The 72,089-nt window shown below is 38.2% G+C and overlaps 1 protein-coding gene across 3 annotated transcripts; it reads right to left on the bottom strand.

Moving 5' to 3' along the window:
- Nucleotides 1-39,187: 39,187 nt before the first annotated feature.
- LOC115524054 lies at nt 39,188-66,588 on the bottom strand. 3 transcript variants are annotated; one of them, XM_032594702.1, is made up of 8 exons: nt 66,439-66,588; nt 58,270-58,411; nt 53,992-54,085; nt 48,256-48,374; nt 45,865-46,007; nt 42,438-42,635; nt 40,566-40,627; nt 39,347-39,425 (listed from the first exon to the last, which is right to left on the bottom strand). In XM_032594702.1, exons 1-7 carry the CDS (start codon nt 66,462-66,464, stop codon nt 40,579-40,581), a joined length of 771 nt encoding a protein of 256 aa, XP_032450593.1. In that variant the 5' UTR covers nt 66,465-66,588; the 3' UTR covers nt 39,347-39,425; nt 40,566-40,578. The 3 variants fall into 3 exon arrangements, with proteins under 3 accessions (XP_032450590.1, XP_032450592.1, XP_032450593.1); XM_032594699.1 differs by lacking the exon at nt 40,566-40,627 and having other exon boundaries at nt 39,188-39,425; XM_032594701.1 differs by lacking the exon at nt 40,566-40,627 and having other exon boundaries at nt 39,188-39,425; nt 45,865-45,986.
- Nucleotides 66,589-72,089: the final 5,501 nt, after the last annotated feature.

The raw sequence follows: 72,089 nt of genomic DNA, 5'->3' as shown, positions 1-72,089 counted from the left end.
TACCCTCACTTCCTGTTCCACATAAAGTTTTGTACAGCACTTGCTTTTTATCAGAGCAACTACAGGAAACACAGCTTCTAAAAGATATGATGTCATTCAAAGGAGTGTTATCCTGTAATGCAGTCTGAAAATTAACTCAGACTTGTAATTCACGAGCCACCTGATAGACACAATCAATGTGTTTCCCTTAAAAAATAGAAAATATCCACAGCTCCCCTATGAATGTTCTGCCTTACCTTGAGGTGACCTGACACAAAGTTGGGGACTTGCAGCTCTGGGGAATTTGGAGGTAATCAGAAATGAAAATGGGATCAGAGAACAGAACATTTAAGGAGATCATCTCTTTGGATGACCAAGTGGTTTCTTCACTGTGCAAAACTAAGATTCATCGAGTTGATAAGAGGCCTCATAATTTGTTCCTTGTTACACATCAACATGAGTTTGCCTAACTCTCTTTCTAAAGAATATAATGAGTTTTCAAGATCAAGCAATAATGTCTTATCTTGAGATCCTATCAGAATTCTTGAGTAAAAAAAGGTCAAACTGTGTTACTACTTTGGTTGGCAGAATCCAGAAACCATGTGGGTCTGACAAGGTGTGATTTGTTCTCCTCGTGGAGTAGACTAAGCTGTTACTCCGGCACTTTGTTAAAGGACAGTGTCAGAGCTATTATCTATTAGAGGGGCCAGGAAATGACTCTGCATCTAATCATTACCAAGCCTGGAGATATTTTTTTAGATGAATGAAATATTAGTCTCCTACATCACCTTAATTGTGTTCCAAATTGGATCCCAAAATTAAATGCTTATTTCCTGTCTCATATTGCTTAACTTGCTTTTTTTTTAATTTAATTTTTTTTTACCGCTATGACAACATATTCATTTTGTGTTATAATTTATCAACTGTCTAATGTAATCATTAGGCAGAACAAGATTATCTCTAGCTCCTAGGACAATTATGAAGAACAATCATTTCCCTTCCCCCATTTTCCTCAGAATTAACGTGATTCTAGAATGCGTCATCTGTGAAAGGAGGAAGAAAAGGAAACGATTACTTATTATTTCTTTTTAGTGCCGATTTTGTCCTATGCACTTTAGATACCTTAGTGAATGTAGAACTCCTAAAAACTCTTGAAGTATGTGGAACAATCTCTTTTTTACTGGTGAGGAAAATCCTCCTCAGAATTAGTAAGTGCTAGAACCCACTCTAGCAAGAAAGGTAAGAAAAAACTGATACCCAACTTTGAAGGCAGTTGGGAGGAATTCTGTCTAATTCAGGGGCAGGACAGCCTGTCTGTTCTATTCAGGGCTTCCACTGATTGGATGAGCACCGGCCTCTCACCCCCCATCCCCCCACCCCCATTAGAAATAGCAATCTGCTTTACTCAGTCTATCAATTTTTTTTAATGTTTATTTATTTTTGAGACAGAGAGAGACAGAGCATCAATGGGGGAGGGGCAGAGAGAGAGGGAGACACAGAATCGGAAGCAGGCTCTAGGCTCTGAGCCATCAGCCCAGAGCCTGACGCGGGGCTCGAACTCACGAGCCGTGAGATCGTGACCTGAGCTGAAGTCAGACGCTCAACCGACTGAGCCACCCAGGCGCCCCAGTCTATCAACTTAAATAGTAATCTCATCCAAAACCACCTTCATAGACAAATCCAGAATGTCTGACTAAATATTGGATACCCTGTGGCCTACTTAGGTTGACACATGAAATTAATCATCACGTGAACAATTTTAAATTTTCGATTCATATTTCTGAGTTGGCCTCTGGAGACTCTGTCCTAATTCAGAAGGCACATGTCCCTGTCCTCCATCCTTGGCACACTAGTCTTGTCATTCTTTTGAAATCTTTGTCAATATACTATTAGTCCTTATTATTCAGGAACTCCGAATTTGCAAATTTGGTTACTTGTTAAACTTTATTTGTAAACCCAAAGTCAAACAGCACTTTCCTGGCCGTTTGTGGACATGTGCAGAGTAGTGAAAAACTATTTCCAGTTGAGGTCAAACAATGCAATCCTCAGCATTCTTGTTTCAACTCTCAAGCCTCTTTTTCCTGTTCACTTTAGTCCTACAATTTTTATGTTTTGGGGCTTGTCTTGGTGATTTTTTTATTCAAAATGCCTCCTCCCCAAGCATTGTGCTCAAGTACTGTCTACTTTTTTGTTTTTGTTTTTGTTTTTTTGTGTGTGGAAGGAAACTGTGATGTGCCTCCTGGAGAAAATACCTCTGTTAGATTAATTTCATTCAAGCATAGTTATAGTGCTACTAGCTGTGATTTCCATGTTAATGAAACAATATGGTCTATCCAGAAAAAAGGAAGAGGAAATTCACTGATCTGTACATGAGGCTACTCTGGAAAGTGCTAAAGCAACATCTGTAGCTTATGATAAAGTTATGGAATGGATGGAAAGTGGATTCATGAGATGATGGCTGATTAAAAAAAAAAGCATGGTTGATAGCATTGTTGCAAGGCTGAAAGCCAAAGAAATTTATGTTCATGTTACCCAGGGTGAGGATCACAGTAAACCCTTCTCAAGTAGTGTTTTATTATACAGAAATGCTGCATATAATTAAACAAAGTTATAAATTTGTCAGTTGAAGAAAATGTTGTGACCAAATGCTTTCAGGAATCTATTCTTACATTTCCCCTTGGAGCAATGGCTCAGTATTCACTAATTCAGTGTTCACAGCTAATTTATAGAACGTAACTACTGCAAATAACAAGAATCATCTGAGACCCGTGATTTCCTCTTATTTATTTATTCATTTTTTAAAATTTTTTATTTATTTAAGACAGAGAGAGACAGAGAATGAGTGGGGATGGGGCAGAGAGAGAGGAAGACACAGAATCTGAAGCAGGTTCCAGGCTCTGAGCTGTCAGCACAGAGCCCGACGCAGAACTCGAAGTCACATACTGTGAGATCATGACCCGAGCCGAAGTCAGACACTTAAGCAACTGAGCCACCCAGGCGTCCCTTTTTGATTTCCTCTTATTTTAATTTACATATCTTTTATTGTAATTGAAAGTGGTCTTTTGATATTTAATAACCATATATATTTCTCCTTTGTCAAAGGCAAGATAGTGTAGTAGTCGCGAATGTGTATACTGTCTGGAATAATATTCTGGCTCAACACTTGATACAAAAAAATCTGTGTTCTAAAATGTTTTCTTCCATTCATATGTAAATTTATTCATATTGCTTTTACTTTCTGTGCTTTTCTTTTCATTTATAAAATGAGGGCATACATTTTCCAATTCTAAGATTTTTGGTTTTATAATCTGTAAAATGAGGATGTTATATCCTACCTCAACTCTGAATTTATTACCATAATGTACATTTTAGGAATCAATGCCTATTGTAATCTGCGTCCTCACTGGAGGCAGAGTATAACTGATGACAAGGTATTCTTAGACGTCTGCATTCTGTGATTCTGTCTTGAAGGGCTAAGGTGTCTGAAGAATTTTAAAGTGATAATATTCTTGGGAGTTGTCATATATGTGTAATTTTGGATTGCTGGGCTAGTATAATTTCCTAGCATTATGTTGACTCAGATTAGTAAATAAAATCTGGACTTTTATTTCGTCAAATAACAATTTCAATTCTCATTCTGTAATATTATAACATTATTATCTATGGCATTCTTTATGTCTTCTTCTGTCTCCAGTTATTCATAGATTGCCCTGGAGACAAATCAACATGTTTACTTCTTAACATACTTGTACTTGACTATCACATAATTGCTGCTAATTAGTGAAGAAATTTACGATAATTTTAGCTAAAGAAAAATACAGTCACCAAAATGTCTACTTAAGATGCTCAAATTCCAACTAAAGTGAAAATAATTTTCATTGCATACTACGTAGAAGAGGTAAAGTTAACAGTAGAAAGAACTGGGATAGAATTGGTAACTTTTCTCCAAGACACTGAGTTTTTCACCCAGTCTTACGTACCTTTCCATATAGCCAAATGTTTCCCAGCTGTTTGTGCACACTTGCTTTCTCATAATCAGGCCTAGAATATATACTCATATCCTCTGTGTAAACTGTGCACAGCTATATCTAGCTCACTATCGTCTCTCATGACGTAATAAATTCCCAGAGGTTGCCAATCTAGAGTTATAACATCTTAGCATTTTTAAAAAATTACCAATGATGCTTGCATTTAAGTGGTTAAATATTTAATTACGGAAAGCATACATTCTAGGAAAGGAATTGATTTATCTATATGTAGCAAACATTTGCCATTTTTAGCTACCTGGTATCTTTTGCATAACTTCTCTATGTATTGATAATTTCCCACACTTTGAAGTTTGCCTCTTTAAAGGAGAATCCAGAAAACTCACTTTTCTAGACCCCTTTGCCTGTAGGCTGAAAGCATGAAGTCTAGATTCTGTCATTCACACTCTGTAAAACTGATCCAAAAGCAAGCAACCTGAATAGCATCCATTCTTCTAGAATGCAACGTAGCTGGGATATGCAGCTTTGGCCTTAGGAATGACTCGATTGAGTGAAATCTCTGTGCGTTGCTGGGTACACAGCCTCTACCCTGTTTCACTAACCCATCTAATGACTATGAGTTCTCTAGTATCCTTTAACAAATTCTTTCTCCGCTTAGATTAGGCAGAATGTTTTTGTTATTTGCAAATTTAAGATATTCAAATATAATTTAAAATATGCAAAGATTTTTGTCAAAACACGATACACAGAGGTTTTCAAAGTAAAAAGGTTATAATAAACATCAGATACCTCTCTCCATCTTTCTTCCTTTCTAGTCCCATTACCCAGACACATTCACTTTTAACAACTTTAGTTCATTTATCTGGTATTTCTCCCTCCTCCATTTACAAATTATATGTGTATATAACTTTTTCTTTAGCACATGTAGATATTACCTATTGGCTACACATTTTTATTTTTTTTAAGTTCATTTATTTATTTTGAGAGAGAGAGTATGTAGGAGGGGCAGAGAGAGAGAGAGAGAATGAGAGCATCCCAAGCAGGCTCTGCATCATCAGAGCAGAGCCTGATGCGGGACTTGAACTCATGAACTGTGAGATTATGACCTGAGCAGAAACCAAGAGTCAGATGCTTAACAGACTGAGCCACTTAAGTGCCCCTAAATATATATATTTACATTCACCTCTCTTCCTTTCCTTTATCGTCCCAATATCTTTGTAAAACATTTGCTTCAATCATTGGTCAGTGTTTACCGTGAAGTTATCGCTTACTAAACCAAGTAGTATGTTATTATTATATTTTACCTTTTTTCAGCCTTTCGCTTACCTAGAGTTAATTGCTTTGCTCCCCCCTTGTCTTGTTTGATTTTCAATATACCCTTTCAAATTCTCTGTCAGATCACTAAAATACTCATTACTACTATCTTTTCAAATGTTCCAATAAATCTGATCATTTGTAGATTTTTTCCCCTCTGCCTATTTCAGTCTATTCTGCATGCTTTCTAGCCTAAGGCATGGCTGTCTTGCTGTGTCTCCACTTTTTGACTTTCTTGTTCTGGATCCCCTATTTTAGGCACCAGTCTCCCTCCACCACATTTCACTGAGCACATCGTATCGTAGCTTCCTGAAAATGGACACATAGGATTCAGAATCCTGGCGCTTTTGCACATTCTCCATTTGCTCCTCACACATCGACATTTGGGTATGATATTGAATATTTTTCTACAAGCAGCATTTCTCTTTTTAATATGAAATAATCAATTTTCTCTTGTGTTTTATTTCATCTGATGCAAATTAATTAACTCACAACCATCAGGAAAGTGAATATAGCTGGCATGTGCGTTTTTAGGTGGGCATTTTCATATCGGAATGTATTTTGCCACCGCTAAAAGAAAATAAATATGCTGCAGTATGAAATTTGTGAAGTATCTTATATATCATCAAAATAATGTGACCGATGTTTATTTACAGCTCTTGGGTTATATTCTTCAAGACCCATGAATATTTAGTGAACTATAAAGAATAATTGGACTCATGACTTGATACCTATTGCCAGTTGAAAGAATTAAAACTCTGCTTTGCATATTATCATTTCTAACACAATCTACCAGATAATTGCTGAGATTCACAGGTGTATGACAACTTTTTTGTGCTACCATTTACTGCCAGAAAGCCTGGATTCTCACATTAATACAAGAACCTTTTGAAACGGAAGTCCCAAAACATGAACTTCAAGATTTTAAGACTAAAAATGATGCAAAAATTGTTAAGTAAAATATAACAAGTAGTTTTTATGAAAGTAAGCTTAGATCCCCTAGACAATTCTGGGCCAAGCTATAAAAGCATCTGTATGAAAAACAGCAATTCTGAGTTCTCTAACGTTTTGTTTTTAGACAATACATCACTTCCGTATTCTGCCATGTCCTTATGCAGTTACGTATACACAGGAGGCACTCAATAGATAATAGTATGTTGGAATAAATGGATGAGAGATATAGTAAGTGTTTAGGAAAGTTCAGAATGTTTTTCAGAGGAACGCATGAAATTATGTAAATTATGCACTAATGCTAAATTAGGAAGTTTCGATATCTAAAAATTTCACCTTCTCCTCCTCCGTTTCCTTCTCAACATTTTACTCAGACACAGAACTAGATGTCTTGACACCATCTCTGCCACTTGGTTGTGAACTTCAGGGGAATTGAGTCTGTGATTAATTTACCTTTGTCTTTACCTCAGCAGCTACTGTTTTACTTTATACACAGGTGTTCAATCAATATCTGTAGAGTTAACTTATTATTGAGTCTTTGCTTGGCTATCTGCCAGGTTCGGCAAGATGATAGTACCTTTCCAATAAAGGAATGAGACATGCAAGCTGCATGGAAAAACCTATTACAGTAAACAATGGGACATGATATACAGACAGCCGGGATAAATAGGAGGACACATCTTTCAAGAAATTCATCTAAAAATTTCCCCAAAATGTAGTGTCTTTGAGATTGCTGGCAGATACTTTTAAATAATACTTGGAGAATATTGACTTTAACCAAAAAGGGGCTTGGCTGGCACCCTGCTCTTGTTAGGATTAAAAGAATACTTTGACAGTAGCCATTCAAAGAATTTTATTTCACAGAAGGCTTTTTAAAGAAACAGATAGGCCTTTTGAAACTCATCCATGCAAATACTTGAAGTTAAGAAGCATTAGAAAGTTGGAGAGATGAATTTTTCTTCATGACTAGAGAAAAGATGAAAAGATGAACAAAGGAATCTTAGTAAATACAAATATGTTAGTTTGAGAGAAAAGTTAAAAACCAGAGTGCTGAAGGATGACTTAGGTCTTGGATCCCTATGTCAGGAAATTCATTGGGAAACCCACTTGAGATTTCCCAGTTCTTTCATGATCTCATTGTATTCACTCATCTTATGAGTAGTATGTTTATAATTTCTTAGAGTGACAATGAAAGGAAGCATCATAAAGTTCACCTCTAGATATAATGTCTACTCAACTCGCTGCATTTTCTTGCTTACCTCTCTCTCTAAATCTCCTTGGCTGCAAGGTGAAATGTAGAGTACTTGAGGCGAGGGCTTGCTTACTTTGCATTAGTCTAAAATTACGCCTTTGCACACCTGGCATTTAGCAGTGTTCTTTAATATTGATTAAAGTGGGACTTTTTTCTATTCATTATAGGTTTTCTATTTGATTATTTACAAGTTGCTATTATATAAATGAGAAGTTCAGTCGTTATGAAATTTCATGAGCTTCTGAAATATTTAGGAGACAATGAATGTTGTCCCTGGATCAGTTAGTCAGAAGACAGAGGCAATGATGGAGGGTCCAGTCCCATTAGTTACTGGTTTGTTTTCCCTTCAAAGAGGGAATCTATGTACCCTGACAGAAATTTCTCCCTATTTCTGTTTCTATTTAGCTGAGACACAAATATACCTGAATGGTTTAGTGCAATTTGTCAGCAGGTCTGAATAAGCAGGTCTGGTGTCATGACTCCGGGTTAATCATTTTTTGTAGAAGGACAACACTTTACCAAAGCTGTCGTCACACTTATTGAGCAAGAAGGTCAAGTTTAAAGCTGAATAAAAACAAAAAACAAAACTACCAACTCTGTTGTTAGTCTGCTGGCTGCTTAGAAACATTCCAGATCTGAAAACTAATATATATTTCGTGTACCCTGAAAATTTTAATATGTTTCTTTTCTCCCTGGACTTTTACTAAAAGGACTAACTCAGAGGCTAGTAGGTTTATTTATTAATAACTTATCATTAATCGAAAATAATTTATTATTAAAAGTATTTCTCTTCATGCTGCTCTGTGCAAATTATAAGGCAACACCAACTTTGGAAAATTAGTTCAGTCTTTCTTTCTAATTTCTCTGCTCCAGCAAGCATGCTATAAGTCTCTCATTTGGTAGTAAATTGTTGATAGACATTAAAATAACAATTTTTTAAAAATTAAGTACTGGAATAGTTTAAATGAGTGAAAAAGAGTACTGTAGTTCAAATGATATCTGTTATGTTCAAGTTTTAGACAGTTAAATTATGTTTCTAGGACAATCAAGAAAATAAAAACTAATTTTCTTTTCAATCATGGTTTCTTGTGATTAAGATAATTAATGTTGATTATAGGAAATTGGAAAAGTAGAAAGTTATAAACAGAATAAAACAAAATGACCTACTCATATCTTGTATTGAGAATTTAATTTCAGGGGTGCCTGGGTGGCTCAGTTGGTTGAGCGTTCGACTTTGGCTCAGGTCATGATCTCATGGTTCTGGGTTCAAGACCCACATCTGGCTCTGTGCACACAGCTCAGAGCCTGGAGCCTGCTTTGGATTCTGTCTCTCTCTTTCTCTGCCCTCCCTTGCTTGTCCTCTGTCTGTCTCTCAAAAATAAATAAACATTAAAAAATTAAAAAAAAAAAAAAAGAATTTGGTCTGGTAGAACATTTTTGGAGAACAATTTGGCAATACTATTTTTAAAAGCATATAATCTAAAAACTAGCAATTACCTTCCAGGAATTTAAGAAATAACTGCCTCAGCAAGGGAAGATATATCTGTAGAGACACCCTTGAACTATTTCTCTTATTAGCAAAGAACACAATCAAAATAAGGTCATTAATGAGAATATAGCAAAACTAGTTATGGGTTTACATTATTAAATAATTTTTTTTTACATTTATTTATTTTTGAGAGAGACAGAATGCAAGTGGGAGAGGGGCAGAGAGAGGAGACACAGAATCAGAAACAGGCTCCAGGCTCTGAGCTGTCAGCACAGAGCCGGATGTGGGCCTGGAATCCACAAATCGTGAGATCATCATTTGAGCCAAAGTCAACTGTTTAACCAACTGAGCCACTCAGGCGCCCCTGGGTTTACATTATTTAAAACTTGATTCATTCAACAAATATTTATTGGGAGTCTACTGTATAATAGGACTAATCTAAGCACTTGGATATGGCAATAAATAAAGAACTCTTTATCCAATGAGGCTTATCTATGGAAGGAAATATATAATAAACATAGCAAATTAGTAAGTTATGTAGCATGTTGGGAGGTGAACAGTGTTATACAACTCATAAAAAGAGTGATGTAGATATTGTACAGTCTGAAAATATGTCCACAGTGTATTTGTAATTAGAAAATAAAAATAAGTTTTGCACATATATACTAGGACAGCTTTTTATAAAAAAATAAATATGTACGTGAATGTATGTGTAAATATTCATAAATATGTCTGCATAAATTTAGGAAAACATCTACAAAGACATGTTTTACGTTGTTAATATAACAACTCCGGTGTGAGACATTGGAGCAGAGAGTAAATATGATGCGTATACACATTGTGGTAGATTTATAGGTGATTTTGTTTTTCTTTTTTTTTTTAATGTTTTTTTTTAACATTTATTTATTTTTGAGACAGAGAGAGAGCATGAACAGGGGAGGGTCAGAGAAAGAGGGAGACACAGAATCTGAAACAGGCTCCAGGCTCTGAGCCATCAGCCCAGAGCCTGACGCGGGGCTCGAACCCACGGACTGCGAGATCATGACCTGACCTGAGCCAAAGTCAGACGCTTAACTGACTAAGCCACCCAGGCGCCCCTTGTTTGTCTTTTTATATATATTTTTTAGTATTTTTCAAATTAAATAAAAATAATACAATTATTTTATCACTACTCAGATAAAATAATTTTAACCCTTTGATGGGCTTCTTTCCCATATTTATGTAAACATTAAAAAATTTTTTTCATGTTTATTTTTGAGAGAGAGAGCACAAAGAGAAGAGTGCAAGCAGGGGAGGGGCAGAGAGAGAGGAGACAGAATCTGAAGCAGGCTCCTGGCCCTGAGCTGTCAACACAGAGCCCGATGCAGGGCTCAAACTCCTGGACCCTGAGATCAAGACCTGAGCCTAAGTTGGTCGCTTAACTGACTGAGACACCCAGGTTCCCCAGTGAACATTTATTTAAATCTCTGATGACAATGATGAAAATGATGACAATGAAATAATCTATGGTTCTCTTTTTCTTTTCAAATCATGACACATTTAATTACTTTCATATTTAGACCATTGTTGTTTCTTCCACGTTTTTATTTCAATTCTAGTTAGTTAACGTATAGTGTAGTATTGACTTCAGGAGTAGAATTTAGCGATTCATCACTTACATATAACACCCAGTGCTCATCCCAACAAGTGCCCTCCTTAAGACTCTTATAATTTTGAGGACAACATCATTTAGCATTGAAGTAAAGTTATGGACCTTCTTGCAAGTAGCCAAAACACACCAACAGGTGATTACAGTGCTTGATTATTGGAAGCATTTCTGGTTTAGAGATGCTGCTATGTAGTGAAGAGACTACTTTCCTTTTGAAAAAAAGTGTGCCTGGGTGGCTCAATAGGTTAAGCATCCAACTCCTGATTTCAGCTCAGGTAAAAGTCTCACTGTTTGTGGGATCAAGCCCCGCATTGGGCTCTGTGTTGTCAGGGTGGAGCCTGCTTGGGATTCTCTCTCCCTCTCTTTCTCTGCCCCTCCCCTCCTCGCACTCTTTCTCTTTCTCTCTCCAAATAAATAAGTAAACATAAAAAAACATACAAACCCCCTAGCTTTTTTTCTTTATGTTATAAGAATGTCATTGAAAAGAATGATATTTAATAATAAAAAAATATGCAACTCCAACTTATATTTACTTTTCTATATTGGAAATTGCACTCTCAAACACCCATTTATGCGTAACAAGTTTACTAATTCTTGACTAAATATATTAAAATAGTTCTCAACTAACTGGTGTACTTTAATGTGGAAAGTCATCTCCCTCACCCCCACCGCCCAGTATGCGAAGATGTGACCTACATCATCATTCAGATATCAGGATTAAGTCTGCATTTGATTTACGGACATGCCACTCTGTTCATCTAGCAGTGTATTTTGAATGTGATGTGCTAATAAATAATCAAGATACAAATTACATATAAATAAAACAACCTTGTAAGTCAGCATTCTTTTTAATAAGCTAAGGTGTTTTGTAAAAATAATGAATAAGACATCTTTCCAAAAATCAGTAATGCTTCAAGAATGATTAAACTAAGAATGTTGCTAGGATTCAAAATATAAAAGGCAATATGAAATGACTCCAGTTAGAGTGGATTTATGTCTAAGGTGAGGAGAGTTGAATGAGACTTTCCATAAATTTTAAACTTAATTTTCTTAGCTGGAAATGTCAGCGATCAAAAGTTGTTTAGCACAGTCAGGGATTTAATGCCTCTTGATTAATGATTTTCTCAAAATTAGATCTTAATTTCAGACACAGTCATAGAGCCTAGTTGACAGTTTCACTTTGCTCGGAAGGTATGTTCCAATTTCATTTCTCTATCATTTCTTTGTTTTGTAGAAGTTTATTGCATATCCATGGATCCCCTTGACATTCTGTACTGCTCTGATAACTCAGCAGTGCATTTCTGTGAATTCCAGAGATCTTAAAATGCTGGTACAGCTTTAAATTCGATGGGAAGTGAGGAACAAGGAGTGCCATCCTTACTCGGTAGCAAGGAGGATTAATCCATGGCATCTTTGTGATATTATGAAACGTAAATGGAAACTGTGAAGTGTTTGAGGGAAAGCTAGCCTCATGCTCCATGGGTTGGCGATTGCTCTTCACTGCCAAAGATAAACACCACCTGGGAAGAAGTGCTATGTTGCTTCACATACGCACAGGTGCACATCTACAGTCAATCTTAGAGTATGGGTATCAGCCATGTTGAGTATTAGCCTATAGCTGGGATTAGGGGACACAAACTATTCAGTCCACTTTACAAGTGTGACTTTATTCAGGTGGTTTGGCTTATTTGTTTCATGAATACCATCTTGACTCTGTTAGTTGGCAGGAGTATCTCAGTTTTACAGTTAACATATAAAATTTTAAATGCCGTATTCAGGGAGCATTTATAAGAATCTTCCTGCTGTCTCCATCATTTTCCACCCATCATCAAAGCCTGACAGGCAGCCTTGTGATAAATACTTTATAGGACCGAGAAAGGTATCTTTCACTAAGATATGCTACCATCGGGATAAATCAGATCTTGACTAAAAGCCAGAGCTTTCGTTCTGAACGATATAAGGGATAATTTTCATATCCTGGGTATGCCAAAATATATTGGTTACAATATTAATGAATAAATTAAGTGTATTATGGGTTTACTAGAGAAGATGCTGATTTTTTTTTTTTTTGAGTATTTGGCTTTATCTGATCTCAACAACAATAGTAAAAGTAATGATAATGAGAGCTAACCTAAAGTAGGAAAGGCTGCTAAATATTTTATATGATTGTTTTAGTTGGTAAGAATTCACCTTGTTATGAGGCAGGAAGTGCTATTATTCTCGTTTGCTATATGACGAATCTGTGTATTTGTTATCTTTTGCTTTGTAACATACCACCACAAACTTAGCTTACCGCAACACTTATTTATTAGCTCACAGTTCTCTAGGGCAGAAGTTCCAGGCCTGGCATGACTTGGGTCTCTGCTCAGAATCCCACAAGGCCCAAATCAAAGTTGTCCACAGGCTGCTTCCCCATCTAGAGCCTCTGAAGAAGAGTAGACTTCCAACCTCATTCAGGCTGTGGGTAGAATCATTCTTTGAGACTATAGAATTGAGGTTCCAGTTTCCTTGCCGGCCCTCGCTTGGCGGTTTTATTCTCAGCTCCCAGAGGCTGCCCGCATGTTTTCGCCATGTGGCCCCCTACATCTTTAAAGCAGGCAATGCAAATATGTCATGTCAAATCTCCGACTCCTTTGTCTCTAACATTAAGACCCAGATGTAAAAGGTTCGTGTGTTTAGGTCAGGACTATCCTTTCTTAAAGTCGGCTATGCCGTATGGCATAATCCAGCCGTGGGAGAGACTTTCCTGTCATATTCACAGTTTACCCTCACACTCAAGGGGGAGGGCATTATACAAGAGTCACTGCAGCTGATCTTGGAATTTTCTCTGCTTGCAGTAGAAAAACTATCAAAACTGCCCAGCTCTAGAGCCCTGTAGATTGAACTTAAAGCTACAGATGAGAGGGGAATATCTGGCCACTCTATGATTGAATGGTGCCTCTTGGAGTTCTGGAGTCATCCTGACCAGACCACGTTATCTGTTGCCTCATTTTATAGGCATTCTATAGAACGCCTCTATACGCCTCATCCACATCTGTTCTATAATTTCTAAATTTTACCCTCGTGATACACGTTTAAATGTGTACATTTATACATTTAAATATACCCTCATGATACATTCAGTTTAAAAAGTTAGGGGACGCGATAAAAGCTTATTTTTATTTTTTATTTTGAAATAAATTTAACTTACAGAAAAGCTGCAACATTTAGAAATTCCATGTACCGACCACCCAGGTTCCCTAATTGTTTTTTGTTTTTGTTCTTTTAATTTTTTAAATGTTTATTAATTTTTGAGAGAGAGGGAGAGAGAGCCAGCACAGGGGAGAGGTAGAGAGAGAGGGAGACACAGAATCTGAAACAGGCTCCAGGCTCTGAGCTGTCAGCACAGAGCCCGACGTGGGGCTTGAACTCAAGAACCGTGAGATCATAACCTGAGCTGAAGTCGGATGCTTAGCCGACTGAGCCACCCAAGTGTACCCCAGGTTCCCTAATTGTTAGTATTTTACCCCATTTACCTTATTGATCTCTCTCTATGTGCATATTATTTATTAACAACTTTGTTGATATATAATATACCATAAAATCTGCCTGTTTAAAGTGTACTATTCAAGGGGAGGAAAAGAGGGGAAAAGCATACAGTTCAGTTATTTTTACAGAGTTGTGCAATTATTACTGTAATTTTAGCACGCTTCTATTATCCCCCAAAGGAACCTTGTATCCATTATCAATCATTCTCTTCCTCTTCCCACTTAAGCCCAGTCAACCACAAATCTACTTTTCATCTCTCCAGAGTTGCCAGTTCTGGCCATTTCATATAGATGGAATATGCTGTTACTGAGTAATTTATCATGATATTGGTTCAGGGATGAAATTATACCAGAAGTTGTCAAAGTCCCAGTTTAACAAATAATGTAATATTAACTTTACAAAGAATTCTTTCTAAATCCTTTGAAATACAATTTCTGGGACATCTAGGTTCCTATAGTTAATATATTAAGAATTTATTTTCCTGGGGCGCCTGGGTGGCGCAGTCGGTTAAGCGTCCGACTTCAGCCAGGTCACGATCTCGCGGTCCGTGAGTTCGAGCCCCGCGTCAGGCTCTGGGCTGATGGCTCGGAGCCTGGAGCCTGTTTCCGATTCTGTGTCTCCCTCTCTCTGCCCCTCCCCCGTTCATGCTCTGTCTCTCTCTCTCTGTCCCAAAAATAAATAAATGTTGAAAAAAAAAAATTTAAAGAATTTATTTTCCTGACATCAATAAATTGCTAAAAATCTTCCAAATTTAAATTTATTTATTTATTTATCTATTTATTTATTTATTTAAGAAAAAAACCTTTGTTTTCCTTGGGATTCAATGGCCTTTATTGTTTTTAGGTATAACTAGAATTGATGACCATTTCCTTTTTTACCGGCTCTTTAAATATACACCATGTAACAACTCTGTACTTTTTTTTTATTTCTTTTTTTTTTTTTTTTTCAACGTTTATTTATTTTTGGGACAGAGAGAGACAGAGCATGAACAGGGGAGGGGCAGAGAGAGAGGGAGACACAGAATCGGAAACAGGCTCCAGGCTCTGAGCCATCAGCCCAGAGCCTGACGCGGGGCTCGAACTCACGGGCCGCGAGATCGTGACCTGGCTGAAGTCGGACGCTTAACCGACTGCGCCACCCAGGCGCCCCACAACTCTGTACTTTAATCAAAACTCTGTACTCAAAACAAAACATCTTTAGCGACTGGCTTCTTCATTTGGCATAATGTTTCTGAGTTTATGCATGTTACAGCACCTATCCATACGTAACTCCTTTTTATGACCAAATAATACTCCGTCTTATAGATGTACTACATTTTGTTCATCTATTCTTCAGTCAGTAAGTATTTGGGCTGTTTTTACATTTTGGTTATTATGAATAGTGTTGCTGTGAACATTTATACATGTTTTTTGGACATATGTGTTCATTTTTGAGAGTAGCTATCTAGAAGTTGGATTTCTGGGTCACATGATAACTCTATGTTTAACATTTTGAGGGACTGACAATTTGTTGTCTAAAGTAGTTGTACTATTTACATGTCCATTAAGCAATGTACAAGGGTTCTAAATTTTTCAGTATCCTCGTCAATACTTGCTATCATCTGTCTTTTTAATTATAGTTTTCTTAGAGTGTGTGAAGTGGTATTTCGTTGTGGTTTGATTTGCATTTCCCTAATGACTAATGACACTGAGCATCTTTTCATGCTCTTATTGGCAATTTGTATATCTTCTTTATAGAGTTGTCTATTCAGATCCTTTTTAAATTGTGTTGTCTTTGAGCTGTAAGTTACTTTTATACTCAAGAGTTCTTTATGTATTGATGGTGTCCTTTGAAGCATACAATTTAAAATTTTGAGGGGCACGTGGGTGGCTCAGTTGGTTGAGCGTCTGACTTCGATTCAGGTCGTGATCTCGCGGTCTGTGAGTTCGAGCCCCGCATCAGGCTCTGTGCTGACAGCTCAGAGGCTGGAGCCTGCTTCTGATTCTGTGTCTCCCTCTCTCTCTGCCCCTCCCCGGCTCATGCTCTGTCCCTCTCTCTCTCTGTCAAAAATAAATAAACATTAAAGAAATTTTTTTAAATAAAATTTTGATGAAGTTCAGTTTATCTATTCTATTTTCTTAGTGACCTGTGCTTTAAGTGTCGTATCCAGGAAAACATTACCTAATTAAAAACCATAAAGATTTACACCTTCAAAGAGTATTATAGTTTAGCTCTTACATTTTGGTCTTTGATCCATTTTGGGTTGATTCTTAGCATGTGAGGTAGAAGTCCAACTTTGTTCTTTGGTGTGTGGATATCTGGTTGTCTAAGCACTATATGTTAAAAAGATTATTCTTTCCCCATTAAATTGTTTGACATCCTTGTTGAAAATCAATTGCTCATAAATGCTTGGGTTTATTTCCAGGCTTTAAGTTCTATCCCGTTGATCTTATATGTCTCTCTTTATGCCAGTACCACACATTCTTGATTACTGCAGTTTTATAGTAACTGTAGAATCCTCCAAGTTTATTCTTCTTTTTCAAGATTGTGTTGGCGACTCTGAGTCTCTTCTATTTCCACTTGATTTTTAAGATCAGCATGTCAATTTAAAACAAAAAAAAAGCAGCCAGCTAGGATTTTGATTACATTGAACCTGCAGATAAATTTGGAAAATTTCCCCATCTTAACATTAAGTCTTTCCATTCATTAATATAGATGTTGTTCTTCCATTTACATGCTTTTTAATTCCTTTCAACCATATTTTATAACTTTCAATGTATAAGTCTTGTACTCCTTTTATTATTTTTATTCTTAAGTATTTTTTGATGCTATTAAAAATGAAATTGTTTTCTTAATTTCATTTCCAGATTGTTCATGGCTAGTGCATAGAAATGCAATTGACTTCTGTATATTGGTCTCCTGTACCGTAATCTTACTGAATTCATTTATTAGCTCTCATAGGTTTTGGTGGATTCCTTCCTTAGGATTTTCTACATAAAAGATTATTTTACCTTCAAACAGAAGTAGTTTTATTTTACTTTTCTTTTTCTTCTGGAAAAGCCTAATTTGCCTGTCTAGAATCTTCCAATAATGCTTTTATATAAAACATTTTTTCTTTTCTTTTGATCCAAGATTCAATCCAGTATATGTTCTGCGTATACCAATAATAATTCAATAGACACCTCTAGTCTGGTGGTTTTCTTCAGTGTTTTCTCACCTTTTGTGACCTTGATATTTTTGAAGGGTACAGGCTGCTCTTTTGGTAGAATTCTGCACCATGAGCTTATCTGATGTTTCCTCATGATCAGATCCAGATAATGATTTTTGGTAGGAAATCCACAGAAATGGTTCTGTGTTCTCAGTGAGACACGCAATGTTGTTTTACTCCATTACTCATTATAACTTTGAATATTTTGGTATAGTCATATACTCAACTGACTGAGCCACACAGGTGCCCCTGTCTTGTACTTTTTTTTTTTTTTATTTAAGCCCTGGAATCAGGCATTCATTCAAGGAGTGCTGGGTTTTTTATTAAGAATATTATTTAGAAATTGGGCACCCAGGGGCGCCTGGGTGGCGCAGTCGGTTAAGTGTCCGACTTCAGCCGGGTCACGATCTCGCGGTCCGTTAGTTCGAGCCCCGCGTCGGGCTCTGGCCTGATGGCTCAGAGCCTGGAGCCTGTTTCCGATTCTGTGTCTCCCTCTCTCTCTGCCCCTCGCCCGTTCATGCTTTGTCTCTCTCTATCCCAAAAATAAAAAAAATAAAAAACGTTGAAAAAAAATAAAAAAAGAAAAAGAAATTGGGCACCCAGGTAGCTCAGTCTGTTAGCATCCAACTATTGATTTTGGCTCAGGTCATGATCTCATGGTTCATGAGATCAAGCCCTGCATTGGGCTCTGTGCTGACAGTGTGGAGAATACTTGGAATCTTCTCTCCCTCTCTCTCTGTCCCTCCCCAACTATCTTCTCTCTCTCTCTCTCTCTCTCAAAAATAAATATTTTTTTAAAAAAGAACATCATTTAGAAACAAAGATCTAAGTCCTAGATGTTCACATTTTTACTGAGGTATTATTACTTCAGACGCCTCTCAGACAACAGAAGTAGGAAAGATAACCTTACAGACACACACATACATATATACTTACATCTATATCTATTTCCATATGTGTATTTTTTAAAATGAGCTTACACTAATATGTCCAATTATAATCCAACATTACAGAGTTCATTTCAGCCTTTATCCTATCCATATTTGGACTTTGTTCCACACAGAAATTGCTGACTCATGACTCCTCAAAAGAAAAAGTTAAAGGAAGCTAACCAATAAATATTTTTAAAGAGGATAAAAGGGAGGGAAAGATGAATAAAGAAAAAGGAAGGAGCGGAAGAAGAGCCCACAAGGGTTTTCTTGAGAATCTGTAGTCCTGGAAGTTTCTTCCCATTCGCAATGCTTTCAAAGATGATCACTTTCAACCCTTTCAGCTGTTTCTTCTGGTATTTAACTCCATGCTAATACTTGATTAGATATCAACAATAGCCTTCCCATGATAGGCTTTGCTTTTTTATACCACTGATAAATAAACTTTGCTTGAGCAATAGGTTTCTTCCGAAGGTCTTGGATGTCAACAGATAACATTGAGAGCTATGATTTGTGGTATTTCTCCTGTTTCAAGTTAATTCCCACATTTTATTGCCACTTGCTCTCCAGAGGAGTTATATGTGGTCAACGTTTGCAAAACAAAAGATATGAGTTTTGCAAAACAACTTATTGAAAAGATAACTTGGTGACAAATTCAGGATTGAAGAGGGATAAGGCACTATGAAGTAAGTTTGTCTGAAATTAAACATCAGATAATAATCAAGTTTATTCAAAATGTTTCTAGAGGAAATGTAGGCTGAATATTCAGAGAAATAACAATTGGACAGAAGTGGTCATTAACGGACCACTCATGAGAAATTTTACAGAATAATATCAATGAAGAGCTATAGTAATAGAAAGCATTGCTAATATTACCAGTTTTATGTAATTTCTCATTTAAACAATTTTTTTGAATATATTTTCCCCACTGTATTTTTTTTTATTCCTCCTAATCATTGACTTCCCATTTGGTAAATATTAATGAAGGGTAAAACTTCTGTAATTTAAAATTTTTGAACATGGCACTTTTCCTTTTTTACATATTCCAACATCTATAGCAACACTGAATATGGTGTTATGACAATGTAACTGAACCCACATGAGTTTGCTCCTTGGTGAGTCACAGAAACCCGGTGAGCTGTGGCACAAAGAAAACTTTATCTGCAGCAAATAAGGAGATCATAGGGAATGGCTTCCAAAGCCCTGCCTCTCTGAGAGAAAGGGTGAATGGGGACCTTTTGTTGAGGGTTAGGATGAATATTTAAGTAGGACAGCCTTGTCATCCTATGTAGAGGCAGGCATAAGGCTGCACATGCCCCTTAAGAAAACATACTTATATTTACATTGCACATTATGTAAATGAGGCTGGTGCTCCTCCTTGGGCAGAGATTTTAAGTATAATAATGAAGTAAAGGTCATTATTAGTCATTCCAGAGATCACTCCGTGGACCATCTGTGCACGTGTAGGTCAGGGGTTTAGCTCAAAAGGTCTGGGTGGTCTGAGCCACCAGGAGGTCTTGGGAGGGCAGTGGCCATCACCTCAGGGGTGGTTTCAGGTTTCATTTGCCTGAGTTAAGAGGTAAGCTGGCAGAATTGCTTAAGGAAAAATGTAGAACTAAGGTTAGAGGGGCGCCTGGGTGGCTCAGTTGGTTAAGCATCCTACTTTGGCTCAGATCATGATCTCGTGGTCTGAGGTTTGAGCCCCACGTCAGGCTCTGTGCTGACAGCTCAGAGCCTGGAGCCTGCTTCGATTCTTTGTCTCCCTCTCTTTCTGCCCTTCCCCCACTCACGCTCTGTTTCTCTCAGTAGTGAATAAACATTAAAAAAAGTGGGGGGGGGCACCTGGGTGGCTCAGTCAGTTAAGCGTCCGACTTCGGCTCAGGTGGTGATGTCACAGTCCATGAGTTCAAGCCCCACATCAGGCTCTGTGCTGACAGCTCCCTGACAGCTTAGAGCCTGGAGCCTCCTTTGGATTCTGTGTCTCCCTTTCTCTCTGACCCTCTCTTGCTCACGCCCTGCGTCTCTGTCTCTCTCTCATATAAATAAATGTTAAAAACAACAACAACAACAACTAAGGTTAGTGAATACAAGCAGGTGGGCAGTAAAGGTCAGGTCTTGGGGTCTGGCTGGTGTCAACAGTGCCGCCATTGTAACATCATCTCTGTTGTTATTAAACATCAATATATATTTATGATCATACTTAAAATCTGATGCCAAACAGGAACAAACAGGGTTGGCTTTGGTTACAGTTAATATGGGGCAAAATGTCATGTGCAAGTTGTTTTGTGCAAATCCAAGGGAGAAAGCTAATAGCACTGTTTCCTCTTCATGTAGGACTTTATCAGCAACAAGAACACAGGAAACTGTGTGAAGGTTGATTTTCAAAACATTTTCCCAAAGCATTAACTAAACCACAAAATTTCACTCCTTCTTTCTAACGATAGCTGTGTTGTAATGGCAGCATTCATTATTCATTACTACTGACACACAGGGACCATGAGAAACTCAGGAAAACCTTTTTTTACACCTCAATTTACAGTCTCTGGTTGGGTGACCTTGGACAAGTGAGTAAAGTTATTTCTTCAGCCACTGTTACCTCAGTTGTGGTAGATGAAGAAGAATATTTGCCTTGCAGGTTTTTATGAAGATTAGAGAAGGTGGTTTTACAACCACATCTAACTCTCAATAAACGGTAGTTGCTGATAATCTATTCAATACAAAAACAAAGCAAAATAAAATTACATATATAGGAACACAAGAACCAGGAGGAGCTAACTCATTTTCAGTGAAGAATTTGAGAAATGTGTTATAGACCTGGAAGAATTGGATTAATTTATCACAAACGGAGCATTTGTAACCAAAAGGAGAAAGGGAAGATTTCAGCGACTTAAGCCAGAGAGGAGGCTGGCATGTCACACTTTTTCTGTATCTTTTGTTAGAAGATTCTGTGCTGGGAACATTGCAAGTCAGATTTTGTACAGTGTGACAGAAAAGGAGATATCAAGTTTAAAACTTTTCTTTGTACTTGGTCTTTAAATACTATCAGAGGCCTTTAAATATTGCCATAGAAATACCTGTATGGTTCGTTCAAAGAAGAGAAAGCACATTTAAGGAATATAATTTTTAAATTTTAGTCAAATAGGACATATCGGAGAAACTTCTACAAAGGAGTGTTTTCAAATCAAGAACTTTTCAGAATTAAAGTCCTCTAATGGAAGGACTTTAACCAACTTGTCAGGTCTTTTATGACTCACAAGATTGAATTTTCTATTGAGATGGCAAGACATCGGACACGTTTGTCTTAAAAACCCAGGGAGGGCAAACAAGTTCTTTATTGATTTGTTCAAGGAAGTAGTAGTTCAGATTTAAACTGATTATGTGTGTAGTTGGGATGCCAGTTTGATCTGCAGCTGTGGGTGCTGGCGGAGCTAAAACGTGACAGGGCATGTCCAGAGCACGAGGCACTGGTTCACCAGAAATCTATATTAGGAGTGAATCACCTCTTAAAAGACAAGTCATCCTAAGGAAAAGTGGAGTTCGATGCATGGGGCTGGTCCAACGGCAATGACTCAGTGACCCAGCAGGCAATTTTGAATATAGCACGGTTGATGTTAGATTCTCAACCTCCCTCCAAACCTTCCTCCGATTCCTGGATTCACACAAGTTCAGGGGACTATAAACCTTTATTTTTTAATCACAAATTTGTTTGTATTAACAGCTTTTTAAGGGGCACCTGGGTGGCTCAGTCGGTTAAGCGTCTGACTTCAGCTCAGGTCATGATCTCGCGGTCCGTGAGTTCGAGCCCCGTGTCGGGCTCTGTGCTGACAGCTCAGAGCCTGGAGCTTGTTTCAGATTCTGTGTCTCCCTCTCTCTCTGACCCTCCCCCATTCATTCTCTGTCTCTCTCTGTCTCAAAAATAAATAAATGTTTAAAATAAAAACAGCTTTTTAATGTGTAACACCAAAGAGTGAGGGTTGGGGGTGATGTCCTCAAACCTCATCCACACATCTCCACTTCTGCATGAACTGTAGACTATCCTTCCTGAGCTGAACAATCAAGGGAACCAAGATCCCTTTGGCCACTTAAGTGTCCTAGACAGTGGTGGGATAGCTGTGAGGGTCACAGTGATAACCATCAAGAGCTGAGTCAACTGTGAGCCTCAGATATTCTCAGATATGAGGAACTTTCACCTGGCTACAAAGATAAAAACCAGCCCCAAGAAGTAATAAAGGAAGAAAATGGCTGACAGTCATTTATTCAACAAGCAATTGTTGACTAATTGACTAGATTCCTAGAATATTTGGATGTTCCACAAATATGTGGTACAGATTTGTAAGACCCTGGAGTTCCTTCACTAGACAGTGGGAAGCCAGTGCCTATGAAATATGGAAGATACTTCTTAATGTCAACTCATGAGGTGGGTTTTTGTCTGTTTTAATTACTGTTGTATCCGGAGAGCCTACACTGGGAACAAATACATAATAGGAGCTAATAAATATTTGTCAAATGTGTTGAATGACTATAATCTCATTTAGCATCCTGGGCAGATTGTCCAATAAAACATGGTGCAATTGTTAATTTTATGTGTCAACTTGACTGAGCCATGGTGAGATATTTGGTTAAACATTTTTCTGAGTGTGTTTGCATTTCTGGTTGAGATTAACACTTGAATCAGCAGACTGAGTAAAGCAGATTGCCCTTCTCAGTGTGGGTGAGCCTCATCCAACCCATTGGAGGCCTAACTAGAACAAAAAAAAGGCTGAGCAAGAGAGAATTTACTTTCTGCCTGATGGTCTTCAAGCTGGAACATTGGTCTTCTGCCTTCGGACTTGGACTCAGACTGAACTATACCATTGGCTCTCCTGGGACTCTAGCTTGCCAACTGCAGATCGTGGGATTCTCAGCCTGCATAATCACATAAGCCAATTCATTATAATAAATCTCCTTATATATAAAGAGACTGGTTTGTTTCTCTGGAGAAACCAGACTAATACAGATGGATTATATGTAGATTATGCACATAGCTACTGTAGAGAAGCCTCATTTCCTATTGTAGAATTCTCTGAAATCCAACAGAATCTAAAACAGAATAGTGTAATTGTATGGAAATAAACAATTTCAGAAGAGATTCATAGGTTTCGATGACTGTGAGCTGTGTTTTGCAATGAAGTGACTGCACTAGGTTACGAGCTTCAAGGTGTATTTCGCATCGCTCTATTTCAAGAAGTAATTATTGAGTAGACAGAAATCATATCCACCCAGTTGACACATTAGCATCTCTGAAGCTTGGGAGCCACTTCTTTCTGGGGAAGTGTATTTTCTTCCACAACATTAATGAGATCAAAAGCAAGAGGTATTTTTTTTAATTTATTTTTTTTAATGTTTATTCATTTTTGAGACAGAGAGAGACAGAGCATGAACAGGGGAGGGTCAGAGAGAGAGACACAGAATCGGAAACAGGCTCCAGGCTCCGAGCTGTCAGCACAGAGCCTGACGCGGGGCTCGAACTCACGGACCTCAAGCTCATGACCTGAGCTGAAGTCGGCCACTTAACCGACTGAGCCACCCAGGCGCCCCAAAAGCAAGAGGTATTTACATGTCTTCACCAGTAGTGATGAAGTCCCTGGGTCAAAATTAAGATGTAGGGAAGTGGCTCACTAAAGATGGTGGCATAGGTCGGCTCTGACTTTGTTCCCCATCACAAGCAACTATTCAAGGAAAAGACATCACTGAGAATCCTGGCATACGAAGGTGAGGCTGAAGCATCCCCTGTACCACAGGGACCAAGACAGTTTGCATTACAAGGGTAAGAGAAGCAGCTACATGTTGGACGCATTGCCCCTCCCCCAGGCAGCACTGCAGAGAGGTCGCCCCTAAACCTCTGGTTCCTCCAGTGGGGAAAGAGACCCCAGGGGGGAAACCAGCACCCCCCCCCAACCGAATTCGTTGTAGATTTCTTTTTGGGAGCACCAACTCTGATCTTGCACCACGAGGGCTGCAGGGGAATCTGTGTGGCTCAATCATTGGAATCGTGATTGTGAAGTGGGGAGGGGCTTGCAACAACCAAAATGTGGATCTTGGCCAACCACGTCCATACCTGCGGAATTCAAGTAACAATCCCAACCAGCGGTTTTGCTCCTCTGTAGAACCAAGCTGGGGGAGCACTATGAGCAGGGAACACCGTGGGTTCGGGGTTGTCCTTTGGTGTTTTATTTTTCTCCTTAGGACATATCACTCTCTAACATACTACATGTTATGTTTACTTATCTTATTGTCTAAATGACTAAAATAGAAGTTCCATAGGGTGCAGTAGCTATTGTCTTTTTTGTTTCTAGCTGTATCCAAAGCACCTAAAACAGTTTCTAGAAGGAACACAGTGTACATTTGGGGAATAAACAGGAAATTGAATGAATACTATGGAGATCTCTCTAGGAGCAGAACATATTGAAATTGCTTATCACAAAGCCAAAAGCGTTAAAAAGATTTTATAAGTCTCCTGAATATGAAACTTGTTTGCTTGATGTTATTCTATAGAAATTTGAATGTGTAGCGGGTGTTAATTTCCAAATTCTACAGCTCTTTGTTTCTCTAAGTCACATTTCTGTAGTGAGCTTCTATCTGGCCAAAATGGTAGGAAATCCAATATTATTCATCATTGGGCCTCCTTCTCCTTTGCCCGAGTTGTGTAAATGTCCTGGAAATCTGATGAAATCCAGAAAATTTGGCAAGGACCATTCGGTTTCTTTCCCCTGGGATGATCACTGATACACTTGTCTGTTGCTTTGGAGGCAGTCTGCTCTGCAGCATCTCTGCCAAAGTTTGACAGCAGAGTTTAGTTTAGAGCCTTGGTGGCTTGGATGTAGGCTCCCCCAGTTCACCATGGCATGCCTTCTGTAGTTTTGCTAATATCCATGGTTGCTGCAGGGGAAATGAGGCATGAGCTCCTAATTCTCACAAAACCTCCAAATATCTTCCCCTTTGAAATCCAGGGAACTAATTTCTCCCAAGGGCTGCCACCACCTTTTTTCTCTCCCCTTAAAACGGTCCTGTGTGAACTCTGTTTAAAAGCCCTTACAAAGGTAATGTTGGTCTCTCCTCATGTGGGGGGGGAACAGAGATGCTGAAACATTTCTTTTTATTTTATATTTTATTTTATTTTTAATTTATTTTTAACATTTATTTATTTTTGAGAGACAGAGACAGAGCACGAGTGGGGGTGGGGCAGAGAGAGAGGGAGACACAGAATCGGAAGCGGGCTCCAGGCTCTGAGCCATCAGCACAGAGCCCGATGCAGGGCTTGAACTCACGAACCGTGAGATCATGACCTGAGCTGAAGCTGGATGCTCAACCAACTGAGCCGCCCAGGTGCCCCTTTATTTTATATTTTAAAATTTTTTATATTGAAAATATTGTATGTATTATATTAAAAGTATTTTGTAAGAAATGATTTTATATTAAAATATTTTATATTATTAATCTGGAGTACTTGCCCAGATTAAGGAGTCTGTGCCAGACTGGCACTTACTACTTCCAAACTTAGTAGACTCTTACCCCAAGGGGAAACAAAGGTCAGCTGAACTAAGCAGCAAGCTAACTAGTAAAAATTGTGAATTACATAAAAGCAGATATGTTAAATTCAGGATTATTCCATTTATTATATGATAATAAGGAAGCTCATCACAAACAACAACTATACGTGGTGACAGATGGTTATTGAGGGGGCAAGTTCTGTCAGGATGCTTCGGTTATGGAACAAACTCTTAATGTTTCTACACTGTCAGAAACCAGTGTCGTCTCAAATTTTGAAAGATGTTTAATAAGATGCCAGGGCTCATTTCTTTGTCTTACAACTGTGTGGCTTTTTATAAAAACTAACAGTTTTAAAGATATTTAATTTTCCTGGGTAAGGAAAGAATGCAACATGTTTTCCAATGGAAGATGAGATCAGAGGCCAAAATGGACATTAGAGGCTTGGAAGAATAGAGTGTCTATAGACTATTATGGCATGTCTCATAACAGAACAGTTTTTTATGAAGTAGGTGATGATCTTGATGAAGCAGTCAACTAAACGAATTTCCACAGGCCATTTTTAGAGGTAGAAAACGAGGAATGGGGCATGTTTGTTTTAGGATATGGATATACAGCTATTATATAAGCAATTACTATTATTCTATTCACCTTGGCTTTTTTTTCTGTCTTACATGGTTCCCGTCTGTTTAATTTCTAGAAAGATTAGGTAGTAGAATTTTTTTAAGTGTGTCATTTAGTATTTTTCTTTGCTAAAAGCAGTCTTCCTTTGGTATTCTTTTTTTCTTTTTTTTTTTTTTTTTGGTAGATCCAATTTTTTTGATTCTGCCATATGCACCTAGACAATCCTTGATGTTGATAATGGTGGTGATGTTGGTGATTATAGATGACCATAATTGAAAAATCTAAACTATGCATCTCTTTTGTTCTCTTCCTGGAATACCAGATTGTACATTCAAGTGCACCATTCGACTATCACTGAAAGTGACAAATTTAGTCTTTTGAGATATCTTGGTATAATGCCATAAAATCTTTTAAAATGGTAATCGGAAAATATTCTACCAAAAGCTACAGTTAAGTACAAATTTTTGCCTGAATGACCACTTTTTATTTTTCTTATTCTCCAGCGTGAGACCTGCAGTTAAAAAAAAAAAGTATGATTCATTTACTCATTTAACAAATCCTTATGAACCTGTGAAGGTTTATACTGTGGTTCTCTAATCCTCACTCTCTTGAAAAAAAGGAGTCACTCTGTTCTGATGATTAGGACAGGTATATGGTGCCAGAACCCAACTTAATAGTCTGTATTAGAGCAGAAACTGATATTAGAAGTTTTATTAATTCTAAGTTTGTGTTCCAGCCTATAGACTAGAGAATAAGAAGGTCAATCTCTTACATTTCATCTTGAGTCAACCCTTGTCTCCCACCTCCCTCTAGTCACCTGCCACCCTAATGTGAAATGCATCTCTCCACATAATGCACTTTTTTAGGTTTAAAAGACTTCCACTGTTGAGTCTCCAGTAGGGAATGGCAGTATCCGGGCTTTAGAAATACACAGAGGAGGAGGATGAATGTCGGGTTGAGGCCCCAGGTGAACGTAATCTTGCCTTCCAGGCAGCATGTGACTAGTTTCCTACTAGGCCGATTGTGAAGTCCCCTCCGATTGATGAAAACACATTCTGGGCTCCTGGAGGCTGTGGATAAATGGGGCGCGGCTGAATCATACTGAAGGCTGTAAGATGGAGGTGGCGTAACGAGCTCACTGGTTTGGCAGTCACAAGGGCTGGGATTGAGTCAGTAACACTTACTACTGGGGCTCTCCAGGAAGTCTCTCTAACCGCTCTGAATTTTAGTTTCCTGAACCATATAAGGGGAATAATATTGCTTCATAGACAAGTGGTGAAGATCTCCTACAATAATATGAGAAATGTTTTACATGGTGTATACCTCATAATAAGTATTCCACGTTCCACTCCTGGGTTTATTTTGCAGTTTATTCCTAAGGCTGCTCCTTCAACCAGTACCTCTCAATGAGAAATGGCCTTTTTTGAACTCTGTGTAATTTTTTAGATTTTTTTCTTAACATTTAAAAAATCTTTTTGAGTCTCCTTTTTTTGGGTTCCCCAGGGAGAATCATTTCAAATTTAATTTGAATGCTCTCCAACGCATCTGCCTTTTCTTCTGCTCAGGAATCTGCTCTTGCTGTGAGCTAGTTGCTGGTGCATGCTACGCCAGGATGCCCTGGTTCAGGCTTTACGTGGGCCTCCCTCTATGGCCCTGTTTCTTAACGTGACCTCTGGTACCACTTTGGGAACCTGCTCTCTCCTCCAGCTCTCCACCTTGTCTTTGGATCTAATTTACGTCTTTCTCTCAGTTGGTTAGAAAATATTATACCCTTCACTTTCTTCTGTCAAGAAAGAGGAATAAGGTCTCCTGGTGGGGGAGTATAGGTCTGGAGAGTTCTCATGGACTTCCCCCACAGTTCCACCTCCCAGTGACCCCATTACCCTCCCGGACTGCCGCAGTTTTCCCTCACACCGACCGCTCTGCGGGAGCTGGTCTGTCATGCCAGGCTCTTTCCTCACTTACAGAGATTATTCTTTCAGGGGCCCCACTGGAACTGTCTTCAGTCTAGCACTCTTGCCTCCAGTACAAACCAGAAGCAGGTTGCCTTCTGTGAGCCCCTTGGGCACCATGCAAATCAGAGGTTGTGCCTACATACTGATGGGTATACCGATAAATTCCTTATGTCAGGGTACCAGAACCTCACTTAAGATCCCCATTCACTATAAATAATTTCAGTGAAAATAGCAGACTTGTTTGGGAAATAAACATTACACATAACTAGATAGGCAGTATCATAACATGTAACGCCTCAAAAAAAAAAAAAAAAAAAGAAAGAAAGAAAGAAAGAAAAGAAAGCTCTTTAATGTTACTATGAGTCCTAATGGATTGACCCTGTTATCATTATAAAATGTCATACTTTGTCCCTAACAGCTTTTGTCCTGAAGTCTGTTCTTTTCCTCTAGTAGCATTCTCACATCAGCCCTCTTTTGGTTACTGCTTTCGTATTACATCTTTTCCTATGCTTTTATCTTCTACCTATTTGTGTCTTTGCATCTAAAATATGTCTCATATAGACACATATAGTTGGATCCTTTTTAAAAAATCTATCTGCCTTTTGACTAGAGTGTTGAATTCGTTTATAATAATGTATTTACTGATAAGATAGAATAATAGTAAGATCTCTCCAGTCGATATCTACCATTCGTCCAATTGAAAAAAAGAACCACTGGGGCGCCTGGGTGGCTCAGTCGGTTAAACGTCCGACTTCGGCTCAGGTCACGATCTCGCGGTCCGTGAGTTCGAGCCCCGCGTCGGGCTCTGGGCTGATGGCTCAGAGCCTGGAGCCTGCTTCCGATTCTGTGTCTCCCTCTCTCTCTCTGCCCCTTCCCCGTTCATGCTCTGTCTCTCTCTGTCTCAAAAATAAATAAAACATTAAAAAAAAATTAAAAACAAACAAACAAACAAACAAAAAGAACCACTAATTTTACCTGCAGACCCAGCCAATGACAGAATCAAATATTTCAACCCCCAAATAATATGACCTTGGTAATTTCCTTTTTCCCCTTTAAACATTAGTAATTTTCATTCAATTAGTCTGTCCAGTTGACAGTTGACTCTCATGCACCCTTTCCCAAATAAAGGCTTTCTCAATATTTTCATCTGAATCTTTATTTGACAGCTTCTTACATAAAAACATCTTAAAAGGGAGCCTTGTATCTATTTAGATAAAAATCCATCTGCCATTTATATAACATATTTTAAATAGAGTGGAAAATCAAACGTTGCTGTTAAATATTAGCTAAGTACTGTTACCTGCTTAAGGCTTTGCACCTGCAATTTACTATCTTTCTTCAAATACATTAGCAAGTATTAGAGATGTGATAATGATATCCCGGTGCTAAACTGAGTCAGGGCTAAGCTAACCAAGAGAAATAAAACAGAATTAAAAAGGAGAAAGCTTCTACCCCTGCGATTCACTGTGATTTAATGCAACCACTTGAAATTCCTTGTACACAGTCTACATTTTGCAAAACGCTTTACTGGTAAGAGCTGGTCAGTCACTTGTTACATGTGTAGACACATGCTTGCAACACAAAAAGTATTTAAGGCTTATCTCATTGAACTTAGCTGACCAACTGACTGTGTAGAGCTGCTTATAGTGGTGTTTCTAAGTTGATGTTGGTACCGAAACGATCCAACGGACTACAACAGCAGGAGGACCTGTGTATTGAAAAGAGCACTGGGCTCTTTTAGTTGCTATGTATTACTTCGAAGCAAAATAGAAACATTATTTGCATGACTACACCAACTCTTTTTTTTTTTTTTGATACTATAATCACTCACTGAACAAAGTCACCCGTTTAGTTCTGACAGTGGTGAATTCACAGAATGTTAGCGTGAGAAAGTTCCACGGAGACCTTACAACTCTACTCCACATTTTTCACAAGAGCAAGTTGAACCCAGGTAGGTGAAGTTCATCTCCCTGGATCTCGTAGGTAGTTCGTGGCACCAGAGCCCAGTCCCATGCCCTTCCCTTACGCCACCAATTTCCACCTCTGGTTGCACATTAGAATCACCCAAAGAGGTTAGCAAAAATAGTGACATTTGAAACTCGCCCAGATCAATTCAATCAGAATCTGTGGAGGGTGGAGCTAGGACACTGATGGTTTTGAAAAGGTCCCAGACAATTCCATTGTGAAGCCAGGGCTGACTCTCATTTTATGCTACTCTCTTGCAGAGTAAAAATATTTGCAAATATTACCTGATGAATTAAAAAAAATTTTTTTTCATGATTCATTTGCCTTTTGTTCACTAAGCGTAGGTGATGAAGCATCTATTGCTTTAGGGTGGTCAGATAAAAACCAAGGACAGAAACATCAGTGTTTGGCTTTGATTTTCAAGATAAACTTCAAAAAGTATATAGCAGAAAGGATAGCTTTAAAAACTAGACTTTCAAAGGCAAGGACTAAGTACTTGATAGAGAAAAGGTTTTCTGAGGGGTGCCTGGGTGGCTCAGTCAGTTAAGTGTTTGAGTTCGGCTCAGGTCAAGATCTCACAGTTTGTGAGTTCGAGCCCCGCGTTGGACTCTGTGCTGACAGCTCAGAGCCTGGAGCCTGCTTTGGATTCTCTCTCTCTCTCTCTCTCTCTCTCTCTCTCTCTCTGCCCCTCCCCTGCTCATGCCCTGTCTCTCTGTCTCTCAAAAATAGTAAACGAGCATTCATCTTTTAAAAAAAAGAAAAGGTTTTCTGAATTCAAAATTATTAAGTATCAGAAGTCAGTTGCTGATGGACTCAAGTGTGGAGTATAAGAAGTGAACCCCAAAAGAGGAAGGATTAAGGCTATGTTGAAAGAGTCATTTCCAACTGTAAAGAAAGGAGGGTAAAAACAATAATGATGGCCACTTTTGGGGGAGTTGGGGTGAAGATATGGTGGAGGGGTGCTGGCAGAGGGCTCAGAGAGAACTGGAAGCAAATAAAAGATATACGTCTTAGGGTGATTACCTGGTATATTAGCATTCTCCAGAGAAATGATACCAATACGATGTGTATGTGTGTGTGTGTGTGTGTGTGTGTGTGTGTGTGTGTGTGTGTGTGTTTATTTATTATTAAGAAACTGACTCACACAGTTATGGAGGCTGGCAAGTCCAAAATCTGCAGGGAGCCAGATAAGAGCCACTGTTGCAATTTCAGTCTGAAAGCTCTCTGCTGGCAGAATCTTGGGAGGTGGATGGATAGAGGGGTGCATGGGGAGGTGAGGGAGGAGAGGAGACAGGGGCAGTCTTCTGTCCCATTTAAGCCTTCAAGAGATTGAATGAGGCATACCTCATTATGGAGAGCAATCTGCCTTACTCAGAATGCACTGATTTAAATGTTAATTTCATCCATAACAAAAACCTTCACAAAAGCACCCAGTATAACATTTGACCAAATATTGGGGCTTCATAGCTCGGTCAAGTTAACACATGAAATTAACCAGCACACCTGGTATACACTCAGTTGTGCTTATATTATACATACCTCCTCCTGTCTCCTTTCTGCTATGTCCCACTCAGAACTCAAGAGAGAAGAATATCTGCTCCCAGATCTATTTAAGGGCCCAAATGCAAAAGGAATCCAGGAGACCATTGAGTAGACTAGAGGGCCAGTATGAGGAACCTCACATCCCAAAGCCTTACTTCCTGCTAGAATTACATTTTTAAAAAAGGACGGGGTAGAAGTTGCATACTTGGTAACATGGGATCTGAAAATGCTAGCACAAGGCCTTGAATGTTGTGGCTGCTAAATAAAGGTTAGCTGCCTTAGAAATATGATAAAGTATTCGACTCATATCCAGCGACTCACCTGCTGTTACAACTCTTAAATCAGTACTAGATTACAGGTGCCCTTTTGTAGCCATGAAGGAGCTGAAGTGTTAAGCAAAGAAGACGAGAGGTAGGAATGAGCATAAACTTTCCCCCAAAGTTTAAAGTATTGAAACAACAATGCTTGATAAAACTCATTTGCTTTTTATAAATTTATTTCCTTTCATCAGTGGGCCATTTTCTATGTTTATCCATAATAATGTACTGAGAAAAAAAGACAAATGTTTTATAAAATGTGTTTTAGACAGATAATGGTTTTAAAAGCAGGAAAAATATATCTAGTCATTGAACAGGTATGTGCTTGGCAAAAGGGAAATAAATGAACCTTTTAAAACACAATTTTTCATCAAAATGAGCTTTACTTTTAAAAAATGATGGCAATACACCCTGTGGATACTTAATATAAATTCATTTGAAAAGCATCCTAGATCTTGTTACCCAGTGATCAATTGCTTTGTCTTTATTTTTATTTGAGAAAGCCAAAGAGAGAGACCATAATTCTTCTGAATAATACAGACCAATATTCAGCTATTTGCTTGAATTTCACAGCTCTGTGTGAGAATAAATATACATTCATATTTGTTCCTTATTTTAATCATTACTTTTCACAACAAAGGTTTACTATGTTATTAACTTTCTCTGTACAGAGGGAATATCATTAACTAACTCCAACCATATTGGGAACAGATTGAAAATCTGTATGAATAGAATCCATAGAACTTAAGATACAGTTTTAATTGGTTACAGCAGATTTTTATTTAGTTGAAATTCAACTTAATGTTTAATGTGAAATCTATCAGTATATTTGTAGGTATGTATGCAAACACATACTCCCTAGTATTGGGAATAAACTGAGACTGGCATGCTATTAAGGAATGGCACTTAGGCCATGGGACTCAGAATATCAGAATCCTTCCTCAGAAAAATGTGCTCTATCATTTTCTGGAAGGAGATTAATGAAGAGAACAATGACTAGTTAAACAAAATAACACTTAATTACAAATTAGGTCTCTGTCCCCAAAGCTATTGACAAAGTCTAATTAATTATACTGGGATCTAGTAGAACTTACACCCAAGCTAGTTATAGGCATAGGCACCATCCTATTGAGCCCATAAAACAAGAAGCTACACCTGCCAGCTCAGGAAAATACGGAAACAAGCAAGCGGAGAAAAGCATTTGCTCCAGTGCCTAGCCCTAAGTTGTCCTATACCACTTGACATGCATACCTCCCAGACCCAGGTGAAGTCTTCTGCTGAGCAAGAGAGTGGGAGAGGCAAAGTGTGTAAGAGTGTGTGTGTGTGTGTGTGTGTGTGTGTGTGTGTGTGTGTGTGTGTGTGTTTGAGGGGCGGTGTAGGAGGAAGAAGGCGAGAGGTGAGGAGTGGAAAGGTAAAGGTGGGGAGAGAAAGCTGGTGCCCTTACCACTTTCCAAATGTGGAAGGAAGAGTAGGAAAAAGAAAAAGCCTTCTTGAAAGCCCCAACCATAGAAAACTCTTCATAGTCCATAATCTAGATCCAAGCAGTTTAGCCCTCCCTCCTTGGGTGGAGAGACAGAGGGAGCAGAACTGCTGGCCTGAGGTCTGATTGGTCAGGGGAAGGAGTGAGGGAAGAGGCAGAAAAAAGGCCCAGAGCAACCCTAAGGCTAACCTCCATCTCATAGTGAAGTTCGTGTCTCAGTGAGATTTTTGGTTCCCACAAAATATTTTTTTCAGCCCTATAGCAGTAGTTCTTTAGACTCCTGAGATGCAATTTTTCAAAAATTTTCCCCAGAATTACAGATTTAACCTCAAGGAGGATAGACTCAGATATCACTCATTTTCCCAGTACTCACTGATGCTTAGTTTTTGAGGGGGAATAAAGAGGAAGTAAGATGACTCCTGTCCTTGAAGGAGCTTGTATTTTAGATATTGTCAAAAATAACTAGAATACAAACTAGAAAGTGCAAAGTACCTTATATATTCATAGTTCAAGGACACTGAGAGTTTGGAGAAAATAACATTTTTTAGCAATAGCAAATTCCACTCTGAATTTTATAAAGTAATACAACAAGTTTTGGAGTGACCTTTTAGAAACTCCAAACAGAATTCATAGAATACTTCTTCTTTTGAAGAGGGAAAAAAAATGCAGATAAGCAAATACGCACCTGCATGATTCAAATATTGATGCATCTGCTCCCAAGCTCTAAAACTAATTAGAAATTTGTTTCCTGTCTGCAATTAGCCTTTAAAAAGATGGGCATCCATTAACACGGTTTGATAGTATAATGACAAGCAATTAGTGATAAATTGTTCTATCCTGGAAAGAAATAACAATTGAAAGTAGATGACCTCTAAAGGAATTGAAAAATCACTATTTTTTTTTTAACTTGCTAACTTAATTTTTAAAATTTGGCACAAAGAATTCAATTTAGGGATCGTCCTCTTTGGGTGTGGATAGAACTTGAAGAAAATAAAGTCCTTTTTTTTGCTTTGGCTCTTTCTAGTTACCTTTTCTCTACCCTTCCTCCCTCCTCATCCCACAAACTCTACATTTCCACTGTAATAGAAGAGAAAAATAGCAGGGTACTTTCAAGACAAGGAAGCTGAGAGAAATTCCCTACAAGATGGAATTAATCATACTTATCGGAGAGATTTAAACCATTGTTTGGAAGCTGCAGAAGGCAGTTGTCATTTTAATATTAGGAAGAACTAACTTCTATAGGTTAGGATAGATCAAACATTCTTTTTTCAAATGTTTATAATTCCTCAATTTTATCAAATGTGGACTGGAAAATCCTTTCCTGGATGTTGTAGGGTTGATACGAGCATTCACTGAGTGCTGGTGAGGAGGTGGGCTAGCCGACGCATAAGACTTTGTCATGCACTGCATGAACTTCCCTCATTGAAATTATTTTCTTAACAAAGGAGTTTCCTGCATCATGCCTGTTGTCAGAAAGCTGTCCTAGCTGCACAATTGAATCCCTGCCACTGTTTTGAACTGAGCCATGCAGATAATCATGAACTGCACACACATGCCATTTAGGAAAAGAATGAAATTGAGACACAAAATTAGATGTAAGATGTTAAGTGGCATTAGGTCATTCCTTTTATGCCTGTTGCCTCCAGTGGATTGGAGGAGAACCGACTGTTTCAGAAAGATGGGTGTATCTGAAGTTTTAGAACGGGAACTTGATGTGATCCTGTTTAGTTAAATAGAATATGGTTAGAAGTCAGCCATCTTTTCTGCCTATGCACAAAATTCCCACAAATAGAACTTTATTGCTGATTTAAAAAATCCCTGTATATTCCCAACACAGTATTTCCCAAGACCATATGTCTGCTTAGGCCATGGGAGAAATAACTCAGATCTCTAGATATTATAGAAGATGCAGGGAAGTATTACACAGGTCAAGTGAGCAGATTTATTTGAAATAATAGCAACACCATTGTTGGACATGCCACGATGATGGCTACTAAAGATGCTACCATACAATGAGTGATAAACTCAATTTTAGGTTTAATGTTATTCAGTTTATTGACTTCCCTCCAATCAATTCCCCTCTGGCGTAGGTAGGTAGGCATCACTAACTTTCGTCAACCCTCTCTGGTGACACTACCCTTAAAACCTGTATGCCTCTTAAGACCAGAATATCAGATTGCAACCCAACATAGGCTATCTCTTGGGAATAATGTGATGTCTACCTTTGAGACCCTTACCTACCAGTGAGTGTACCCATTCTCCCTCATAGCTACCCAGCACCTAGGACCTCTTAACGTCCACATATGAAACCCATGATTTTCTTTAAAAAAAATTTTTTAATGTTTATTTATTTTTGAAAGAGAGAGTAAGAGAGAGGCAGAGAGAGAGAGAGAGAGAGAGAGAGAGAGGTAGGGGAGGGGCAGAGAGAGAGGGACACACAGAATCTGAAGCAGGCTCCAGGCTCTAAGCCGTCAGCACAGGGCCTCACGCAGGGCTCGAACTCTCAAACCAAGAAATCATGACTTGAACCAAAGTCGGGCTTAACCAACTGAGCCACCCAGGTGCCCTGAAACCCATGATTTTCTTTGCCAGCTAGAATATTCTTGCCTAGGTAATCAAATCAGCTTAAGCAATAAAACAATTTGGTGGCTATCATCGTCAATTGTTCATGCCCTCATTTTTTGGTAACTGTTCTCACTACTGTTGCCCGAATCCAAGTTTTTAATACATTTCACCTAAACTATTACAGTTGTGTCCTACCTGGTCATTCTACCGCCCCATTCATGTTTTCCTATAATAGACATTTATTCATTCATTCAACGTTCGAGTACCTACTATACTACATTGGAGGCAAAGCACATCATTGAATAATTTAAATTGCTGTCCTTAAATTGAAGGAGCTGTGTTTATTGGGAAAGTCTAGGCTATGGTATAGCATCAAATGGAACCACAGAGGTTGATAACACAGGTCTACTATCTTGCTGTATACATCCCCGTAGGATGACTGTCACTCTGTGCCAGATCATGTTCACAGTGGAGCAGCCTCTGTATGGAAATTTGTCTGCTGGTATGGCATAAAAAATCAAAGTGTGAGAAAGCACAAACTGGTTCTCAAAATTTCTGCCTGCGAGTGACCTATATCATACCCTCTTATATTTCATTGGCCAAATCAAGTGGTTTAACACATCTGACTTCAAGGAGTAGGGAAATATACACCTCTTCTAGGCCACCAAGACAATGGATATTGTTTAAGAGTAAAGCAATCAATCACATGACTTTACCATTTAGAGCAGGAGTCAGCAAACTACAGACTACCACGGGTTTGGTAAATAAAGCTTCACTAGGACACAACCACACCCATTCATTTACATATGGTCAATGGCTGCGTTTGCACTACAATGGCAGAATCGAGTGGTTAAGACAGACCATATGGTCAACTGAAATATTTATTCTCTAGTTCTTTACAGAAGATGTTTTCCTACCCTGATTTAGAAAAGCAGAAGGATACATGCATAAATATCTAAAATGCAATGTATCCACTCTCTTATTTCAGGATTACAGTCCTTTTATGGGAAGCAAGCAAAGTATACATTTAAATAAAAATCAAGTGGAGGCATTATTAAGAAAATGTGCCTGAAGACCAATATTTTTTTTAAGCACTTTGGAACTGCAGAGGAAACATCTGATTGAAAAGATAAGGGAAGACTTTTGGAGGAAATTGTATTTGGAATAAGCCTTGAAAAAAAGGGTTTTCTTAAGGGTACCTTCCAGTGAAAAATATTGCAGACAGTAGGAAAGATTTGAACAAGGAAAATTTAAGGTATGTTCAAGGAATGGTGAATACTTGTTTATGATTAAATGCAGGTATTTGTGATGGATTATGGGAGATGATGCTGTCCCTGGAAACACAAAATACCATCTGGAATTTTAAAATTAGAACTATATTATTAGAAGATACAGCAAGGGTGTTGAAAGGCTTTGAATCTTGCCTTTGCCATGGAATAGTTGTGTGACCTACCTTGGGTGACCCTAACCAAACTATTTAACCTCTCTGAGCCTCAGATATCCCTACTTATGATGAGAATAGTTGGAACCTCATAGTTTTCTGAGGATTTAAATAATGGATGTACAATGTCTGTCTTGTGCCTGATACACAGCACGTGCTCAATAATTGTAGCTATTATTATTTCTATTACTCTTTTTAAAAAATCTTTTAAAAGTTTGCTTATTTTGAGAGAGAGAAAGAGAGACACACACAGTGAGAGAGAGAGAGAGAGCAGGGGAGGGGCAGAAGGAGAGGGAGAGACAGAATCCCAAGCAGGCTCCACAGTGGAGCCCAATGCGGGGCTCGATCTCATCAACCGTGAGATCATGAACTGAGCCTAAACAAAGAGTCCAACCCTTAACCAGATGTGCCACCCTGATGCTCCTACTGTTAACTCTTGTTAAGCCATTGTCAATCTGAATTGACTTTTGCAGCCAGGCCCATTCCTAACACACACTTTCTGGTCTCTGGGCCCCTTTTCATGCAGTGCTTCCTGACTGGGACCATCTGCTACTATTTGCCATCTGTGGATCTTTAACATCCATCTCAAATCATCTTTTCTCTATAAAGTCCTCAAAGTGGCTTCCCACAATTTTTTTTTGGCTTCACAAAATTGAAAATTATTATCTCCTCCTCCCACAGTATTTGTAACATATTTCATTGTATTTTAGGTGTTAGGTATGTTTGGTCTACTTCAGACATCCATAAGATTCTTGAGAGAAGGGACTGTACCTTTGTCTTGTCAGAGTCTTTCTATATAACTTGATAGGCAGCATTCACTCATGGCAGGATGGTCTAGAAAATATTTTCCTTATTTCATGCTGGGAAGCATCTAATTCATGAACTGTCTCGGGAAAGTTTTAGTTCTGCAGCTAAGTTGATCTTTATAAATAAGGAAAACTGTAAGGTCATAAGTTGGTCTAGTTGTTGACTTTTCTCTACATTTTGAAAGCAACTAAATTGAATTGTATTCCTTCTCTCTAGTGTATAGGGAAGACAGTTTTAAAATCCCATTTATGAAATTCTCTGAACAAAAAGAAACTTCACCATTATTGTTTATTTTCTAAATATCTAATGAATGGCCTGGGACCTTCCTAAATTTCTGTTATATCGAAGCCACTAATGAATGACAATGTTTAAAATGAAAAATCCAATGCACGTGGCTTAAAACCACAAGTTGCCCCTCTTCCTTTTGATAGGTCAGGTTTTTTAAAGCAGTGCTGTCACAGTAAGAGACTCACAGCCCCGACGCTGGATGGATGAGTCCCTGGAGTATGTAGGAAACCTTAGGGCCCTTATTCATGTTGTTTTTATTCCATCACTTAACAATCTCTCTTTTCAATGTTTAAAATATACATAATATATTTCTCTAGTATTTTATGTATAAGATTTCTAAATAAAAATTAATTATATATGTATGCTCAAAATTTATTTACTGATGGGGTATAGAATTAAAAAAACCTGGAGGTCACCCGTTTAAAAGAAAACAATATATAAATATATTATATACATAGTAAACAACAATATTTAGTTATGCGTCTCCTATATTTATCAGCTTTTAGAGACAATGGTGATTTCTTTCCATACAGATTGCATTAGGATATAACACAGAGTTGTGAAAAAATATTGGTTTCTGGTGGTGAAGAATCTTCTGGTAGCTTCAGGATTCCATCCAGCGTTTTTAAGTTTGGCAAACAGGAGAACACTCTAAAGCAGACGTGAAAAAAAAAGAAAAAGTAACCGTATTGAACAAAAGCATTGTATTTTACTTACTGTCTTTATAAATAAGTGCACTTTGCCTATTGTTACAAGAAAGTAGAGTGGCTATCATTTTATTTTGTTTTGTTTTGTTTTTAATCTATGCAATAGGGTTCTAATAAAATACTATTTATGTGCATTGAACTGATCACCCTGCTGTAGCTTGCCCTCTCAGGAGCTACTGTATGGTTCTGCCTATTATAAATATAGATCAGAGAAGTAGGACTGCCTACAGTCTGTTTTTATAAGAGAATTTCAGTCCAGTTTCTACAAAACCCTATAAAGAAAAAAAAAATGAGAGAATTTAGCCAACTAACCATGAGAGAAAGAATGAGATAATGAGACATGTACACATCATGAAGTTAAAAGTTTTTAAAAATGGAAAAAGTAAAGAAAGCACATATTGTTTACTGCTAATTAAGGAAGAATTCTCACTGTGAGTTATAAGAAGATGAGGAGGTCGAGAATAACCTTGTGCTGCATGATTTTCTCATGATAGCATTTTTGAAGCTCACATTTTAAATTTATACCTTCCAGGTTCAGGAAGGTGTCACGTACCCCTTCCAGGTTCAGGAGGGGGCCTGCACGTCAGCCTTGTTACACAGTAGTCAAATACCTAGCAGTATGAGAAAGTAGTGTTTCCTTTCAAGTGGACAGCTTTTCTAGATCTGGGAATTCTGTGGCCCTGGGATTCGCCCGGGATGAAAGACACCGACGTGCCATGTCAGCTAAGGGTGGTGTTGACCTCCTTGGAATGCTGTCATTGGCTTCATGATTTGCTTAGCACTAAATGCTTCCTGCACATTATCATATTTATTCCTCACACCAGTTCTGTTAGGTTGGTTTTTATCCCCCATTTTAAATCACTTATCCAAGATCATAAAGCCTGTAGGTGACAAAGCAAAGATAAAAATCTAAGTCTTCTGGCCCTAATGTTTAGACTTAGCTGACAGGAAACCCTAACCACTACTTCCTTTCAAAACGTCAAACTATGGTGAACTAAGATCACATTTTCTTCGAAGAACAGTAGAAGAGTTTGCCTATGGGTGTCCCAGGAAATGGGGCTAGCTTCTACCTACTGGGACTTACACTATGAGCTTTATCAGTAAGTTTTTTCTCTTTTGAACTGTGCTCTCTTCTTTTTGAAGGATCTGAAACAAAGGAAGGGGAACATAGTCACAATCTAGGTGACAATGATCAAGAAAATCTTACACGTAAATCATTCTGATCCTGTTGTAAAGGGTCACTGAAAGTCTGGTGCAAATCTTGACGTAGAGATACCCAGAAACAAAATGAATGCTGTTACGATCCTAAAAGTGTGAATTCAGGACCAGGTTATAGCCCAAATTTGGATGAACTTGGGACTTCAGTTTAGTTTCTTAGCAGAAGTGGATACTTAAGTCCTTTCCTCATGCTTTAAAATGTCTGTATCTTTCTGTTTAAAGTAACCCTGTACTACCCAAGTCAATACAACCTGACTTTTTATAGCTTGAACGCCAGTCTATATCCACCTTGGACTCAGTCCAATGGAGTTAATGTTAGAAAATAGAAGAGCCTCATTATATCCCTCATTCTCACATAACTCTATACCACATCATAGTGAAGACAGATTCATAGTGAGACCTCAGGGCATATCAGATTTCAGACAGTGAATCTTAATTCTATTGTTGTAAGGCATCCTTTGAAGGGAGGCAAATCACTGACATGGGATCAAGGTAAAACCCCACATATAAATTAACAAAACTAAAAGGTAATGCTAATTTTCTTTATGACTAGAAATGTGCCTTTTTTGGAATGGTGTTGAAATGTCCAGCTAACCCTCCTCTGACTGTTGCAAATATAATTTTAAACTTCAAAATGTGATTATGGTTAAATGTTAGTTCAGTTGTAAAGCAAATGTTCTGCTAGTTTTCACTTACGTAAAAGCAATTTGAGAATTTATTATCACAGAACATGAATTTTGCCTTCGGTTTATAGTCATGGGGGAGACAACGGCAGTAATGAGATTTATGTAGGAACAACAGAGATTACAATTTTTATTTTGACAATCTTTTGTTGTACATCAGGGGTTGAGGAGTCTAATATTAGGTAGGCCTCTGGAATACTGTTGTTGTCATGGGAAAATGGCAGCTTCAGAAAGGAAGGTAGTGAGAAAGAACTATGTCTTTTATTGAAGTTGAATGTAGATGAAGGAAGTAGTCATAGACCAGGTATGGCACATAGAGATGATCTAATGCTTTGTATGATAGATTCAAACTAAGACATGAGTTGATTTGTCATTTGGGGGCAAATACAGTTTCTAGAACTCAGTCGCTTATTATTTTAAGTTCCCACAAGTGGTGCTGGGAATTAGCTAGGGAGAAATCAGTGGGCATAGAATTTCCTGCACACTCCAAGGTGTAGATTGCATCATTATCATTAGGAATGTCCCAGTAGTGACAAAGAAATTAAATGGTTTATTCTTCACAGGTTTTCAAGGACTTTCAACCACTAGGGTAGATTGAATCAATTATTTCTTTGTATTCACTTAATGGTGCCCTTGTGGTCCAAAGGAGTGAAAATAAAACCGGAGAATAAACAATTTATAAAATTATCACATGGACCTCAATAGGATTCTACATATAGAAATTTTTTTAAAGACATAATATCTTTTAAACATTAGAGAGAAAATGCATAGGATTTGAAAGTCTAAAATGAAGCATCTTTGTATATGTAAAGTCACATTACAAGAGAAGCCTAAACTTTTAAAGCAATCATAAATTAACTCAGAGAAGAGTGTATTAAAGATTCTTTTTTTAAAGATCAGCTTAAAGTTCTTTAGTTGAGCTCAGAAGCATGAAACATTCAACTCTTAGTAGATATGATAAATATTTGCCAAGGGAATTTAAGCTAGAGGGGAACAACTGTTAAAGTGTAACATTCAATAAAGAACACAGATGACAAAGGTGTTAGGGGCCTTACCGTTTCCGGTAATTTTGGTGAAACTCACAAGGGTTCCTCTTGAGCATGAGGGATTCTAGTGGGGTGCACTGTAAACTGGAGAGCCCAGTCAGAGACTCAATATGGTTTTCAGCCAAAGATAAATGCTGTATCTGGGGTATCTTTGGCAATTGTTTAAAAGATGTGAGATGGTTTTTGTTCATATTTAAAACTCTGCATCTGGATAAAAAAATATAAACACTTGTCATTTGTCTCCCAAAGAGAATGGTTAACTACCAAATCTCGACCATAACCCCTCAAAGGAGTGACAATGACATTTTCTACAAGTTTGGTTTGTAAAAGAAGAGAAAGATTTATACTAAAATATTCAGAGGAAATAAGCAGAATATATGAGACTGTAAGTTTGCTGAGTGCAGGAATCTGTTTTCTTTTCCAATGTATACACTTAGCACTTGGCATAACATTTGGTCCATGGTGGATTCACGATATGTGCCAAACGAAAGAGTGAATGGCTGCATATAATCTCAGTGATATAGTAGTACACAGACACATAATAACTTGTGAAGAGTATTGCCTCCAAGTACTGAGATTATAGTTGTTTTTTTTCTTAGCTGACAGGATGCTATATTGAATGCTATATGAAAATGAAAACTTAAATGCTATATTGGAAAAAAATAGCATTGTAAGTCCGGAAAAAAAAGTCTTTTATATAAAAAAAGAATAAAAGTTAGCCTTAGGAGAAGAAATGTGTGTTAGGCATTTAAGGTGAATGTATTTTCCTGACATATGATGTTTCTCAGTATTTTTGCCTTAATTGTGTATGACCATGCAAATAGAAGAAATGATTCCAAATCTGTCACTGACATCTTGCCTTGAGGAAAAATTCCTTTATGTACACGCTGGAATTTAATACCATGAGAAAAGCACAGGGAACTTACTTATGGGCCCTGGACTCCATAAGGACACTTAGTAAATAATTATTGCTAATGTTAAAGATGGTGCTAAACGGGGGCGCCTGGGTGGCTCAGTCGGTTGAGCATCCGACTTCAGCTCAGGTCACGATCTCGCGGTTCGTGAGTTCGAGCCCCGCGTCGGGCTCTGGGCTGATGGCTCAGAGCCTGGAGCCTGCTTCCGATTCTGTGTCTCCCTCTCTCTCTCTGCCCCTCCCCCATTCATGCTCTGTCTCTCTCTGTCTCAAAAATAAATAAACATTAAAAAAAATAAAAAAAAAAAGATGGTGCTAAACAGAGTGCTTCTACACAATGGTATTAGAAAAATTCAGTTTGAACCCCCCCCCCAGATCTCATTGTAATTTTTTTCCACATCTATTCTTTTCATTTCCTTTCTTCCTTCCACTCCACCTCCATATGGATATTTCACACCATCCTAATCATACATTTGATAATTTGGGGTTTTTACTCTTTTCCAGGTTACACAGAATCTTTAGAAGCACTTCAGTACTATGACAATTTGTAATTGAAAACCCAGCCCAAGCAGTTCCTGTCTCTCTGCCCCTCTTTCTGTCCATGAAGTGTTTTCTTTTCTTAGCTGCCATTCTCTCATTTTATTTTATTTTTTAAAAAGTTATTTATTGAAATTCAAACTAGTTAACATACAGTGTAGAATTGGTGTCAGGAGTAGAACCCATTGATTCGTCACTTACATATAACACCCAGGGCTCATCCCAACAAGTGCCCTCGTTAATGCCCTTCACCACACACAAAAATAAATTCAAAATGGATGAAACACCTAAACATGAGTCAGGAAACCATCAAAATCCTGGAGGAGAAAACAGGCAGCAACCTCTTTGACCTCGGCTGCAGCAACTTCTTACTAGACATGTCACCCGAGGCAAGGGTAATAAAAGCAAAAATGAACTACTGGTATCTCATTTTCAACATCCATCCATCCCTCCCAGGCTCTCAGATTCACCCCGTCACAGATCCCCAGTTAGCAGGATGTTAGGCAAGCAGAGCAACAAACCGAGTGTGGTGTTTTCCCTGGGGCAGAAGGAAGGAGGCTATGAATATACACGCATCAACTTTTTTCTCCTTTTTTTGACATGTTGATTTGGCAGTTGTAAAATTTGAATTGCAATTACATAATTTTATATTATATATCCTATTTCTAATGAAAGAAAAGCCAAAAGAATACATCTAGAGAACACTAAAGTTAGGTTAAGTCTTTTCTTTAGTGATTGTGGTTTCTCTTTCTCTTTTTTTACGTAAGATAGCAAAGATTTGGAAGTTTATTGATCCGGATCAAGTAAAGTTCAGATACTCCAAGCATCTTTTAGTTCAGTATTTCTAGAGCATGCCATGTGATTATTAAAAAGTTTTTTCGTTGTATGTGTATTTAAAAAAATATAGCTAATGTATCACTATTATATCCCTAGAAGAAAGTCTGGCAAAAACAAAAACAACAACAAAAAAAAAACCCTCAAAACCTCAAAACCTGAATGAATCAATATCAACTGCCATTGAGTTTTTATTTATAGTAGTGATATTAAGTTTCTTTTGAGAATTTTTACTTAGATATTTTACAATTTGTTAAAAACAACATAGGTAAAATCAAATGCTAGGCAAATCTGCCTAAAGTTTCCAAGGGGTGTTAAACATGATTGAAGATAACCCAGGCACACTGAATATTCTGACCCTTCTTCCGTCTCCAACTGTTTCCCTCTCCTTTGTGGCTGTGATGGTCTTTTTGTTGCCCTGTCTCAATCTATGCTGAGGGATGTATCTTGACCTGCTCTAGGACTTACCCTTCCCTCTTGTGGCTGCCTGATTTCCTTCATCTTCTACTTCTCTCCTGAAGACCTCTGTCTGTTCCTTGGATTGCTGTCAAAGCTCACAGCACCTATCTTTGTGCCTGGTGAAGCTGACAGAGGCTCTCTACAATCCTGAGCAAAAAGGCAGATTATCTTTTAACATCAGGAGTTTGGGATCCTTGGAAGACCAAAGAGTCTGCATATTTGTAAAAACTTTTAGTTTGTTTCTGTCTCTATTCTCACCCTTCCATTAGAATGTGACCTTGAAGCCAAGATTCTTGCCAACTATCTGTAGAGTCTTTCCTCATAGGTGCTCAACAAATATGACTGACTAAAAATCTCTATCTTACAACAACAGTATTTATATAATATAATTGCATTTCCAGTGTACAATATAAGGATTATGGCAAACTTTTCTGCCAATATGATTCTACGATTGCAAATTCCTCCCCTAAAAATTGCTGCTAATACTAATTTAGAAAAGAATAGATTTTGTCCTCTAAAGTGTGACATTTTGACATATAAGTTTCCCTTTTTGCCTTGTCCAGGCATCATTTAGCACTATCACCTTTAAGACCTGACCATATGGCCACGGTATGTGCAGACAATCGTCACATATGCCCACATAGCAAAGATTTGACTCTAACTTAGTAACTAGACATTCTAAAAAGCAAGTACCTTGGCAGTCTTATGGCACTTAAGTCCACCAGTGAATTATCCACTAACCAGAGGGTTTCGACTCGAATTAGTCTTCTAAGAATCCTGTTAAAATTTGCAACTTGATAAGGGTCCCCCAAATCCTGAAATGAAAGGTTCAAATTCTGAAGGGAAAAATAAATAAAAAGAAAAGGCAAGTTCTTTGTCAACTTTTAAAAATAGTTCTTCATTAAAAATGTGTTTAAATATGTTATTTAACTATGTTATTTAAATATGTGTTAAATATATTATTTAAACCAGTAGTTTTCACCTTTTTTGTGTGTGTCCTCTAAAACACTCACACATCCAAACACTCACAATTACCTTGCAGAGATTCATTCTCAAGATGGGGGAGGTAAAGATCCTGACCTAATCCTGATTAGAATTACATACAAGGTTGGAGGTGGGGAAGGCAGGATCCTGAAACTGAGTTTGAAATTCTCTGGGGGTTAAGGGAGGAAAGGATGACATTCTATCTTGGAATTACTGATTTGAAGGATGAGTTACCATTTAGCCTCCTTGGAAACACTCAGAAATCACATTTAAAAAGATTTCAAAGTAAACTACCATCATTCAAAAGATGAAAGCTATGATTTTCTTTTAAAGTAGTTAGGAATACATACCTAACGATGACTTAGCGTATTTCACAGATAGTGGATACTTTATGTTTGCTTTTAACAGCAGTCAACTTCAATTTAAAGAAAATTAAAACCACTTTTGGTGGTTTTACAAGAGCATTGCTCTTGTAAACTCTATTCCTAAAAGTCAACTTAACTTTTTTGTTTCCGCAATTTTACCATCAAGTTCTGTCAATAAAATTATTGAATAAAATGGCCATCCCTTTTTAAAAAAAAATGAAGCAGAATGATTTAATATTTTAAAGAAATATAGGTATCTCTATCTTTAAAAAGATCATTAAAGTCTTGATATTTTTAGGCATTAAACATTATAAACTTTGACACTTTAAGTTCCATTTTCCAAAAGTATAAAACATCTTAATTCTAACATAAAACTTAAGAAATGATAAAAGATTATATCTATCATTTTATATTGAATGCCACCACCTCAGAGAGGCATTTTTTGGACCACTATGTCTCAATTAAGTTTTCTATGTTAGTTAGAGTTTCTTTAGCCATTCTCCTAGACTACAGTTATCTCAAGGCCAATTAAATTTTCTATGATAATTTATGATGAAGTCTCCATTGGCCTTTGCAGTATATCCATGGTTTAAATGGCAGCTATAAAGAATAAATGGATATATACACTGAAATGATTACCTCTAAAGATAGTTCTGGGAGTGGAGGTCAAAGTTTCAGGTGTATTAGTTAAATTTTTAAATAAATAGGCCTATGGTGTCAATTTTTAAGAGTAGAATGTATCCATCCATTATATATGAAAACTTTACTTTTGAAAAGAAAAGAAAGCACTGTGTGGGGAAACAATATTCTATTTTTATATCTTCCACTACCAAGATATGTAACTTTTGGCAAATCAATTCTCTTTCTGAACGTCCCTCTCCTTTTTGAAAGGAAAGGGTTTAGACCAGACCCTCTCCAAAGCTCCTTCCCACCTCCTAATTCCATAATTCTAAAACATAAATGGCCAATCTGTGAAACAAAAGAGGCCATCAAGAGGCCCCACTGAGCAGCTTTTAAACTCAGCCTTATTTCTGGAAGGCTTCCTAAATTCTTCACATACAATTTGGTCACTCTAAGAAACAAAAATATTGGCATCCCGCTCTGTTGAGACATTGATTTGCCCTTTCATTGCTACCAACACAGCCTTCCCATTTACGTGTTTACTGCCCAAGATGACTTGATCAGGCCAGAATTAGAGGCTTGAAGGATCACAGCCCATTGCAGGCACTGTTTTCAATGATAGTGGCTCCATCAGTTGGGTCATTTTCAGCACCAAGAAATCACAGCTCCTGTTTTTCACTGCAAAAGTTTTGTTTGTTCCAGGATAGTTGTGTTCAGACCAAGCTGGCTGCTCCAGCTGATGAAAATTTTTGGCGTAATGCATTGTTCAAGGGATTCTAGATGGCATCATAAACTCACTGATAAGGAATGTTGTCCAGCCCTTTGATATTCATTATTGTCAAACGGAACAATTTCATTCTGGGGTATTTTAAACTTCTCCAAAATTGAGCAATATTAGGATAAGACACAGGGTAGAAAATAAGTAACATGTCATGATGAAGAAGAGGTGAACAAAGAGATAGAGAAGCCCATACACCACTAGTTTTAGAGAAAACTCCGAGGAAATGCTGAAAGTTTTGATATTTATGCTAGCAATTGCCCTTAAAATGGGGGGGGGCAGTCATAACAGAATCAATGTGGAAAAGAGACCCTTTTCTGTCTTTTAAGCTCTCACCGTGCAGTCCTCCCAGTTTTCTTGTAGCCATGTTTCCCATTTGTTTTTTTCAAGGACTCTTTTCCGAGCGGGTAAGACACACTCCTCCTGTCTGAAGAGCAACTCTTCTGTGGAGGGTCCTGGGCAAAAATCACAAGGTGAGATCTTGGAAATAGGTTTAGGGCAGCAGGACTGACATCTTCACTTGATATTTGTGAGATTTTTTTGTTTTTGTTTTTTGTGGTTTTTTTTTTTTTTTTTGAGAGAGAGAGCAAGAGAGAGGGGCAGAGAGAGAGAGAGAGAGAGAGAGAGAGAGAGAGAGAGAGAATCCCAAGCAGGCTCCTCACTGTTAGTGCAGAGCCTGATGCAGGGCTCAAACTCATGAACTGTAAGTTCATAGCCTGAGCTGAAACCAAGAGTCGGATGCTTAACCCACTGAGCCATCCAGGCACCCTTCTCTTGACATTTGGCCAGTTTTTTTAAACTCTCACGAGATATCAAAATTGAGGAAAACATGAGTTCGTCTGTAATATGCCCAAATAGTGTGAGCAGTAAAAAAAATGAGCTAACTTTTAACCTTACATAAATTATTTCTTGTTCACATAAGAAAATCACCAGTAGAGTAACTTTAGTCTCACATAATTTTCTCTTTGGGGATATGAAGTCACTCGTGACTTTCCCTCTCTTTTGTTTCTCAACTCAGTTAGCCACTTGGTTCTATAACCTTTCTGCTGGAGAATCTGTCCCCTTCCTTTTCAATGTCTAGATCCTCATATCTCCTCCCTGAACAATAACTACTTTCTTGTGGATCTCCTTGTTTGAAATCTTCACTCCTTCAATATAAATGATAGACCTTTCTAGCCTTCTAGAAACACAGCTTTTTGCCACACTTCCATGTTGAAAACATTTCAGAATTTTCTTACTGCCTACCAATTAGAGATGGAAAATCCTGGCTTGTCAAGCAAGGTTTTCCACAATCTTTTTTTTTTAGTTAAAAATTTTTAATGTTTATTCATTTTTGAGAGACAGAGAGAGACAAAGCATGAGTGGGGGAGGGGCAGAGAGAGAGGGAGACACAGAATCTGAAGCAGGCTCTAGATTCTGAGCTGTCAGCACAAAGCTCGATGCAGGGCTCAAACCCACAAACTGGGAGATCATGACCTGAGCCAAAATCAGACAACCGACTGAGTCACTCAAGTGCCCCAAAGTTTTTGACAATCTTATCTCAATCTCCATTTCCACACTCATTCCCACTATTTCCCAACCCTGTTGTCCTCCAAATCAGGTTTGCACAAAATTTCCATGGTTAATGAAAGGATATCCTGTTTCCAGTCTGAGGTTGGGTGCTAGATGATTGTGTATCTCCAGATGACTAATTTTAATTTTCTGAGCTTCAGTTTTCCATGTCAGCAAAAATACAGGAAAGACTAGAATCAAGGGCCCAACGTGAGATGAATATGATGAGAAGTTATGTTTGTTTGAAGTTCATACTGCTTTATAAAAATACCGATTTCCAATTCCATTAGAATGTATTTCTTTATTAGCAAGTATAACTCTATCGTGTTGCCCAGGAAAACTACAGTCTATTATGATGCTAACTGGGCCCCTGACAGCAATCCTAAGCTCAGTGATTTCAAATCCCTCCCACTCCACAATACGTTTCTATGAATCCTACCTGGAATCATTTGTGTACATTTCCCCCATGCCATTTTTCTGGAATGCATGATTCTTATTTCACAGGTGAAAAGAAAGAGATATACTAAAGAAAAGGTGACTAAAGGCATCAGGAACAAACTTTGCTTTTGTGGCAGTTTTGTCCAGGCTTTGCTGGGAGATAATGAGTCCATTTGTGAAGGATTTATGGAAGGCAATAAAAGAGTCCAATATTTCATTATTTTGACACAAACATCTCTTCTTTCATCAGGTGCAGGTGGAAGATTAGGTGCAACCTGACCTTTCTGGTATTTCTCTCATAATGAACTGTACAGTTTCCACCCAGGAAATCACATAACCCTGAAGTATCCCAACCAATTTACACATAAAATATCCTTGTGTTAAATTTTCTTCCTCATTGATTAAGCTGATTGGAATTAAAAGTCACAGAACTGGAAAAAACTGGATAATCACCTAATTGGGCAGAACTTGGGCTCTATTATCTTTAATACACCCACCCGAAATTTGGTAGCTTGCTTTGTGCAAGAGATATCCCCAGACTTATTAAACTCTGCCCTATATTGTTTGTTTGAGTTCTATTGATCTTCTGTTCTTTCAATTATTATTTTTTTTTTAAACAGCTTTCAAAGATCTCTTTGAAGTTGGAAGCCAAAGGTCACTTCCACTGTGAGGAATTATATTAAATTGGATTCTTTCTTTTTTAAACTCGGACTTGGTTGGTAATTGAAGATATATCTTAGCAGTTGAGAACTACAGTCTGGAATATCTGACATCGTTGGAATGTCGACTTTTACCTGCCATCTCTGAGCTGGTACTTTGTCCCCTCACTGGATTTGTAACTTAGCAGCAGTGACTGAATTGACTTGCTGAGGGATTTTCAAATAGAAGGCATCCACATCTGAAAGAATTCTGCTAACAGTTGGCTCTTTTGCTTCATTTAATTGGGAGGAGTCAAGTCAGTCTTGATCTGGCCATCAAAGCTTTGGGAAATTGCTGTTTATCACACGCAAGATAACCTTTCTTTTCTTAAGAACTCTTCCCGGATGTACAATTGGGGCAACTGAGATGAACTGAAGTAGTTTGGATGGGTGTTTCAGGATCTAATCTAGAAGAAGGGTAATTGTTACTAGAATGCTTTTGAAAAGCACTTGTCTATCTCACATATGCACACACAAAACTTAAACTAAATTAAGGACAGTGAACAAGGGACATCTATTTCCTTCACGGTTTGAGGTGATGAGATTTTCCCATGTTTTCAATCCCCTAGATAATGCTCCATTCCTTTTACAACTAGGCACTTGCAAGAGATTGGGTGTTGTTAATGGTCTATGGAAGGAAAATGTGCCTTATCTCTGCAGAGCGATGATTCCTCTGCATGAATGGCCACTGTGGTCCCTTTGCGGGATTAGTTTTGTTGACTGATGACCTTAGCACATGACCTGGCGCTTAAACCGGGGAAGGAGAGAGGCCACCGTGCTCTCTTTACACATACTCATTGTCAGTTTACTCCTACATCTGATTCCCCTGTCATCCCTCAGTGTCTTCAGTTCAGTTCTCTCTAAACCTCAACTCTCTATCCATGCTCAGAGTACAATTTATTTTTGCCTCACTGTGGCACAATCATCAACCACCACCACTACCAGCACAAGCACACACACACACACACACACACACACACACACACATATACACACACATGCCAGCACCCTTACTGTATCAGTCTTTCCACTGTCTATTCAAATTTCTTCCCTCCAGACTTCCAAAACTAGTATTTTTACAGTATGGCCCTCCGATCATCTGCAACAGAATTTCCTGATAAGTTTACAAATGCAGATTCCTGGGCCCCACTTCCCGCTAACCACATCAGATTCGTTGAGAGTTGGGCCTGGAAAAGTGCTTTTTCCACAGGCCTCCAGGTAAACTGTCCACACACTGAAGTCTAAGAACCAGCTGAAGCTGCCCATTTTGAACCCTGGTAAGACCTCTCTTCCTTTTACTGATGGACTCCTTATTCATGTGACACATACGGTCTCTACTTCCTTTGGCCTCCCACTTTCCTAAATCCCCATAATTTCTTGCTCTTTGAAAAGTATTCTCTCTCAGTCCCCATAGAGCAGCTTGAGTTTACCTCTAGTAGTACTATCTACTAATATTTTAAAACTAGGAGTCAGTGCTTAGCGGCAAACAAAGCTGACAGAGTTAAAACATAAGAACATATTTTACCCAAAGTTTCAGAAAATGATGCTATTTTAGTCTGTCTTTGTCAACTGAATTTGAGTGAAAGAAGAAAGGCATTGTGTGGTAAAGTGATGCTACTGGGAGAGGGAAGCGAGCAGGCGAATATATTTAAAGCAACTTCTTCTAAATCAGTATTACAATGGTACAGTACACAATATAACTGCAAATCTGTAAATACAGATGGAAGATAGCCAAGATATTTGATGTTTTGTAATGACTAAATATTCACTGCAGCCGAAATTATGTCTAATATTATTTCATCAGCTTATGGGATATGCAAAAGAGACATGAGAAATGCATGGTGCTTATTCTTACATAATATAGAATCCATTGAAAGCTATAACAATTTGGGGCTCCTGGGTGGTGCAGTCGGTTAAGCGTCAGACTTCAGCTCAGGTCATGATCTCACTATTCGTGAGTTCGAGCCCGGCTTCGGGCTCTGTGCTGACAGCTCGGAGCCTGGAGCCTGCTTTGGATTCTGTGTCTCCCTCTATCTCTGCCCCTTCCCCAACTTGCACTCTGTCTGTCTGTCTGTCTCTCTCTCTCAGAAGTAAATAAACATTAAAAAAATTAAAAAAAAAAGAAAGTTATAAAAATTAAACATTGTGTATATTAGGGGCTACAGATAACAATTCTTCATACTGTCACAGTAGTGCACTTGTAAAGTCTGACAGAATGAGAAGGAATAGAATAACATTAGTTTATTCTACCAAATTTAACATGCTTAGTGAAAATATAAAATGAAACTCCCTGGTTTATTTAGATTCCCAATTGATGTTTTAAAAACCAATGATAGGGGCGCCTGGGTGGCTCAGTCGGTTAAACGTCCGACTTCAGCTCAGGTCATGATCTCACAGTTCGTGAGTTCGAGCCCCGCATCGGGCTCTGTGCTGACAGCTCAGAGCCTGTAGCCTGTTTCGGATTCTGTGTCTCCCCCTCTCTCTGACCCTCCCCCATTCATGCTCTGTCTCTCTCTGTCTCAAAAATAAATAAAAATTTAAAAAACAAAACAAAACAAAACAAAAAAACCAATGATAGAAGTAAATCAGGTTAAAGTGATTCATCAAAGTGACAATGTCATTCATGATCATTAAATATTGTAAATAATAAAATTCCAACAAAGATCACTGGTTAAATATATTTAGTAATATCCATGTGATGGAAAGATAAATGACCATTAAAAAACATGTTTTGGGGGGCGCCTGGGTGGCGCAGTCGGCTAAGCGTCCGACTTCAGCCAGGTCACGATCTCGCGGTCCGTGAGTTCGAGCCCCGCGTCAGGCTCTGGGCTGATGGCTCAGAGCCTGGAGCCTGTTTCCGATTCTGTGTCTCCCTCTCTCTCTGCCCCTCCCCCGTTCATGCTCTCTCTCTCTCTGTCCCAAAAATAAATAAATGTTGAAAAAAAAATTAAAAAAAAAAAAACATGTTTTGGGTAATATTTAACAACATGGAAGAAATGCTCCCAATAACGAGATAAGCAAAAAAACTCAAGATACAATTTTTTTGTACAATTCCGTGAAGAAGTATGTGAATATATTTTTCAAAAAAAGGCTAAACAGAAACAAAATAAATCACAGTGGTTATTTGTGTATCATTGAATTACAAGCTCATTTTCATCTTTCTATTTTTCTAGTATTTAACACTGAACATTCATTATTTATATAACCAGATATGTGACCGTGCTTTAAAGTGGCTTCACTAACTATATTAATAATTCTTTGGTCTTGATAAAGAAAATTTGTCTACCTCCAAGTAATATATTTGTTTCCCCAAGTAATGTTTCTAATCCACAGATACAATCAACTCAGAGCATGTACACAAAGAACAAATACATTTGTTCTTTACCTTCTCTTATTCTTGGGCAACGCAGCTGACTTCCTTGAATGTCATGTTGTTCTACCTTGTGCCAAGTGAGGAACTTAAAGGAGTCTGATGGAAGCTTTAAAACAAGAAGAGAAATAGCATCTGGTCATATGCGATTCATGTACTTTTATGTGTAAAAGTAATACAGATCATCGCCAAACATTCAGCCACATTGAACTGCAAATACCTGACGGTGTCCTTATAGAAGTCATTTTAGTTCATTTTAAATTATGTCTTCTTATACAGATTAGCATCTCCAACACCTGTAACTGATTTACATCTGGTGATAAATGACAATAGTGATACATACGTATACCCATTCATGAATCCGCTTTACAGCACCTCTGATAAATCATTCTTTAATATTTATTGAATGTATATTAGGGGCTACAGATAACAATTCTTTGCAGTCACACTAGTACACTTATAAAATTTGATAGGATGTAAAGGAATAGTCAAATATTGGTTTATTGTACCAAATTTAAAATGCTTGGTAAAAATATAAAATGAAACTACCTGATTTATTTAGATTGAGAGATCTCATTCCCTTTTCCGTTTTATAACAGTTCTAATTGTTGGCGGCTCGTTATTATACGGGACCCCAAGCCTCTCTAACTTGCTTCAATTGTCAAAGTTCTGCCTTTTGAGGCTCCATAGACGTCACACGTGGCTACTATTTTAAGTGTTTCGTAACGATTGTCATCTTCTTCCTAAGTCGTACCGTTATTACTCACAGATCATAGCTGACACATCATTATATGATTCTCCTTGGAAAGAGTTCTAATTTATTGACATTGTTCTTAAAATGTGTAGCCAGTATTGAAAGAAATATTGTAGGTCTGGTCATCTTCCTTGTTCTGGACAGTGTATTACCAACCAGACTTTGTGCCAACATCATATTTGGGGCAATTTTTTATTGTTTACCATTATGGAGGTTGTAGTCAATCAAAATTCCCTGTATCTTATATGGTATATGATAGTCTCAAGGTTAACACAAATGAAAAGGCATATTACACGGAAAAGAGTGTTCTGTTAAATACAGACACCATACATTCATTCTTCTGTTAGCCAGTGTTGTACACGTAAACAAACCCAGAATATTTGATACAAAGAAATGTCATTAGAGTATTTGGAACAACCACTTTCATCTCACAGAGAAGCATTGCACATAGCTTATGTTTTGCTTGAGCTGTAAATTTGTGTGACTAATACTAACATAAAAAAAAAAATTTCCACCACTGAATAAGCTTCTGAGGCTCTGGACTGAACTAAGTGAAGCATTTCCCTTTGCTACAGGACTCTGCAGAGCCATTATTTGCTAATATACACTGTGAGTCTCTACTCACAAAGTGTTCCCCTGGACTTTTTAAACCATAAAAACTTTTATTTTTGAAGCAGCACGGGGGTCTCGTGCATCTTGTGAAGCAGAATTTGGAACATGCCGACTCAGAAGAAATTGATAAGAGGTGGCTTTTTAATAATCATTTAGCTTTGATTTTTTTTTTATCTTCATTGCTTACTCACTACTGACCATGGCTGTTCTAGTAAATACCTCCATATCTTCATTTAAAAATAGAGTAACAAAATCTCTCTACCTTATTGATAGCAAAAAGCTAAAAAGCTAATGAACGCTTGAGCAATTCTTTGAGATAATCTGAGGATTTGCTAATATGATTTTAAGGAATTCACTCATTCTTTGGAAATATTATTTAAAAGACCAAGAAACATTTTAGATTATTGAGGAATGTGATCCCTGGACTATTCTTGGCTGTTGAGTTCACATGTTTATGGAAGCTTCGTTCCCAATTTCCAATGTGCTTTTGGATTGTTTTTTCTTGCTTCTATCACAGAATAAAAATATATTAGAAGTTAAATTCCCTGGAGTTGCCATACCCCATTGCCTTTTTGTGCTATTTCCTGATGATCTTACTGGAAAAAGAAGAATCTAAGTTAAAGCTGTATTTGAGAAGAAAGTTTCCATTTTTCAACCAACATCTAATTTTGTACAAAATACTGTTTGCCTTTTTAAAGGAGTTCTGTGGTTGATTTGGGGATTTCTGATATTATAGGAAAATGAGCTATTACATTTCTCTGTTTATGTTTATGTGAGGTTGTCAATATGCTGCAGTTGTGTGACCATTGCTTCTTCCTAAAGGAATAGTGAATACTTGTGTCTTACCTTTTTGTTGTTCCTTTCTTAATTCTGATGGAAGAAGTGATTAATCCATTGGTTCAATAAATATTTCCAAAGTTGGTTTGCTTCATTTCATTTCACTCATTTATTCAAAAATATATACTGTACCCTGCTGTGTGTCAGGCACTGGGGATATAAAGTTAAATAAAATATGGCATTTGTGCTTGAAAAACTCGTTTCCTATAATTGGAGAGGCAGATATTTGAGTAACCCATCTTTATCCAGGGGCTAGATGAAACAATTATAAATGAAGGAAAGGAGGGAAAAGCCCATACGGTTCCACTGAGATGGCAGAGGGGAAAGTCTTGGAAGTGGTGAGTTTGGCAGGAAACCATTTCATCTTGAGGACAAAGGACATTCCAGAAAGAAAGGAGATACATCTTAGGCCAGAGACAGAATTTGAACTCAGCAGGGGAAAGGAAGGGATGCCATTTCTGTTTTGGTGGTCACTGCCTTTTCTATTCATCTCCGGTTTGCCTTCCTTCCCACTCCAGCTTCTTTCCATTTCCCCTCTGAGTTGGGACTGGGGGTGCCAACATTTCATTCCTTCCCAATTACAAGGGTAGATTTAAGAACTTTGTACACTTATTTAAAAATGTTCAATGTAAGAGGCCAACTAATCTTTGACAAAACAGGAAAGAATATCCAATGGAAAAAAGACAGTCTCCTCAGCATATGGTGTTGGGAAAACTGGAGAGCAACATGCAGAAGCGTGAACTTGGACCACTTTCTTACACCAGACACAAAAATAAACTCAAAGTGGATAAAAGCCATAAATGCAAGACGGGAAGCCCTCAAAATCCTAAAGGAGAACATAGGCAGCAACCTCTAACCTCAGCTACAGCAACTTCTTACTAGACACATCTCCAGAGGAAAGGGAAACAAAAGCAAAAATGAACTATTAGGACCTCATCAAGATAAAAAGTTTCTGCACGGTGAGGAAAACAATCAGCAAAACTAAAAGGCAATGTACAGAATGGGAGAAGATATTTGCAAATGACATATCAGATAAAGGATTAGTATTCAAAATCTATAAGGAATTTATCAAACTCAACACCCCAAAAACAAATAATCCAGTGAAGAAATGGGCAGAAGACATGAATACTTTTCCAAAGAAGACATCCAGAAGGCTAATTAATGGACCTGTGAAAAGATGCTTAACATCACTCATCAAGGAAATGCAAATCAAAACCATGATGAGATACCACCTCACATCTGTCAGAATGGCTAAAATTAACAACTCAGGCAATGACATGCTGGTGAGGATGCGGAGAAAGAGGAATACTTTTGAACTGCTGGTGGGAATGCAAACTTGTGCAGCCACTTTGGAAAACAGTATGGAGGTTCCTCAAAAAATTAAAAAGTATAACTACCCTATGACCCAGAAATTACACTACTAGGTATTTATCCAAAGGATATAGGAGTGCTGATTCAAAGGGGCACATGCACTCTGATGTTTATAGCAGCACTATTGATAATAGCCAAAATATGGAAAGAGCCCACATGTTCATCAACTGATGAATGGATAAAGAAGTGGTATATATAAATACACACACACACACACACACACACACACACACACACACACACAGTGGAATATTATTTGGCAAGCAAAAAGAATGAAATCTTGCCATTTGCAACAACGTGGATAGAACTTGGGTGTATTATGCTAAGTGAAATAAGTCAGTCAGAGAAAGACAAGTATCACGTGACTTCACACATATGTGAATTTAAGATACAAACAGATGAACATAAGGGAAGGGAAGTAAAAATAAGAACAGGGAGACAAACCATAAGAGACTCTTGAATACAGAGAACAAACTGAGGGTTGCTGGAGCGGTGTGGGGTGGGGGGGATGGGCTAAATGGGTGATGGACATTAAGGAGGGCACTTGTTGAATGAGCACTGGGTATTATATGTAAGTGATGAATCACTAAATTCTACTCCTGAAACCATTATTACACTATATGTTAACTAACTTGGGTTTAAATTTTAAAAGTTCAATGCAAGATAAAGTACATTTTATGAACTTCGCATTAGGTAAAGAGCAAATGAAAAGTATTTACCAGGGATGATATTCCAGAATCTGAATGTGGATGAAACCTTCTGTTCCTTGACAGAGCTGACCGAGTGTATGACTCACTCAGATTGGAGCAATACGATGAATCAGATGCACAAATCTGACTGCTTGTGTTTCGACCTGAGGAGCTGAGCCAAAGACAATGCTTAAAGTGTTTGTGTATCTCTTTTAAAATCTTTAAATGTAAATTTCTTTGTATATAGCAGCCATAGCAACAAATTATAAGCACCAACCTTTCCATTGAGAGGATAAATGATACCCTAGAAATTTATCTAGATCTCAGAGGGACTTTGACGTCTTGTCATAGTCCTAAACACATTTCTTATGGCTAATAGTCACTTGAGGCAAATTCTCCCCAAAGATAAGAGGGTCTGCCTAGACTGTATGTCTTAGAAAAGTAAATCTAATGGTACAGAGAAAAGCACATACATCCTTTCAAGATCTGAATGAGGAGGTCAGCCCTCATAGTAAGACATCATTCCTAATAGAGCTACCGGGGCAGACTTGTACAAGCAGGCATCCTTAAACTTTCTCTTGGTTTCCCCATTAATCTGGCTTACATTTTCCCTGAAATTTCCCCAAACCTCTTATACTTCTACAAATTGGTGGCAAGCAAATAAAAAATTTAGGTTCTTTAATCAGTTTTACTCACTTTGAAATATTACTCGACCATTTTGCTAACAACAGCCCAGTGCTCTCTGTATCCCCATTTTTATACCCCTGAGATATAAAACACCCTTTCTGCTCTCCTAGAGTAATTCTCTGGCTCATTATTCATTGTTTTTCTTACACTTTTCCCTATCTCTTCAGGAATAGTTGCAAGTTTCTCTTTCTGTAATTGGCGCTGTACATTATTTTAAGCCAATTTTAAAATAATATCTAAATATGCTTTTTCATGTTAAGTAAAACTATACATATCTCTCTTTCTTTCTGACCTCTTTTTACTCTTGATAGATCATTTTTCAGGCTCCAAGAATCTTAAGAGACAACCCTCGATATTTTATGGCACAATTATGCCTCGGTAGCAATTTTGCTTACAAGAAACTACACATCTCTTGTATATGAGGTTGCCTTCGTAAAGTACAATTTAATATGTCTTTTATTTTCCATGTATTAGCTGAGCTGGTACACCAGAAGAGCATAGCCACTACATCATATTCCACAAATAGCATTGCTGTGTCATTAAAAATAAAACAACTGGGGGCGCCTGGGTGGCTGGGTCGGTTGGACGTCTGACTTTGGCTCAGGTCATGATCTCGCAGGTGACGAATTCGAGCCCTGTGTTGGCTCTGTGCTGACAGTTCAGAGCCTGGAGCCTGCTTCGGGTTCTGTGTCTCCCTCTCTCTCTCTCCCCCCCCCCCCCGCTCATGTTCTCTCCCTCTGTCTCTCTGTCTCTCTGCCTCTCTCTCCCAAAAATAAATAAACATTTTGAAAAACCATACCCTATTATCAAAGAGAAAATTATTCCTCCATCTGCAACTAAATAACAAATCAAGAATTTTATCTTAATTATGTGAAAAAGTCAGAAAATGTATGTCTCTCATATCTTTCCCACTTGAGCAATTCATTAATAGTTTGGATATTGTTTCTTGTAATTCGCAAAGTGTGCCTTGCCATTGAAACAAATTAACAAACACTAGAAGAAAAACAGCAAATTGTGTGAAATTTATTATTCCTGAGGCAGGTAAATCCTGTGATTGATAACTGGAGTTTTGGTCACCAATTGGGGAAAGCACTGGGAGAAAAGGGAATAACATATTGGGATGAACAGGATGAAAGTTTAGCTGACTTTTTTGGTACATTTGTTTTTAATAAAATATTCTAGCTATTTTCTGCCACAATGAACGTGGCTGAATCTTTCATCAGTGATTGTTGTCGTGTTACTCTAAACTCCATTGATGGTTACACAGTGTGAATAAAAAATCTGGAGGTCTTCTTCTCTCTTGTTTTTAATCTAATGTATGAGAAGTGGTCATAGTTTACTTATCCAATCTCTCCAAAGAAGTCACAGGGGAAAAAAAGAAAGTCACATAATTAAAAGATCTGACAAGAGAGATCCACTTGACCGGGTTATACTGTATTTATCTTGTATAATGCTACAGATTAAGTACAATCATTTCAATGTGAGATTCAGTTTAAAAATAACTCAAAATCATCTCATCATCTTAGTTTACATTAGGTGACTTGGGGATTTAAAGTAGAAGTTCTCTTTATGCCATTATCCTGATTACTACTAGACATTTATTAATAATAGAAGTTAATTAAAGCTTGATAACACAAATAAATAGGCTGCTAACATCCCTAAACTCTCTCTGTTTGTCTCTCTGTCTCTGTCTCTGTCTCTTTCAGGTTATCTGAGAAGATTCTAACCAATAGATGACCAGTCTGATTGTTATTCATGTGAAATTTTTTCTGAGGCTCCAAAGTCTAGTTTCTATCTGTCACATTCTCATTGCTCTCCGGACCCACACCAGGGGGCAGTGTCTGAAGAGTGGTGTGCTGGAATCTTGTGGTAGAAAACAGAGGGGCACTCTCAAAATCTTCTTTGTTCTGTTACTTCTGTCTTCAATTTCAAGTAAAAATTTTCTTTGGTCTGCTTTTTTGGGAGAAGTCTCAGCAGTAAGATAACTTCTGAATCTTTGGTTTAAAAAAGAAAAGAAATGGGGCATCTTTTAGGTTATGTTTCTAACTTCCACTTCATCTGCAACTTTTTTAAGTTTACTTATGGCTTTTTTTAATTTTTTTTAATGTTTATTTATTTTTGAGACAGAGACAGACCATGAACAGGGAAGGGGCAGAGAGAGAGGGAGACACAGAATATGAAGCAGGCTCCAGGCTCTGAGCTGTCAGCACAGAGCCCGACGCAGGGCTAGAACTCACGGACCGCGAGATCGTGACCTGAGTTGAAGTCGGGCGCTTAACCGACTGAGCCACCCAGGACGCTTAACTGACTGAGCCACCCAGGCACCCCAGTTTACTTACTTATGTTGAGAGAGAGCATAGAAGGGGCGGAGAGAGAGGGAGAGAGAGAGAGAGAGAGAGAGAGAGCGCGCGCGCAGGAATCGCAGTTAGGCTCCGCAGGCGTAGATTCGGACGTGGGGCTGGAACTCACAAACTGTGCGATCTTGACCTGAGCCCAAGTCAGTGGCTTAACTGACTGAGCCACCCACGCACCCCACCTGTAATGTGTACATCGCTGAAGTCAAAGCTGCAAGACTTGTAAGTCCTAGGAATCTGAGGAACAGATACTTTAGCCAAGGCACTTAGCATCTCTAATGGTCAGCTCCTTATGTTTAATATTCAGAAGACAATGTAGGCTCTGACCGATAGTGGTTTTTGTTTGTTTTGTAACATCACTGCTATGATGACGACTACGACTATTACAATATAATAGTTTTACAGTTAACATTTATTAAGCACTTGCTATGTGCTGGGCACTGTACCAAGGGCTCTACATGGATTAACTCATGTAAGCATCACAGTTACCAAATAAAGTGATCAACATGATTATTTTGTTTGTATTATTATAACACAGTGAACATTATCGTTTGTAGACGAGGACACTGAGGCACAGAGAGGTGGCGTAATTTGCCCAAAGCACATTAAGAAATGATCAAGTGCTCTTACCACGATGATTCAGATTAGCTTTACATAAGCCACTGTGATTCTTTAAATAACTGTAAAGCTGTATCATCATGAGGGTGCAACTGTTATGAAGGAAAACCATTAATACTGATTTTCTTATTCCGATCGCTCTGCCTAACTACATATAAATAATAGCGCTAGTTAATAGGACATGTAAATCTGAGCAGCTATTATTTACTGAAAACAAAAGTTAAGCCTTGAGTAGTAGAACCCATGAGAAACCATTCCAGATAACATCAAGCTGTTTTTAAAACCCTCTCCTATTCCCCCTCCACAAAAGAAAATAAAACCAGACACATGCAGTTTAGCTGGTATATTGGTTTACTCATTTTTAATCTTTCTGCCTGCAGTGAACAAACAGTTATCATAAATTACAAATCTCAGCCCTTATGAAAGAGCAATTAATTTTGTTAATGCTCCAATATAAAGCTGCCATGGAGAAGGTGCCATGGCTAAAAGTATACAGCATTTGTCAGCAGTGATTTATAGTGTCTTTAAAATAGGTGGCATTATCTGAATTGGCCATCTATTCTTAGTTTTAAAAAGTGTAGAATGGCTAACAAGAAGGAATCAGGTGAGCTGAGGGTGCTGGATAGAAAGCAACAATAACGTAACTTATCAACTCATGAGCACCTTTCGTCAGAAGATTGCGACGTCCTTTTTCAGTCACGAATTTATAAGCCTCATAAATTGTCAGCTGCAGTGGGTGCTATCTGTTTAATTAAAATGTCAAGTTGGTGATTATGTAAGGTGAGTGAAGGGGGAAATGGCGGATGGCCTAATTTCTGAGGAGAAGCTGAGCTCCTGGGTTGAAAGAGGTATTGTTGGGCACCCATCATACAAAAGGCCAGGGGACTCCTTTTAGACACCTACGGTTGTCAAAATTGTGTTTATATGACTCAATTTCTAAACATCCCATTTATATTCACTGCCGCATCATGAGAACTGTGTGTTTAGGAGGGAAGGAAGGAAGCTCAGTCTTATTTCTCAGTTAGCCAAGGTCACTTTTCCCAAATCCTCAACCTCCCTCCGTCTCTCCCAAAAGTATTGTTAGGTTCTCAAATCTTGTGGGATCTTGCTAAAACCAGGCACTTCTGAACTAAGGCCTGGAAGAAAATTTCCATGGACTCTGGAGCATTAATTTTGGATGAAAGGAGATATTATTCTAGCCTTTCTTATTTCCTTGACCTTTCTTTATTTTTATTTTCTTTTTTTTTTAATCCAGACTCCCTGTGCTGTCTGTGCCTGTATTTTATTCATTTGTAACATGACAGTGATTGTGCATCTCTGTATAATAGAGATGGTAATGAGATAACAGAAATACTCTAAATGGAGTTCTTATAAAATCAGGAAGAAATCTGATGCTATAGTGTGTTTGTTTCCAAAATGGCAAATTAGGTATACAGGTTTTTAAATTTCTGATGGCTTTAAATGAAGTTCCTAAAACTAAACCCATTAACTGAGTAAATAATAATATACCAATAAAATGTAGGGGTGGAAAACTTTTTCCTTCTTCCACTCTAGGTTCTTTGGCTGGTCTAATCGTTAAATTTGACATAAGATAGATTAACAGGAGAGAAAGATTCAATTTCATACATACGGGAGCCCATGAAGATATGAGACTCAAAAACGTGACCAGATTTCTTCCAGACTAAGAACTATTTTTTTTTTGTAGGCCCCACACCCAACATGGAACTTGAACTCATAACCCTGAGATTAAAAGTTGTGTGCTGTACTGACTGAGCCAGCCAGGTGCTGCAGAAATAACAAATTTTTGAAGAATTGACAAGTCAAAGAAGTTTGGGCTTGGGGTAGTAAATATTTGTTTACACAGTCCTCTCAGCCCTAAATACCCTCTCTCTGGTGATAACAATGCCTTCTACCCTCTTGGTGCAGGGAGGGTCCCTCACATGGGAGATTTATTTCCTGCTTTCAGGGAGACAGAGGAGGATCAGAGTGACTTTCTTGTACTGGCTGTTTCCTAACTAACTTCATTCAAAGTAATCATTATGCCAAAGTAGCATATTTTCGGTGCCATATTTTTTTCCCTTTGAGTATTGTTCCAAAAAACTATGTGTTTTACAGATATCCCCAAAGTATGTCAGTACTCACAACCTGAGATTTTAACAGATATATCTTAAATTACTTAGATTGTTGATTCTAAAACCACGTAACAATATATCTTGAGAAAAGCACAACTAGAGTTGTCATTTTTCTTGTTCTGTCTGAATGAGACAGATTTAAAGTTTATGTGAACTTGTATTCTTTACATTTTGCATTTTTTATTCTTTTTTTTTTTTTTTTGAGAGTGCACACACGAGCTCAAGCGGGGGAGGAGTAAAGGGACAGGGAGGGAGAGAATATTAAGCAGGCCCCACACTCATTGCAGAGCCCGAAGCAGGAGCTCACAACCATGAGATCATGATCTGAGCCAGAATCAAGAGTTGGACACTTAACCTACTGAGCCACCCAGGCGCCCCTAAAGTTTGAATTTCTTTACAGGATGCATTTTCATCCTGTTCTTCAGCCCTGTGAACATTCTTATAAGCACAAATAGGCCCCCAAATTAAGGTACAACAGAAGTAAAAGGACAAACATCTATCCAACTTCTCCAGAGGGAAATCTTGTAAACTTCAAAAAACAGTAGTGGGTTCCCTGACATTTATAGAAGCATAGATATATTTCAACGCCAGAAGCAATGAAGAGAGATTGCAATACCACGATGTTTCCTCTATGAGAGGATGTTTAGAAATTGTTAGAACTTTATTGTAACCACATGTAACTTCCACTTGGAAGGTTTTCAATGCTTGAAGAATGTTTTACTACTCTATATGGCGTTGTAGCAGAAAATTCAACCACCTACAACACTACGAGAGAGAAGAAGAATATAAACACTGTAGGTTAATAAGTGATTGAAGTAGATCTTGTGAACAGAGATAAAACTGTAAAATCCCAAATGAAACTGACTGTATAAGAGGAAGGTACTATGAATAAGCCTCTTGTTTTGTGATGTGCAGAAATGTGATTGAATGAATACTAGCACTAAGTAAACATTTTTTCTTTCCTCTGTCCCTCCCATCATCATTCCTCCCTCTCTCCCTCCCTTCCTTCCTTCCTCCCTTGCTTCCTTCCTTCCTTGCTTCCTTGCCTCCTTGCTTCCTCCTTCCTTCAAAATTTAAAGATTAAAGTTTAACTTGTAGGCTGGGCATCACTTCATCACTTTTTACACTGTCTCTAAAATAATTCTGTACATATTTACTCATTTAAAGATAATAATATTGGTCATAAATACCATTTCATGGCAGGCTCACAAATAAATCTCCTCTGGTATTGTGTATTAAAGGTTGTTAGCAAGTTGGAAAACATAAAGTGTATAATTTCTCACAGAACTTCTTACCCATTTAAAAACTATTACTTCATGTGCCCATTTCTCCAAATTATGACAGTTTTTAACACAAAAATCAGCAACACCGAGGCACCGTTTGAGATATACACGGCTTGCTAACAAAAGCAGAGCTTTGGTAAGGGAGCTGCTTCAGTCTCTAAACCCTGCACCTAAGCAAGATTCGTCTCTCAGCTACAGGCAGTAAACAGAAGCTATCAATAAATTTCACACACTCATATGAAACCACAGTGTTTATAATCCTGAAAACTGACGGTGCAAATGTCGCTTTTTGAAAGATGCGAGCCGAGTTACCTACCAATAGAAAGACAAACAAGCTCAAGAAACTTGAAAACTCTGTAATTGTATATTTTCTAATAATTGGCATAGTTTGGAAAACATTTATGGAATTTAAAAGCTATGAAATTTAAAAGTGAGGAGGGGTGCCTGGGTGGCTCAGTCGGTTGAGCGTCTGACTCTTGTTTTTGGCTCAGGTCACGATGCCAGAATTGTGCGATTAAGCCTCACATTGGCTCTGCACTGAGTGTGGAGCCTGCTTGGGATTCTCTCTCTCTGTCCCTCTGCCCCTCACCCCTGCTCACGTGCTTTCAATCTCTCTTTAGAAAAAAATTTAGAATCTTAGAATAGAAGAGTCAGGTAACAAGGATTGGGTTTTGGCCTCTTAATCTGATCTTTGGCTCTATTGAGCTGGTAAAAGTTCTGTTTTCTCCATTTAAATTTAATTAGTTTATAGATATTAACTAATATTAACTAATAACTAATAGATGTCAGCTAATAGCTATTTCCTTTTTATTTTCTCCTCTTTCTACGGAAATTCACACATGCTCTCCCAAAGAGCCCAGTGTATCTAGAGACATACTATTCCTAAAACAGTAAGGCCACCTCTCTCCGTTACAATGATCAAATAAATTGCATTTGTAGCCGGCTGCATCAGCGTTGGGAGAGAGGGCGGTGGTAGGGTTTTCTTCTCTCTCAAAGCAACTATCATCGGTAACACAGGTTGCGTGACTTTATATTTTTAAATGAAATGTAATCCAGTAACACTATCTATGTTTGTTTTCTCTCAAGTAACGACTAAAGTTACTTTTAACATTTCGTTTTTCTTACCTTTCTGACATGCCTTGCTGGTGCATAAATTTCCTCTGGCCTTCATAAAGCTATTTTTCCAAAGACCTTTCTCATCGTGTTCCCGGGAGGGGATATGAGAGCTGTCCACCAAGAACCTGCTGCCTCTTTGGGGGGTCTTCCATGTATTCACTGTGAACAAGGACACAAGCTGTTACCTAGCAACCTGGCCTTTTAGGAGGTATTGTTACCAATCTCTTAGAGCTCATCAAAGGAATTCTTGTGCTGCTGGAGCAGGGTAACAGTGAACATTGTTTCCAGGGAGTTGTCTACACTGCGGTGTAACTGAACCTTGACTACAGAAACATAAACGACAGCAGAGGGAACAAACCACCATAGATTCCTGAAAACTTTGCGGTCTTCCGTTCCATTATTTCCTGAATTGTTTGCATCGGGCTTGGGTTTAGCAAAGTGGTACTTGTGCAATATATCCCTCGGTATTTGGTTTCTTGCTTCTCTTCTGTAGTTTCAGAAGGAGCAGAAGGAGCAAAAGGGAAGTTATCTAACTCCTGCTTGAAACCTGCTCAGATAAAACTTTGAAGACAGAGAATTCTGACTTGTTAAGCATGAGAAAGAATAATAGATTTTTATTTCAAAGCAAATGTGTACAACTTTTCACAGAAAAAGCAGAGAATATTATATTGTATTTTCTTTTATTGGTCCAACAAGTTTTTAAAAATTTATTTATTTTGAGAGAGAGAGAGAGAGGGAGGGAGAGAGGGAGAGAAAAAGTGAGTGAGCAGAGGTAAGGCAGAGAGAGAGGGGGAGAGAGGATCCCAAGCAGGCTCCACACTGTCAGTGCAGAGCCTGACCGGGGGCTCCAACTCGTGAACTGTGAGAACTGTGAGATCATGACCTGAGCCGAAACTGAGTCCAACACTTCCCGACCGGAGACACCCAGGTGCCCTGGTCCAACAAGTTTGTTTAGAGTACCTACTGTGTGTATCAATAGCACTGTGAATTTTTAACTGCATGCACTGATAAAATACAAGTTCTCTAAACCTGCAACTGGTGGGTCTCCTTTTCCCAAAATAGAAAAATATTAGCTGCATTTCTGAGAGCTGAGAATTTATCGTTTGCCAAAAGCACAGTAAACACTTCCATAGTCTTCCCTGCTTCAGAGAACAAGACATTAAGGAAATGATTTTATTTACAACCTTGTTTGAAAACAAGACATTTGGCAAAACACAAGAGATTCTTAATGATAGAGAACAAACTGAGCATTGATGGAGGGAGGTGGGTGGGGATGGGCTAGATGGGTGATGGGTACTAAGGAGGGTACTTGTTGTGACGAGCACTGAGTGGTGAATTACTGAATTTTACTTCTGAAACCAAGATGGCATTGTATGTTAGCTAACTAAAATATAAATAATAATGATCACAAAAATAAAATTTGTAACACTTTCCAAAAAAAAGTAAAACAAGATATTTGACGTATCTTGGAAAAAGCATCATGTTCACCTTTTTATTCCCTTTTTTCGTGCATTGGTAAGCCATTCATAGACAGCAAATGTTTCAGTAATATTATGAATGTGTTTCATATCAAAAGAGTGAAAACATATTCTTCTCCACATTAAGTATCTGTTAGAACTTCAGTGTTACATCCAAAATACTTTAGGCTCAAACCTAACATAACAACCTTCCAAGTTAAAATGTTTAATTTAACATTTTGATAAAGATCCAGAAATTTGTTTCTATCCAAGTTAGTATAGTTTTTAAGAAGCTATCAAGTATCTGAAATATTACACCTCAATCTTCTGCATTTTTTTTCCATGAGGGGGATAAAGAGACCAAATACCGTTGACTTTTCGAAGCCTCCTCAGAATTTCCCCAAGTCCAAATGTTGTAGACCAATATTACCCAAAAACGAATTAATTAAGATAAATAAATCACATCTGGTCTTAATTTATCTTTTTAGCTTTATAGAGCATAACAACTCACCTGTTGCTCCACTGCCACAGGAAAAGATGTGTAATAGTCCAGCAGTTCATTTCTGACTTTGTCAGAATCCATAGATGCTTTGGGGCGCCTGGGTGGCTCAGTCGGTTAAGCGTCCAACTTCGGCTCAGGTCACGATCTCGTGGTATGTGAGTTCGAGCCCCGCGTCGGGCTCTGTGCTAACTGCTCAGAGCCTGGAACCTGTTTCAGATTCTGTGTCTCCCTCTCTCTGACCCTCCCCCATTCATGCTCTGTCTCTCTCTGTCTCAAAAATAAATAAATGTTAAAAAAAAAAAAAAAGAATCCACAGATGCTTTTTCCTCCTCAGTCTCCCAGATGATTCTCATACCTTCTCCTCTCTTTTCTAACTCATGATCTCCACCTCATTCTGATTCCCCCTGGAACAATCAGAAAAGAATTTCCAGAGGGTACCATCATCCATTTACCCACCAACTCACCTTAGCCTGCCCATTTTTTCTGCTTTCTCCCACGTTAACAGTTATGACTTATCAGTGCTTCTGTCTTCTTTCATGGACGAGGTCCTATCCCTTCATCTCTACTCAAGGCCATTGATCAGACATTCTTCTACATCACTAATTTGTCCTCTCTCCTGAATAATTCCCACAAAGGTATAAACACGCTATAATGTTCTCCATTTAAAACAGAAATAAAACAAAACACTCTTTGGTCCACTTCTCCAATCAATTTCTATCCTATTGCTTCATCACAGCATGGGACAAAGTGTTGAAAGTGCTATGCTTGCTGCATCCATTTCTCCTTCTGGCCTCTCTTGAGCTTATTCGAGTCATGTTTTCATGCCACGGCTGCACCGAAACTACATTTGGCAACATCACTAATGACTTCTGAGTAGCTAACTTCAATAGCCAACTCCTAGTCCTCATTTCCTTGATCATCCACTGCATTTGAAACACTGAGTTTCTCTCTCTTTTATGAAGTATTCTCTTCATTTGGCTTTGAGGATCACACACTCCACCAATTTTCTTTGTAATTTATAATCTCTTTTGCTATTCTCTACTCCTCCCCCCAGTCTCTGGACATCCTCATGCCCAGAGCTCAGTCTTTAGACTTCTTTCTCTCTTAACTCACTCCATTAATGATCTTATCCAGTCTCATGGCTTTAAAAACAATCTATATGCTAATGACTCCAAAATATATAACTTTATCCTATACCCTCCTCTCTGTCTTGAATCTCAAACTCATATATTCACCTGCCTACTTGAAGTTCCTCTGGGGTATTTTACAGTCATCTCAATCTTAGTAGTCCAAAAATAAACTTCTGGATCTCCTATTTATCTCTGTCCCTTTCATATCCTGAATTTATTCACACCAAAAAATCATGGAATCATCCTCAACTATTCTCTTTTCCTCCACCATCATATCCAATCCCAGAAGAAATCCTGTAAGCTCTACCTTTAAAATATATCTAGAATCTGATTCCTGCTCACCCATTCCACAACTACTAGCCTGGCATGAGGCCCCACATTTCCTTTTTTTTTTTTTTTAACGTTTATTTGGAGAGAGAGAAAGAGAAGGAGCGGGAGAGGGACACAGAGAGAGGGAGACAGAGGACCCAAAGGAGGTTCTGTGCTGACAGCAGTGAGCCTGATGCAGGGCTCGAACTCATGAACTGTGAGATCATGACCTGAGCTGATATTGGACACTTAAATGACTGAGCCACCCAGGCACTCCAGAGACCCCACATTTCTTAACAGTATCATTACAAGAGACCCTTTACTGATCTTCTGCTTCAGGCCATACCTCCCTACATTCCATTCTCAAACAGCACCCAGAGTCATTCTGTTAATATACACATCATTGTTCTGATCAAAACACTTCAATGGTTACCCATCTCAGAAAGGATTCATCCTTACAATGAGCAACATGGCACTGATGTATCTGATTCAAAAAAAGAAATAAAAGTAATATCTCAGAATGAAAGTACTTTTGAACAATCAAGGTTTAAAGTGACAAAAGTTCTCTGACAACTCTAAGTTGTTTATATCAGTTAAGGACAACTAAGCAGTTGGTACATACTGTTAGAAAACTGACAGTACAGGAACGCCTGAGGGGCTTAGTGAGTTGAGCATCTGACTCTTGATCCTAGCTCAGGTCATGAGGCTCAAGTCATGATCTCATGGTTCATGAGATTGAGCCCCAAGTCGGGCTCTGTGTTGACAGCTCAGAGCCCACTTGGGATTCTCTCTCACCCTCTCTTTGCTCCTCCTCTGCGCTCGCTCTCTCTCTCTCTCAAAATAAATAAGTAAACATTTAAAAAATGTTAAAAAATAAAGGAAACTGACAGCACAGTAGTTTCCTATCTGTATTGTTTACTACTTGAACTTTTTCATGCCAAACATGGTCACTAAGTATCATAGGCATGGAATAAGTATTTGTTAAATGAATGAGGGAAAATACAGGGTCTAAAGTCATCCTGCTGATATAGAAGATGGAGACAGTTCACAACTGAGAGGTGCCAATTACGGTGGGGAGTACGTCACAGTGTAACTATGGGGAAATGTTTGTGTGTTTACATGTTTATTGCTTATGGAAAAGGTTTTTTTTTTTAATTTTTTTTTAACGTTTATTTATTTTTGAGACAGAGAGAGACAAAGCATGAACAGGGGAGGGTCAGAGAGAGGGAGACACAGAATCTGAAACAGGCTCCAGGCTCTGAGCTGTCAGCACAGAACCCGACGCGGGGCTCGAACTCACGGACCACGAGATCGTGACCTGAGCCGAAGTTGGACGCTTAACCGACTGAGCCACCCAGGCGCCCCCTTATGGAAAAGGTTTCAAGAGGCTTCTTTCAGTGGAAGATCAATTTCCAATAGAATGACCTGGAAAGCTTTAAAAAAAAGAAGTGTATATTTCTTTTTTTTTTTTTTTAACGTTTATTTATTTTTGAGACAGAGAGAGACAGACCATGAACGGGGGAGGGTCACAGAGAGAGGGAAACACAGAATCTGAAACAGGCTCCAGGCTCTGAGCTGTCAGCACAGAGCCTGACGCGGGGCTCAAACTCACGGACAGTGAGATCATGACCTGAGCGAAGTCGGACACCTAACCGACCAAGCCACCCAGACGCCCCAAGAAGTGTATATTTCTAATAATAGTATGAAGAATACATGATGGGGAAACCAGGCAAAACTCTGGAAAAAAAATTCTATGGCCTATTTGTAATATATGGATGCAGCATCACATTCCATTGTTTGGGGAAAAAATAATCATATAAAAAGATTTCATTTTCTTCCTGTAGGAGTAAATTAAAGACAAATTAAGCTTTTGTTCTTTCTTTATCTTGTGGGGTGAGCAGTTGTGTGCTTGGTCTCACAGAATTTTGAGTACCTGGCCCAGGTCTGACGTATAATAGATACTCAGCAGCAGAAGGAAACCGAGGACTTGGAAGTGCTTCAAAAGATTGACTTTTCAAGGGGAGAACAAGTTCTCCCTTACGAAGAAAATGGGGCAAACCAAAGACTTTAGCAGTATCCACTAAAAAGCAGCCAAAGAGAGCCCTGAACTTAAACTGGAAGAAATTGTTTTTAGGCAACAATACAACTGATAGAAAATATGAGATGGCTCAAGTTCCTGTCAGTTTAGATTTTTTTTGAATCCTTGCTTAATATGGAATCTTCTAACACAGTTGTATGAACATATACCTATATATTTAGCTG

Source organism: Lynx canadensis, chromosome C2 (assembly GCF_007474595.2).
Source record: "Lynx canadensis isolate LIC74 chromosome C2, mLynCan4.pri.v2, whole genome shotgun sequence".
Lineage (NCBI taxonomy): Eukaryota > Metazoa > Chordata > Mammalia > Carnivora > Felidae > Lynx > Lynx canadensis.
Note: the sequence above shows the minus strand (reverse complement) of the source record. Positions and strands in the feature narration are given on the sequence as shown.

Coding starts and splice junctions, on each gene's coding strand:
- LOC115524054 (XM_032594699.1), bottom strand. CDS start 66,464: ATGCACCAGCAAGGCATGTCAGAAAG. Junction 58,412..66,438: donor CAGCAAGGCATGTCAGAAAG/GTAAGAAAAACG, acceptor TCTTTGGCTCAG/CTCCTCAGGTCGAAACACAA. Junction 46,008..48,255: donor AAAACTGGGAGGACTGCACG/GTGAGAGCTTAA, acceptor TTTTCCCTTCAG/AATTTGAACCTTTCATTTCA.